Source organism: Zingiber officinale, chromosome 2A, assembly GCF_018446385.1.
Source record: "Zingiber officinale cultivar Zhangliang chromosome 2A, Zo_v1.1, whole genome shotgun sequence".
NCBI classification, from domain to species: Eukaryota; Viridiplantae; Streptophyta; class Magnoliopsida; order Zingiberales; family Zingiberaceae; genus Zingiber; species Zingiber officinale.
This window is the reverse complement of record NC_055988.1, coordinates 77,402,968-77,475,056: the sequence shown is the minus strand read 5'-3', so window position 1 is coordinate 77,475,056 and position 72,089 is coordinate 77,402,968. Positions and strand designations below refer to the sequence as shown.

General features: G+C 37.1%; 3 protein-coding genes across 4 annotated transcripts; 1 reads left to right on the top strand and 2 right to left on the bottom strand.

The window, feature by feature from the left end:
* Positions 1-17,423: 17,423 nt before the first annotated feature.
* LOC122041266 (oligouridylate-binding protein 1-like) lies at positions 17,424-24,449 on the bottom strand. 2 transcript variants are annotated; one of them, XM_042600900.1, is made up of 12 exons: positions 24,112-24,449; positions 23,030-23,091; positions 22,523-22,625; positions 20,612-20,688; positions 20,465-20,526; positions 20,270-20,357; positions 20,072-20,147; positions 19,968-19,998; positions 19,555-19,677; positions 18,566-18,648; positions 18,227-18,400; positions 17,424-17,948 (listed from the first exon to the last, which is right to left on the bottom strand). In XM_042600900.1, the coding sequence occupies exons 1-12, from the start codon at positions 24,247-24,249 to the stop codon at positions 17,670-17,672; spliced, it is 1,296 nt and encodes a 431-aa protein (XP_042456834.1). In that variant the 5' UTR covers positions 24,250-24,449; the 3' UTR covers positions 17,424-17,669. The 2 variants fall into 2 exon arrangements, with proteins under 2 accessions (XP_042456834.1, XP_042456833.1); XM_042600899.1 differs by having other exon boundaries at positions 18,566-18,651; positions 24,112-24,448.
* A 4,032-nt stretch (positions 24,450-28,481) lies between these two features.
* Positions 28,482-29,176, top strand: LOC122041265. The gene has a single exon (XM_042600898.1). The coding sequence runs from the start codon at positions 28,536-28,538 to the stop codon at positions 29,106-29,108; it is 573 nt and encodes a 190-aa protein (XP_042456832.1). The 5' UTR covers positions 28,482-28,535; the 3' UTR covers positions 29,109-29,176.
* A 160-nt stretch (positions 29,177-29,336) lies between these two features.
* LOC122041264 (kelch domain-containing protein 4-like) lies at positions 29,337-53,156 on the bottom strand. Its single transcript, XM_042600897.1, has 20 exons — positions 52,934-53,156; positions 52,713-52,799; positions 52,220-52,288; positions 51,950-52,082; positions 51,821-51,867; positions 48,561-48,647; positions 47,779-47,840; positions 41,569-41,611; positions 41,364-41,444; positions 40,439-40,555; positions 39,373-39,478; positions 38,823-38,886; positions 36,450-36,492; positions 34,985-35,236; positions 34,739-34,900; positions 34,271-34,396; positions 31,286-31,438; positions 30,224-30,310; positions 29,667-29,735; positions 29,337-29,571 (listed from the first exon to the last, which is right to left on the bottom strand). Exons 1-20 carry the CDS (start codon positions 53,066-53,068, stop codon positions 29,464-29,466), a joined length of 2,031 nt encoding a protein of 676 aa, XP_042456831.1. The 5' UTR covers positions 53,069-53,156; the 3' UTR covers positions 29,337-29,463.
* Between the last annotated feature and the right edge of the window lie 18,933 nt (positions 53,157-72,089).

The following is a 72,089-nucleotide window of genomic DNA, read 5'->3' as shown; positions in this document are numbered from 1 at the left end:
GAGGGCCATCGGTGGGTTTTGGTCAAAACCCACTGATGGACCTTGACACCTCTGATTGGACCTATTTCAGCTCTAGTGGTATTCTGGAGTTGCAAGGACTCAGAATCTGGTGGCAAATCATTATTTATATATATATATGTGCTAGGAAAAAATAATATAAAATCAGCCTTCGTTGGGCCTGATATGCTTGGATATCAGGCCCAACGTGGGCATGATATGAGGGCATATCAGGCCCAACGTGTGCCTAATATGAGTATCAATTAATAAAGCATTATTCTTTCTCCCCCTAATATAAACTCCAAGCATGCTAACAGGGGCCTGATCAAAATAATAAAATAACATCAATTTTAAAAGTCACTTTCCATACGGTAGAAAAGAAAAGTTGTGCAGTGTTCCGTGCCAACTGGCACGGAGCCATACCTTCTAATTCATGGTGTATAAATTATGTTTTACACCATATATATCATATCCCCACCAAGACCTTCACAGGGGAATTGATTTCATTTATATCCAAGTAGGGGAGGAGCATCAGTGGGTTTTGGTCAAAACCCACTGATGGACCTAGACACCTCGGATTAGACCGATTTTAGTTCTAGTGGTATTCTGGAGTTTCAAGGACTCCATATCTGGTGGCAAATCATTATTTAAATTTCTAAAGGTGCTGGGAGAAAATTAAAATACAATCAGCCTCCGTTGGGCCTGATATGCTTGGATATCAAGCCCAACGTGGGCCTGATATGAGTGCACATCAGGCCCAACTTGGGCCTGATATCCAAGCATATCAGGCCCAAAGTGGCCTTGGCACTGTTCCTTGCCAACTGGCACGGAGCCATACTTCGTAATCCATGGTGTATAAATTATGTTTGACACCATAAATATCATCTCCCCAGCAAGACCTTCACTGGGGACTTGATTTCATGAAAATCCAAGTAGGGGAGGCCCATCAGTGGGTTTTGGTCAAAACCCACTGATGGACCTAGACACCTCTGATCGGACCCATTTCAGCTCTAGTAGTATTCTGGAGTTGCAAGGACTCAGAATCTGGTGGCAAATAATTATTTAAATATTTATAGGTGCTGGGAAAAAATTAAAATACAATCAGCCTTCGTTGGGCCTGATATGCTTGGATATCAGGCCCAACGTGGGCCTGATATGAGTGCATATCAGGCCCAACGTGGCCTTGGTATGGTATCCTTTCTTATAAATTTATACTATCTCCCCTTTTCTATAAACTCAAAATGTGCTACCATGCTCCTTATGAAAAAATAAATGGCAAATGGCACGGAGCCATACTTCCTAATCCATGGTGTATAAATTATGTTTGACACCATAAATATCATCTCTCCACCAAGACCTTCACTGGGGACTTGATTTCATGAAAATCCAAGTAAGGGAGGCCCATCAGTGGGTTTTGGTCAAAACCCACTGATGGAGCTAGACACCTTTGATCGGACCCATTTCAGCTCTAGTGGTATTCTGGAGTTGCAAGGACTCAGAATCTGGTGGCAAATAATTATTTATATATTTATAGGTGCTGGGAAAAATTTAAAATACAATCAGCCTTCGTTGGGCCTTATATGCTTGGATATCAGGCCCAACGTGGGCCTGATATGAGTGCATATCAGGCCCAACGTGGGCCTGATATCCAAGCATATCAGGCCCAAGTGGCCTTCGTATGGTATCCTTTCTTATAAATTTATACTATCTGCCCTTTTCTATAAACTCAAAATGTGCTACCATGCTCCTTATGAAAAAATAAATGGCAACTGACACCGAGCCATACTTCCTAATCCATGGTGTATAAATTATGTTTGACACCATAAATACCATCTCCCCACCAAGACCTTCACAGGGGACTTGATTTCATGAAAATCCAAGTAGGGGAGGGCCATCAGTGGGTTTTGGTCAAAACCCACTGATGGACCTAGACACCTCTGATTGGACTCATTTCAGCTCTAGTGGTATTCTGGAGTTGCAAGGACTCAGAATCTGGTGGTAAATAATTATTTAAATATTTATAGGTGTTGGGAAATATTTAAAATACAATCAGCCTCCGTTGGGCCTGATATGCTTGGATATCTGGCCCAACGTGAGCCTGATATACAACATGGGCCTGATATCCAAGCATATCAGGCCCAAAGTGGCCTTGGCACTGTTCCATGCCAACTGGCACGGAGCCATATTTCCTAAGCCATGGTGTATAAATTATGTTTGACACCATATATACCATCTCTCCACCAAGAACTTTACTGGGGACTTGATTTCATGTATATCCAAGTAGGGGTGGGGTATCAGTGGGTTTTGATCAAAACCCACTGATGGACCTAGACACCTCCGATTGGACCCATTTCAGTTCTAGTCATAATCTGGAGTTGCAAGGACTCCAAATCTCGTGGCAAATAATTACTATCTCCCCCTTTCTATAAACTCCAAATGTGCTACCATGCTCCTTATGAAAAAAAAAATTAAAATAAGATCATTTTTTAAATTCACTTCCCATAGGGTGGAAAAGAATATCGGTGCACTGTTCCGTGCCAACTGCCACGGAGCAATACCTTATTAGAAAAGGGATTTAAAGAAGGTATTAAGTAACCATAAATTTAATTTACAATAATTTTATTCACCATAAATTTTAGTTACACAAACAGTAAATCATTACTAGAATAAATTATTACAATTGTTCACTATTTCTATAGTTTAAAGTTTTTGTCAGACATGATTTTGTGTCCAAGTCTAAATCTATAAGCTCTTATATCAGCTTGTACAAAGTCTGTAGATCTCCGGAACATCAAACTCTCTGCATAGCGCATTATAAAAAAAGCACAATCCAACCTACAAAACAAATGCACAATCCGTCATAAAAAAGGCAAATAGAATTATTATGGAACATACACTAATACTTACGATTTGCTTTGTGTGGAGCCAATAACTTGCATCGTTTTATACTCTCTCCCGGAGAATGGTTCTAAACCTTTATGCCATATGTGATAGTATGACCAGTTCATCTCCTTAAAAAATAACACCTACAAATATCAAACCATAGTAATTAAGTCATAAACAATGATTATTGGATATAAGAAATTTGTTACTTACAGTTTGATTAAAAACAGAAGTGTAATTTTCTGTGGTGCCAAGAGAGTTATAATGAATTATTTGACGTTCCTCCAGGTCCATGACCATTAGATGCCAATGATCATCTTGGTTATATAGAGGACAAAAAATATATCTAATGTCCTTGTCGTCATCAGTTTTTGCAGTTTGTTTCAATGCATCCACGTGCATCATTCCGAACAAGTCCTATGCAAATAATAGAGCTATTATGGTGACTACATCCAATATATAATGTAAACAATTTACAATGAGATAAGGGACATACTGGGAATCCAACCCCACAAAATATGGATGGGTGGTATGGTGAGTTAGAGTGTTTGGCTTCATTAGCAAGAATATTCCAATAAACATTTATACAATCCCCATTGGTATATTGTGTCCAATCAAATACTGTCATAAAAGATTGCATATCTAAGGAGAAATTATCATTTGCCCATATTGGTTGCACCGTCACCCTACACACAAGTATACAGTCAATGGTATTTAATAAATTAAAAATAAAAAAAATATCATTAAACTCCAATAATAATCCTTTGTTGACATGTGGGTTAAGAATTTAGGTTGGCAACTATGTTACCTTAACTGACTGAGCTTCAACAATGCATCGGCTATCACATCATCTTTGCTCTTTTTAAAAAATGTTTTCGCTTGCTGAGATAATTAAAATAATACTATGTCATTAAGGATTATAAAATAACAACTTACCTACTCTCGACCGTACCTTCAATATTTTGGTTTTGACCTTGTTAATTTCATGACATTGTGTTTCTATCTGTGATGAACTTGTATTTTCTGTCTTTGATGGTGCAGGAGCATCTGGTTCGACACTAAGAACAAACTGTTTGCCCTTTTTTTTTGGTGCATTGGGATATCAACCTTGTCTGGGTTCTCTTTCTTTTGGGGCCTACCCGAATATTAGTTGGAATTATAGGCAGATTAGGGGCTATGCCTTCTGATGTTGGGTCTATGCCTTCTGATGCTCTTGGCTCCCCTGATATGTTTTGTATGACTTGTTGGAGCTCTTTAATCTTATTTTCGGCATCGGCTATGATTTTGTCTTTTACAGTTAAAATTCTGTTATCCACGTCAGAATTTATAGTGTCAGCCTTGTTGCCACTCGTATCCCGTTCTTTACGCAGTTCACTTATTTGTTGATCCTTTTCTTTAAGCATAGCTTCCATATCAGCAATCACAATATCCTTTGCTGCTACTAGACTATCCTTTTCTTCTATCACCGTTGTCAGGTTTTTATTAGCTTCCTCCAAACTTTGAGAAGCTTTATGTAATTCTTGCTTTAAACTCTCAATTTGGTTATCCTTTTCCTTGCACAAACTACAATCTACGGTATCGTCACACTGGAGTTGGCCTTCTTCGGTTTGATGTAAAGATCCTTGCCCAACCAACTCAAGATACTCAGATGGCTGAGGCCGGTTTGGTAGTAAATTCAACTCTGATTCTGTCGGAATTAAATCTACTAAAATTTTATCTGCAGTTACACGGTCTATCATTTCTTTTACTGTGTCAACATGATAGTTAGGTCACCTCCATCGTAGTATTCTTGGCAATTTTTCTGGATGGTCTGGATCAATAATGTTGATGTGCTCACACACCCATACCTACAATATGATTATAAAAATAATTCATAATCTTTACACATATCTTGCTATATATGTAATCGGACTTACAGCTAAAATATTTGGAAATCCCTTTAGCAAGGGGGTCTTGGGCGTTGCATCAGCAACCTGTGGTTTTGGTCTTAATGTAAGCCCCAATCCAATGGAGTCTAATTGTTGAGCCATGAAACTGTATACTGCATTGCACCAGTTAAATCTAGCTAAGTTGTCAAAATCATCTACACAGTCAATTAGGGAGAGCACAGGTATTCTGAGAACACTGCTACTCCCACAAAACAGAACAGTTGTAAAAAAATACAGGATAAAAAGCTGACAGTACAGCTTGTCGTTTGATCTAGACTTCCTAATCAGTTTCTCTAAATGTTTGGCAGAACAATCTGATTCTCGGAAAAACTCCATGTACAGTGCGCTTGAAGCCTCATTTAAATCGAGACGAACTATATCTCCATTGTCGGGTAGGCCAAAAATCAGTCCCACATCTACCTTTGTAAAATTGAGCTTCTTCCCATGGAAGATAAAGTTTTTTTCCTCATGATCCCAGTTATCAAACATATTTTGTACCTGAGCTCTTACAAAAGAACTATCAGGGAGGTCGAGGATCCAGGAAAAAGGTGTGCCTCGAATCATCTGTTCTTGTTCTGCAGTCGGGTTAACAGAAGAGATAAACTTTCTGAAGTGGCAAATGATACTTTTCCAGTTCATTTTTTTAGTTCTTCCTCTGTTGACGTAACTTTGATAATTTGGTCGATCAACACACACACTTATCGAGACTTCTTTTGTTGCCATTGCGAACCTAGGTACTGTATAACCACACACAGAAAAACAATTCTTAGTTCCCGTAATAACGACTACGCTCTTATTCTAACACACCCACACAAACCCTAGGTTAACCGGTTATAGAAAGCTTAACTAAATGAGCAACCGACCTACGTACGGAAATGATTCTTGAACGCCGGTGAAGGAAGAGTGACGCCTGGACCGGAGCTGCGTAGAATGGCTTCGAGAAGAAGATGAAGACCGAAACAAGAGAGTGTGCGCTTTTGCAGATTGAAACTTGGGCATGATATCTCATTATTTTATTTTATTTTATCACCTCAATTTATGTGTAAGATTATTTATTATTATTTTGAAATAATACTTTTTATAATATCAGCCCCCACGTTGGGCCTGATATGCACTCATATCAGGCCCACGTTAAGCCTGATATCCAAGCATATTAGGCCCAACGGAGGCTGATTGTATTTTAAATATTTCCCAGCACCTATAAATATTTAAATAATTATTTGCCACCAGATTCTGAGTCCTTACAACTCCAGAATACCACTAGAGCTGAAATGGGTCTGATCAGAGGTGTCTAGGTTCATTAGTGGGTTTTGACCAAAATCCACTGATGGCCCTCCCCTACTTGGATTTTCATGAAATCAAGTCCCCTATGAAGGTCTTGGTGGGGAGTTGGTATTTATGGTGTTAAACATAATTTATACACCATGGATTAGGAAGTATGGCTCCGTACCAGTCGGCACGGAACAGTGCGCACCTTTTCTTTTCTACCCTATGGAAGGTGACTATTAAAATTGATGTTATTTTATTATTTTGATCAGGCCCCTGTAAGAATGCTTGGAGTTTATATTAGGGGGGGGATAGAATACTGCTTTATTAAATGATATTCATATCAGGCCCACGTTGGGCCTGATATGCACTCATATCAGGCCCACGTTGGGCCTGATATCCAAGCATATCAGGCCCAACGGAGGCTGATTGTATTTTAAATATTTCCCAGCACCTATAAATATTTAAATAATGATTTGCCACCAGATTCTGAGTCCTTGCAACTCCAGAATACCACTAGAGCTGAAATGAGTCCAATCAGAGGTGTCTAGGTCCATCAGTGGGTTTTGACCAAAACCCACTGATGGCCCTCCCCTACTTGGATTTTCATGAAATCAAGTCCCCTGTGAAGGTCTTGGTGGGGAGATGGTATTTATGGTGTCAAACATAATTTATACACCATGGATTAGGAAATATGGCTCCGTGCCAGTTGCCATTTATTTTTTCATAAGGAGCATGGTAGCACATTTTGAGTTTATAGAAAAGGGGAGATAGTATAAATTTATAAGAAAGGATATCATGCCAAGGCCACTTTGGGCCTGATATGCTTGGATATCAGGCCCACGTTGGGCCTGATATCCAAGCATATCAGGCCCAACGGAGGCTGATTGTATTTTAAATTTTTCCCAGCACCTATAAATATTTAAATAATTATTTGCCACCAGATTCTGAGTCCTTACAACTCCAGAATACCACTAGAGCTGAAATCGGTCTGATCAGAGGTGTCTAGGTCCATCAGTGGGTTTTGACCAAAACCCACTGATGGCCCTCCCCTAGTTGGATTTTCATGAAATCAAATCCCCTGTGAAGGTCTTGGTGGGGAGATAGTATTTATGGTGTCAAACATAATTTATACACCATGGCTTAGGAAGTATGGCTCCGTGCCAGTTGTCATTTATTTTTTCATAAGGAGCATGGTAGCACATTTTGAGTTTATAGAAAATGGGAGATAGTATAAATTTATAAGAAAGGATACCATGCCAAGGCCACTTTGGGCCTGATATGCTTGGATATCAGGCCCACATTGGGCCTGATATGCACTCATATCAGGCCCACGTTGGGCCTGATATCCAAGCATATCAGGCCCAACGGAGGCTGATTGTATTTTAAATATTTCCCAGCACCTATAAATATTTAAATAATTATTTGCCACCAGATTCTGAGTCCTTGCAACTCCAGAATACCACTAGAGCTGAAATGGGTCCAATCAGAGGTGTCTAGGTCCATCAGTGAGTTTTGACCAAAACTCACTAATGGCCCTCCCCTACTTGGATTTTCATGAAATCAAGTCCCCTGTGAAGGTCTTGGTGGGGAGATGGTATTTATGGTGTCAAACATAATTTATACACAATGGATTAGGAAGTATGGCTCCGTGCCAGTTGCCATTTATTTTTTTCATAAGGAGCATGGTAGCACATTTTGAGTTTATAGAAAAAGGGAGATAGTATAAATTTATAAGAAATGATAACATGCCAAGGCCACTTTGGGCCTGATATGCTTGGATATCAGGCCCACGTTGGGCCTGATATTCACTCATATCAGGCCCACGTTGGGCCTGATATCCAAGCATATCAGGCCCAACGGAGGCTGATTGTATTTTAAATCTTTCCCAGCACCTATAATTATTTAAATAATTATTTGCCACCAGATTCTGAGTCCTTGCAACTCCAGAATACCACTAGAGCTGAAATGGGTCCAATCAGAGGTGTCTAGGTCCATCAGTGGGTTTTGACCAAAATCCACTGATGGCCCTCCCTTATTTGGATTTTCATGAAATCAAGTCCCCTGTGAAGGTCTTGGTGGGGAGATGGTATTTATGATGTCAAACATAATTTAGACACCATGGATTAGGAAGTATGGCTCCGTGCCAGTAGGCACATAACAGTGCACAGCTTTTCTTTTCTACCCTATGGAATGTGACTATTAAAATTGATGCTATTTTATTATTTTGATTAGGCCCCTGTAAGAATGCTTGGAGTTTATATTAGGGGAGATAGAATAATGCTTTATTAAATGATAGTCATATCAGGTCCACGTTGGGCCTGATATTCAAGCATATCAGGCCTAACGAAGCCTGATTTTATATTATTTTTTCCCAGCACCTATAGATATATAAATAATGATTTGCCAGCATATTTGGAGTCCTTGCAGCTCCAGAATACCACTATAGCTGAAATGGGTCCAATCAGAGGTGTCAAGGTCCATCAGTGGGTTTTGACCTAAACCCACTGATGACCTTCCCCTATTTGGATTTACATGAAATCAAGTCCCCTGTGAAGGTCTACCTGGGAAGATGGTATATCTGGTGTCAAAACATATTTATACCCCATTTCAATGACCTAGAACTGCTGTCCTATCTTATTTTGCAAGGATTACTACACTCCCTTTGTGCATGTTTTAACACATCTATATTTCACTACATATTAATGTGACTTTGAAATTACGAACCACTTCCTGTTGAATTGAAATGTATCGCATTTTTATTTGACACAATGGAGATATGGTGTGAAGTATTATTTCTTCCTTGCAGGTGATGGTTTACACTTCTCATACCTACCATAAAACTGTAACACAAACTAAATACTCCATAAACGTATATAACACAAACATCACTTTTAACAACTGTTTGTCTTACAAACCTATTTATGTACTTCATACAAAACATATGCCTCAACTCCTCCAATTTACAATTCAGTCAAGATTCAGGGGCTGGCAGCATTCTACAGGTCCTCCGATTATGGCCTAGTTGTTTGCACCTGCTGCATTTGATATTTACCTTCCCATTATGTTTTGACTCGATCCTTGCCTTCTTTCGCCTACCAGGCTGCACAAGGCTACGGGGACATAGCACTATAATGTTGTTGACACCCCTAGGCCAAAATTCTTTGCTTCGACAGGGGTAAATACGATCCATGTATGTCGTTTTCCAATTATGTGAATGAAAGTAATGCTCACAATATGGGAGTGTATCCATATTTCGGTGAATTATGACGACATTTGCATGTGAGCAGGGCAATCCTGAAATTTGAAACTCCCCACAGTTACAATATTTCCTCTCCAAATCAACAATGTATGAAGCACCCCATGTCTCTACTTCCATTTCGGATTGAGAGTAGGGGTGGACTTTATATCGTCTAACTTTCTCCCTCCTTGATTGCATTTTTTTGGTAGCATGAGTGTCAACGCTACATACCATTTCGACACTTCCTCCTTACGGTTACAGAACCATTGAGCTACCTTTCTTCTAGTATTATCAATTAACCTGTTTATCGGAAGTTCACGCGTCTCCTTGAACAAAGCATTTAAACTCTCTACACAATTGGTCGTTAGCATTGTGTACCTTCTCCTACTAAAGTGTGCATTATATTATCTTTTAGGGTCAATGTTCTGAAGCCACTGATGAGCATCCGGATGTTTTCAAGCATGGACTGCATTGTAAGATTATATTGAGTGTTGTGTTTGCTCAAGTTGCTGCCCAAAACAGGCCTAAACCTGACCTACTGCCAGTATCTGTTACCATATTGCAAGACATGTGGTGGCAACAAAAAGCATGATGGGCAGTAGGGTAAACTTTCCTAACTGCTGCTATAATGCCACGATGTCGATCTGATACTATACTCATTGACTCTGGATCAACATTAAAGAATCTCTTCGTATGATCCAGAAACCACTCCCATGCGGACCCACATTCAACTTCAGCGATTCCAAGGCTACTGGGAGGACATTGTCATTAGCATCTATTGATGTAGCCATCAACAACACACCCGGATATTTGCCTCTTAGGTGTGTGACATCAATTCCAATTAATTTACGCATATAGGACCTGAATACTCTCCTACAAGCTCCAAAACCCCAAAAATATCATTGGAACTGATTATCCCCATTCCTGTGTAGTGCAACATAGGTTTCAGGATCCCTGACTCTTAACTCACGCAGATATAGTGGAAGATCTCTATATACTTGATCATAATCCCCAACAACTTTCTTCATCGCTTTCTCTCGAGCTATGTAAGCTTTTCTGTAGGATATAGTCACTTCGAACCTGGCTTTTATATCTGCTATAATCATACTTGGCTTATATTGTTCATTAGCAAGAAATTGCTCTTCAACAAAAGAAGCTACAAAGGATGAAGAGCATGCTTGATGATCAGCACTTTCTCTAATGGTGCCACATTGGTGTTCCTTTATATATTTCGTAACAATGAACTCGACATCCCCCCTGGCAACTACTCTCCACTTACACGGTTGATTGAAGCAGACAGCTTTTACTTTATTTTTCTTAGTGTCAACTGGGTTATATCGCATATGTTTAACCATGACATGCTTCACAAGTTGATTCTTGAACTCTTGTCGACACTGAAATATCTGTCCTACAAAAAATTCATGCTGATCTGTTGCCTCTTCAATTGGCCTTTGGAGCAATCGAGAATTTAGAATATATGGATCATCAGCTATTGGGAACTCCTCCTCTAAGTCACTATACTGCTCTTGAGATATTTCATATTGTTCAATCTGCATATCATCAGCAAAGAATTCTTGTACATCTGTATTGCATTGCAATTCCTCTCCATTTCGGTTATAATACCCTTCCTCCTCACTCCAACTAGGCTCATAGTAATCAACAAGTGTTGCACATGGGTTCAAAACCTCATCTTCTTGAATACTAGCTGTTGGAGCAATCTGGGTACCCTAGGTTTTGATGTTTGGGCAAAGGTTTAAGTTAGGTTTATTGTTGTATTTGATATGCATTGTGAGTGTGCAGGATACAGGTACAACAAGGAAAGTCCAAGGGTGAGTCTTGGCGGTGTAAGTCCAAGCATGTAGTCTTGGCAACGTAAGTCCAAGTGTGATCTTGGCAAAGGAGGAAAGTCCAAGGATGAGTCTTGGCGGTGTAAGTCCAAGCATGTAGTCTTGGCAACGTAAGTCCAAGTGTGACTTGGCAATGGATGAAGTCCCGGAGGCGCGACCTCTTGGCAAAGGAAGACCCGACAACAATGACAAGGCCGATGGAAGCTCCAAAAGGCAAGACGTGAAGGATGGGAGGCATCCGAGGGACGCAAGGCTGATGGAGGAGGCTAGAAGGCTAGGTCTAGGTTGGTCGGGCGAGAACGAGTGCTGAGTGGATGTACTCGGGGTAAAATCCCAAAATTAGGGTTACTGTAGCAATCTTGTAGTGTTACTGTAGCAGTACTGTAATGTTACTGCAGCAGTACTGTAGCGTGACTGTAGCAGTTCGTTGGGGTGTAACGGTCGAATTTCCACAGAGGACAGTCGACTGCATGTTTTAGCAGTCGACTGGTAGGCGGGGTTTTCAACCCGCGGGCTATAAAACCAAAGCTTGGGAGCTTGGTTTGAGTTGACGAAATTAGACTTGGTTAAGGTCTAATTAGTAGTCTACAAGTGCTCAAGAGTTTTCCTTGTGTCCAAGAGGTCTTGGTGAGTTTGTGGTGAGGTTTCTCCACCCACAAGGAGTTTGAGCTAGCCGGAGGTCTTCCGGGGAGTAATCCACCGACGGATAGGGATCGTCCATCTTACGGATACGCCGTGGAGTAGGAGTTTTATCTCCGAACCACGTAAATGATCGTGTAGCTTGGTTTGCATTCTTTCTTGTCTTGTATTTTGTTTAGCTTGTTTATTTTTGTATTATTCCGCTGCGCAAGCTAACAACGTAGGAAGCGAACGATTTGGGTGAGCCGCTATTCACCCCCCTCTAGCGGACGTCAAGGTCCCAACACTAGCTTCTTCATTTAGATCAAATGTGAAATTACTGCTTGTATTTCTATTTGTGTTATGCACACAACTATACTGTGAAGATGATGGAATATTTGTTCTGGATACTTCTCCTACATTATCTGCATGTCCAATGCTAGAAGTTGCATCAAGAGTATTCCATATCTCAGATAGAATTTCGTCAGTTATATGATCATCCCTGATAAATAAATTACAAACTATTTTAGTAAATTTGCAACTCCATAATCTTTTTCTGTAGTTAAATTGTAATTTTGCTCAAACTAGGAAGGGTCTGATGTAAAAGCAAAGTTTTAACCACATAACACATTATCGATATCAGGCCCAAGGTGGGCCTGATATCATATATATCAGGGCCACGTTGGGCCTGATATCATACATATCAGGCCCACGTTGGGCCTGATATCATACATATCAGGCCCATGTTGGGCATGATATCTGTGATATCAAGCAACTTTTGAAGCAGATACTTCTTGTAAACTAGGCCCACCACTGACTAAACCCTAAACCATAAATAAACAATTTTTAGCCAAACTTAACTATCTACGTCAAAAACTAACATGAATTAAATTGATTAAGTCTTCTATTACATCATAATTCAGGTGTTATTGAATATTATTCCCCACACAACCAAAATTAACCATAAAACCACTTTTTGCTGCCACCCTTCACACACAAATGGTGTACTTTTTATTTACCTTCACTATCCTATTTTACAGTAAAAAAATCCATACATACATGTCTAAATCTTTAAATGTGTGTTTCTACTAATTTCCCTCTTGCAAGAAGTTTGTTTTCTCGGCTGACCTTCTTAACTTAATTTGTCCTCTAACTGGTCTATTGCAATCGCCAACCACCACGAGCAGTAATGGCAAGCGCAGGGTTCATATATTTTTTTTTCTTTCAAGTTTATAACACCACACAGAGGGATGAAGGGAGAGAGACGGTGAGAAGACGTGTATCCGAACCACAAATTATTTTTCTATTCTACTTTCGGCTTGGATGCTTGGAAAAATGTGTTTGAAAAAGGCGGTTGCCAGGTTAGCCAGAGGGGTAATCTGGGAATTGACTTTGATAAACTCCGCCTTTTGATAAATACAAAATCGTGATACATTTTTTGGTAAATACATTAACCTTAATACGCCTTTTGATAAATTGTCATATTTTCTTATAAACTGAAATACTTTAATTTAACTAAAAGCTTTTAATTAAACCAATAAACCAAACAAAAAAATCCCTATCTTTCTCACTGCTTATGTAGACATTTTTTTTAAAAAAAAAATCATGTATATTTTCAGATTTTCACATAAACATTTTCTAAACAATTTATTTTAAAAAAATATATACAAATTATTTATTATATACCCTACATACTTTAAGCCGCCTATCCCGTGCACATAAAAAGAAATTGTTTTGAAAAATTTTTAGTGTTGAATCCTACAACTCAACCGCTAGACCCTAAATGTTATTTGATAAAATATTATATATAATGAATTATGGATAACATAGCAAAGTGTCAAACCTTTAACATCCTACTAAGATTATCTCTATCACGACTCCACGATTCATCTAAATTATCATCTCTAGATGGTGATCAACTCTTCACATCCTATGATATTTAATAAGAAATAAGCATATCACTCGATAGAGAAAGTTAACAAATACTTATTTCCTATATCAATAATTACATTGAATGTGTTTGGTTCAAATTATCATGTATAATCTTGACAGACCCGGTTCAAAGCATAGATCATTAAGGCCTATACCTAGGACTTCAATTTTATTAGGACCCATTGATTAATTAATTGAAGATATTAAAAAATAAATAAATTAGCATCATTAATTTTAATTAATTATAAATGTCTCGCTAATTTATTAATGACACATTATCAATTAATTCATTCCACTCCCTATTTATACCTTGCACTTATCTTTATTTCCTTATTAATTGTCTACCATAATTTTATATGAGATTCTATTCTATCTTAAATATAATTTATTTTTAAATTAACATATTTCTTTCTTTTTTTATTATTACTCTGGCAACACTATTCTTATAAAACCTAATGAATTCTTTTCTCCTCAATATTTTTTAAAAATCTTAATCGTTCTCTCATCAGTGCATTGTGTCCTTTTCTTTTCTCATTAGCGATTATGTATGTTTCTCCTTTCTCATGATACTCACAGAGAACGTCCTTCTCTTCCCATACCAATAATATTTTTTACTCGCTCTTTCTTTTTCTTCCTCTATAATAATATGAATTAGAAATTTTTTTTATTCATAAAATACAAAGTAAAATGCTTTAGCAAAGATAATTTTTTAAAATTAAAATTAATAAAGTCTTATTATATTCTAACTAAAAAAGATTAAATAATTTAATAGTTTTATTAATAAAAAATAAAATTATTATCAAAATATCTGTCAAACTAAAATTTATATCAAAAATTAATTTATTTTAGGGGTGTAATCGAGCCGAGCCGAGCCGAACTCTTGAATATTTGAGTTTGGCTCGTTTATAATCGAGTCGAGCTCGAACTTTATTTAACGAATATATTTATGGCTCGCGAGCTTATTCGAGCTTTTATCGAGCCTAAACGAGTTTAACAAATATAAATTATAAATTTAAATATTCATTAAAAATTAAGTTATATATCTTACTATTTTATTAAAATTCTTCCCCCTTTACTAACTAACTTTGGTGAAGCCTAAAATATATTTACGCTAATGTCCTTTTTTCTATTCACATTAAAAATAATTCCAAGGTTTATTAGTAATTCCACAAGCGAAACAATTAGTGATCTAGAGTTCGAGACTCAGCTACAGCGTATTATTATGAATTTTTTTCATCATTAATTTTCTCTGGTTATTTTATATAAAAAATATAGTTCTCTTTAGTCTCATATCTTAGAATTGACAACACTATGATCAAAGAAACTTCTATAAATATTTTAGGCCGACGATGTTAAAAAATATATTTTTCTTAGTTTTTTTTACTAAGATAAATATAATATTAAATTAAATTAATTTTTTGCATAGGGAAGTCCGTTATAGTAGTTTGTTGTTGGGATTCTCTAGCGTGACTATTACATGGGTCTGACGAATCTTACTCAAATAATTAATTCTTGGTTTATAAGGGTCACACTTAAAAATCCAAATAATTTGGATTTTTAAAAACCCAAATAATTTATATATTATTATATTACACACGCAACGCGTGTGCACGATCACACTAGTTTAGAGAAAATTATAATATTTTTATTAAAATTTATAATTGTATTCTAATAAAAAAATTTAATATATTTGTTTATATTTTTCACAAGTAGTATATAAAATCTATAAACTTAATATCAAAATTATTATTTTTTATTTAAAAGTTGATTCATGAGCTTAACGAACATGTTCACGAGCTAACAAGTCGAGTACTGTAAAGCTTGAGCTTGATTTGTTTATCTTAAAAAACCTCATTAAATGAACTCAAACGAGCTTTTATCGAATCGAGTTTCGAATAGCTCATGAGCGGCTTGGTTCATTTACATCCCTAATTTTTTTAAAAAATAATATTTAATTCTTTTTAAAAACTAATTTAAAAAATAATTTTTTAATTATTATTTTCGATCCCAAATCTAAATGAAAAATGTTAAGAAAAAATAAAAAATATATTTAAAAAAAAAATTTTTAAATTTTTTTTTGCCTAGGGCCTCAAGGAATCTTGAGACAGCCCTAAACCTTGGTTATATAATTACCAAGTAATCACATAACTAAGGTTATGGGGAATAAAATATAACCAAATGTTATTTGATTCAACTTAGGTAATGTAACAAAAATTTGTTTGTTTGAAGGTTTTAATAAATAATCTAATTTAATATTTTACTATATTACCCTTAATTACAAAACCAATCATATATATCTTTTAAACTCTATTTTTTTTCTTTTTCATGTTTTTCTTTATTTTTGTGTTTTTTTTCTTTTTAGTTTTTTATTTTTTTTCATTTTTTATTTTTTTAAAATCTTTCAAATTTTTTCAAATTTTTATTTTTTCGCTTTTTAATTTGTTAAAAATTTTATTTTTATACGTTTTTTTTCTATTTTTTATTTTTTTTATGTTTTTAAATTTTTTTATGTTTTTTATTTTTTTATATATTTTTTACGCTTTTTATTATTTTTAATTTTTTTTACATTTTTCTATTTTTTTTATGTTTTTTATTTTTTCCTCCAATTTTTTATTATTTTAAAATTTTTTTTACGTTTTTCCCTCTTTTTAAATTGTTTTTAATGTTTTTTACTTTTTTTATTTTTAAAAAAATATTTTATTTTTTATTATTTTTATTTTTTTCCTTACATTTTTCTTTTTTATCAAATTTTTCTCTTATTCGAAGGTATTTTGAATAAAAAAAATTTCGTTATCTCGAAATCAAGAAATTTTTTGAGGTTTTTTTATTCCGGGTTGCATGTCCCTTTTGCTGACGTGTTGAGCACGAAATATTAATCGGGAATCATCGATTACCTAAACTAAACAGAATTTTCGTTGATAACTTTGGATGAATAACTAAGATTATCAAAGATAACCTCCAACCCAATACACCTGAAGATATTTCTTACTCCTAGGATCCAGATAACTACTCCATGAAAAAGATACAGTCAAAAGACATAAAAGGAAGCATCAAACAACTCCAAATAGAAAAAAGGAAGAAGAGAACTTAATGAGATAGAAGACATCAAGAAGAGAAATTTTCTATTTGGAAGAAGAGAACTTAATGAGATAGAAGACATCAAGAAGAGAAATTTTCTATTTGGAAGAAGAGAACTTAATGAGATAGAAGACATCAAGAAGAGAAAACTTAATGACGATGTCTTCGGAAGGATCTCCATGCTCCGAAGGAAGACAGATCATCCAGGGTTTTCCCTTTCAAAGGAAAATCCTCTTCAAGGATGCCCTAACAAGGGTTCTTGATCATTTCATAACTTCTCCAAGCCTTTCAAATCTGTTAGTTTCCAAAATGAATTTTTTGCCATTTGTACCGAAGTGCAAATACTCTCCGCATCCTCCAATATGTAAAAACTCTCCTACCTCGCTAACTAATCGGCCTACAACTGAATAAAACATATTCCTGCGTCTCCTCCAAGTCATAAAATGTGCATATCCTGGTCTTTAAGATCCTTCAATCTCTATCCCTAGCTGGATCCATACAACAAAATTTGAACAAACCCACCTAAGATCTCAGAATATATGAGAAAATAAGAAGGAAAAAAAAAACACAACACTTGTAGACATATTTCAAAACCCTAATAAAAAACACAAAAAAAGGAGAAATAATAAAACATAAAAACAACACAATCAGACATCCCCTTGATATTTTTAACACATGAAAAACATAGGGAGGCATGACAGAGTATCAGCTCCCCCAACAAGTTCTCACCAAACCCTACAAATCCCTTCATGTCTACATAAACATCTCCAGATACAAATTCTACATGATAGTATTGGAACATATACTAGAAGTATGGAAGAAAATAAAGAACCATAAAATGCAAAGGAACAAGAAGCCCATTACTGAGCTGTGGAATTACTAGTAGTACATCAGCTGCTGGGCTGCGCCAGCATTTTGGTACCCGCCATCATAGAGAGCCTGGCTCGCGCCTGCACCCAGTCCCATGGCAGCCTGCTTCATTGGAAGCTGACCCGGAGCTTGCATCAGTGCCTGGTTCGCGCCCAGCTTGCTTAATGCAAGGACGCGATCATAACCAAAGAGGTCAGCTGTGGAAAGTCCAGGGAATGGAGCGGCTGCAGGTGGGGGGAGCGGGGTGGAGGCTATCCCAGGTGGAGTTGGTTTGCTACCCCATGAACACTGAAAGGCAAACAAATTGATGCAGTAAGTCTGCGACGACATGTATACTATGCGTACATGAACCATTCAGGAGAATCAAAACAATCAAATGATATTTATGGGAAAGATAATGACAATGACATGGATCAACGCTTCAAATTAATGTCTGTATGTGAGCATCACAGATGTTCCAATCTATATGGCAGATTGCCAACATGAGAAATTCAGGCTTTGGCATTTTACTCAAAAAAAAAAAAAAAAAATCATATTTCTTCAAAATACTGAGTAAAGAATCATACCTTAATTGGCTTTCCACAGAAAACTCGGCCATTTCCCAGTTGGATAGACAAAGCAGCTTCAGAATGGTTACTGTATCTCACGAAACCAAACCCTTTTTCACGTTGTATGCGGACATCCTCAATCGCTCCAGCACCTAAAGCATGGAAATAACGGTGGAGATCAACCTGAGTAACCTGCCATTTTCACATACATTGAGATCAGAAAGTAAGAAAGAACATGAATAAGTAAAATAAGATATATTTTTAAACTGGGTATTCATCAAACAAATATTTTGTAAGAATTTTGGTAAACATGAAGAGAAAGAAAAGCGAGCAATGAGGAAGGAGACAGATGCCTACCTCATGAGCAAGATTACCAACATATACAGTGGTATATTGTGGGTTATTCTCTGGACCATCATCATTTGCATTTTCTTGTACATCTTCTGCACAGGAAATTTATCAAGGCGCAACAATCAGTCAGAACGAAAAACAAAGAACTTCAATGACGATGAAATGCTAGGACTTGGGCAACAGTTATCGAACTTACAAAATGCAGACTGTTGGATACTGCAGCCCAAGTTCACAACAATAATGTCACAACATATCAAGTAAAGTATTTTACGCAAGTAAAGTATTTTACGCAAGTAGTAATAACTAATAAGTTGTGTGAATTGTGTAGTAGTTTCAGTTGATTGTTAGGGTGGTTTTGTGGGTTGTAATGGGACCTTGATGTTGTGTAAAAACGTAACAAGATATCAGTAAGGAATGGTTTGTCTGTCAATATTGGTGTTATCATGTTCCGTTTCCTAATCTCCATGTAACGAACAGAATTGGAGGGTTCTCTTGACTCAACACTGCTCTTCTCTATGTGGAATTCCTTTGTTAAAACAAATTCATAGATTGTTCCTGGCAGAATTTTGAAGCACTTATCCTGGCAATAAGATAGGGATCATCAAGAATGTTCCTCCATGTTGACACAGTGGCTCAAGAGCTTGAAGTCGGCAACATTCACAGTTCAACCAGAGAGGTGGCAAGTAGCAATCATAGACCTATTCCATTTCTCTTTCACCCATCTATAAATTGCACTACTTGCAAGTCATTTCCAGATGACAAAGTACTCGCTGTTAGGAATGCTGAGAATATTGTGTAGGAACCTATGATTTAGGAAACTAAAGTCTGCTAGAATGTTACAATGTATAGGCACTTGTGATTTAAGACACTATAACGTCAGTAGTTAGATCTTTACCGGATTCTGCAAAAGCCAAGATTTTTTTTTTAACTGAATTTTGTAATTCGAAAATAACAAAACCTGCACTGTGATTGCAACAGTCCATGATGCCACGCACCTGCAGTAGATCCATTTGTTAGTTCCAGGACACTTTTTGAATCTGAACTTTGTTTCTCCTCATTAGCATTAGCTCCCTTTGTAGCCCAGTTACAACGAATTTGCCGACTGCCAAGCCACTTGCCTACATCAACACACAAGACAGCAGAGTGAAACTTTAGCAACTAATCATAATTTAGTAAAGACAGACAAATTAAACTATCGTACTATACATATTTCAACAGTACAAGTCAAGAACATTATTAAGGCAAATTCCATAAATTTAAGCATTGTAATTTGTGCGATGAGCATGACTACAATCTTCAAGTCCACAATGAACACAACAATCACTGAAAGTATGTCCAACACCCAAACAATCAGGTATAAGAAATACATGAGAAAAAGGCAACAGCAACAAGAAATTGAATAACTCACCAGTCAAGTCATTTATGGCACCTTGAGCATCCTGCACAGCATAGTCAAAATATTCAGTGAAAAACAATAAAACATGGTGATCATAGGCCTAATTGTCAACCAACCTGTTGGTTCCGGAAAGAAACAAAACCAAACCCTCTTGAACGACCAGTTTTTTGGTCCCACATGACCCTTGCATCCCTGTGATGAAAGGAGAGGAATCAAATAACTTCTAGTGAAAGGTAGCAAGAACAAAGTCAGAAATCTATTGACTTTTGAAACAATGACATTATATATCAAGTAGAAAAATTGTGAATACTTACGAGCAGCTTGGATATACAGAGAAGCATGCAAACAATGTAGCATCTGTAATCTCAGGGCTAAGATCACCAACAAATATGTTATACTGCCCTATATGTACCAAAATTAGAATTGTCAGTGATTCAGTAAATTTCCAACACAGTTCAAATCCATCTAAACAGCATGAGCTTCGCAAAGGATATGGACTACTAACTAACCTGATGTGTCCTCTCTTTGCCCACTGGCATACGCCCAGTTAACCTTAATAGGTTGACCAAACCTACAAGAAGGTGCAATGTAACCATGATAATACTATAATAATAAGAAGACAAAGAACACAAACAAAATCAAATTAACCAACTTACAGCTGCCTCCCATTAAGTGTCATAATTGCAAGAGCAGCAGAACGGCGATCAAAATAATCAACAAAGCCAAAGGATGACTGCAAGAGGGAAGAACAACAATAAGCACATAACATTAATATGTAGCGCATAATGCACTTAACGCTAGCCCAAAAGTGTGCTATGCATGTTCTTCCACATCACAAGACGCATCAACAATGTCGCATGCAATGCCATGCATCAACTGAAGGAGTGCTCCACAGGTTCAAATGATGCTGCTTCTTGCCAACATGTGCAATGGGTCAAACCCACTATCAAAAGAGACTTGGCCATGATAAGTCATATCAACGAACTGAAGGCAATATTAGGCAATAAGGATGACTGTAATGGTTGACAAAGTATTTTCGCAATAAATAAGATCTACAGCTGTTTTCAACTTGCCATGAATCTCAGGATCTATTTCACAGAAAGAATTAGGTTGGGCAGAATTGCAAGGTATGATAATCTAAATCCAACTGTTCCAAACAAAGTTTATTTGCCGACATACAAATAAAAGTGTAGAATGGGGAAACATGACCAGATCACCAGGCTTAGGGGAGATGGAATCGCTATATATTTACAACAAGGATGGATACTCCACAATGGGCAAGAGATCACTTACTACTGATGCTTTTATGCCCATATGAACCTATTCAAAAGAGTTGACACCAGCTACAGAACTTACAGTGTGAGAGATTGAATGTCTTCTCAATTTTATTCAGTGACTCAAAATCATCATCAATCATGGAATATCGGAGGAAGAGTAGAAATCAACCCTTTTGCATCAATAAACAAGACTTCGCATAAGTACCATAATATTCTTTCTTGATTGACTCCTGTCCCCCATATCACCATATCTCCTTTCATTGCATCTCACCTCCTCCTCTACCACTGTTGCCCATCTCCATCTCCCTCGATAAATCAACTCCACTCTAACCCCTTCATCATTCAACTCTTTTGCTCCCTTCTCCACTTGAGTCAAGGCACTGACACTGTCAGTCATAGCAGTGACGATTGTCTATTTTGCTCACTCTAGGCAGTGATCTAATAGGGAAGACCTGTATGGGCAGGCACACAGCAGCCTCAAGTGGTGCAGTGATCTCCTCCTAGCCGATCGGAGGTTTGGCGTGGAAGTTGCTCCATATCATCATTGGAGTGGAGGATGCACCATGCCTGAATTAGGAGCCAAAGCATGTGGTTGAGGGTGACAGTGGCATTAGCCAACAGTGGATCCTCAAGAGCCACAAGTCGATTCTCTACTTACACTGGGTTCTCCCAAGTTAGGGAAAATTTATATTTTCATTCCATTCCACAATACAACTAAACATAAGAATGGAAGTTAGCAGACTAGTTATGATTCTCTCCCATTCATTCCATTTCAATTCCTATTCCCATTATGGTACCATTCCATTAATAAATACCAAATGCAACCTAAATGGGGGGTGGGTGGAATAACCCTTTGCCAAATGTTAATTTCCAAGACAACAATATGTCATCTTTTTCTAACTTACTATTAGATACAAATTTGAAACACACACACACACACATTCAAAACTCAAGGATATTTAAAGAACAAATGATGCCAAAAAGTGAACTAGCTGTCTTTATAACTAAAATTATTCTGTCAGACATGTCTCGTGATGTCACAAAGAAGTGTTTGTCCTTTAGTTTCGTAATTGACACAACAATTTCCATGAATAGGCATGTATAAATTTCCAAATGGCATATCCAAATGGGCAGCTTTAATAACAAGCTTAAGTTTGGCTACAATTAAAACAAACAAAAAAGTTGGCATAAAAAATTGAAAAATCAATGGCCAATGGCCTAGCAAGATCTAAAAAATCCATCAAAGTAGTTAGATGATTACCCTCTTTTGACATTGACAATTCAACTAACCTTCTCTTTCCTAATAAGCTTACATCCCTCGACCAAACCAGTACTTTGAAAAACTTCTTGAAGAAGGGGTTCAGTAACTTGAAGATGAACATTGCCTACATAGCTGCAATGTAGTTACATTATAGAGGGGGCAAATCAATTAGATTCAATCACATCATTGAACAAAAAAATTCAAAATTGCAAACACAATGAGCGATGCCCTAAATATGTGTATTGATTGCAAAGATTCAAGGACAGTAGCAGTATCAACATAGTTAAACATGATAAGAGCTTCCCATAAAAGAAGAGAGCTAATACTTGATTACTTGTTTTGAAAGGTCATTAAGAAACATCATTAATCATATGGCTATGGAAACAAGTATAAGAGCTATCAAAATATATAAAAAAATGGAAGTGTGAAATAGCAACTAAACAAGGAACAAGGGAACCCACAGACTAATGCACAATCTAGAGAGGGTATAGCACAATGTATAGGTACAAATAAGAAAATGAACTAATGAAACTTACACACTCCGGCATGTGCTTGGGTCAAATCTAGGAGGTAGATTTCCACTTAGGATAGGCTCTATCTGTAAAACAGCAGTAGAAATTAGCAACGAAAACATCAGCCACGAAACCAAAACAAGTTGCTGCTGCAAAAGTCATTGTTAGCAAGCTTCAAAAATAAAAACTAGCAGAAAGTTCAACCATGCCACATGAAACCACAAAAAAGAAAAAAAAAAAAAAAAGATTTCAGATAGTCTTACATTTAACTTGCATTAACAAGCAAGTAGTTGTAATGAATAAGTAGACAGGAATTTTCATAGTTAGGAATGGAAGGAAAAGTACCCATTGATCATAAAATCATTAAGAAAATGTATAGAAGCGAACCAGTCACTGATAGGTTAAATTAACAACCGAGATGAGCAATCCCCAAAGCCAGAAACAAAAGTTTCTCAGAAAGGTCAGAGAATAAGGTTAATAAATTCTGATAAAATAACAAGAACCCACATATGAAGGAAACTCCAAGAACTGAGCTTATCCATTCCAAACACGTCAATCCCACCTCCCTAAAACTGCTCAAGAAGCTCTAATTTTAAAAATTCAACTGAACATCACTCGTTTCCAGCATAAAATCACTACCATCGCAAGCCACACAACAACTGAAAAGAACAGCAATTGGGTAAACAGAAAAATTACACTAAAACAGGCTTTTTACTAAAATATGTTCAAACGCATCAATTCCTTTTCCCAAAACTGCTCATCAAGCTCTAATTTTAAAAAACCAACTAACCATCCCTCGTTTCCAGCAGAAAGTAACTACCATCCGCAAGCCACACAGCAATTGAAAAGAAATCCGATCGGTCAAAATAGAAGAATGACACTAAAAGAAGACTTTTTACTAAAAATCTGTTCAAATCGACGGAGAGAAAGAAATAAAGCAGAAGAGGTATTTTTAGTAATAAAGCAATTGAAAAAGAAGGGGAAAAAAGTAAAGTTACACTAAAACGGGATTCTTTTAGTAAAAGTTGTTTACAATCGCAAGAGATGGACTATAAAAAAAAAGGAATTTGGGGAAAACAAACAGGTAAGGCGAGGTAGGAAGAGACCTGAGGGCCGGCCAAGAGGCCCGGGTGAGGATAGAGCGACTGCTGCTGTGGCTGCTGCTGCTGCTGGAGGAGGAGTGCATGCTGCATCAAGGCCTGCTGCTGCTGCTTGAACCTGAGCTGCTGCTGCTGCTGCTGCATCGTACCTCGCGCTAGGGTTCTTCAGTACCACTCCAATTCGAGCTCGATCCAACCGAGCGAGATAGAATTAAGATTTAACAAGTAAAAAAGAAAATAATAAAAAAAGAAAGAAAAAAAAAACCCTCGAGATCGAGGGGGAAAAGAGGAGGAAGAAGAGAGGGGGAAGAAAGGGAGAGCGCGATAGGGCTAGAAATGAGGGGGGAAGGCGAGGGCTGCGGAGGTGAGCATTTAAAGAGGCACGAGATAATTTGGGAAGCGGCTCAGTGTTCATTGGACCATCACTCGTAACATTTGTCGTGACTTAAATCGGGGCAAGGATCTTGTCCAATATCTCTGGACTCATCCTGTACTCCTTCGTTGATGGAATGGAGTGTACCCACCTATTAAATAAGTCGGGTCTAGTTCACCCCACTAATAAGTTTAGTGGGCCTCCTTTAGTCTATCTAGGCTCGAGGATCTGTTCTCCTTAAATTAGAAACTATAATGCGAAACGAAGTGCCCTTAGTATGTTTTTTAAATCCATAAGAGACACCTTAGTTTTTTAAAATATTTTTTTAAAAAAATACTCTTGTCTCATTTTTTATTTTCAAAAATGATGTTTTTTTTCTTTTTTAGTAATTTTAACTAAAATTGCTATAATATAATCTAATAGGGAGTTAAATTACTTCTACGTGATAAAAAAATATATTATTCATGGTGCATGATTATCTATTTTTTAAAAGTAATAATTAAAATTATTATAACTTAATTAAAAATATTATAATTTAATCAAATTTACTTCGTAGTTTTGACAAAAATATTATTCTGGTAACAATTTTAATCAAAGTAATAGCAACCTACACGTAGCTAGGATAATAAACTCTTGTTTAATAAAATAATCTAATCAAGTCAAACTAAGATTAAAAATTAAATAAATTAAATTATTGAAACGATTATTCAATCTTAGATTAATTTTTTTTTTTATGAGCTTGAGCTCAGATTAAAATTTATCTTGAACTTAGTTCATTTACATATTATCGAGCTCGGAATTCAAAGTTATTTAATTATTTGAAATTTTTAATTTTTAAATTTATTTAGTTGATTATTAAATTTGATAAAAATAAATTTATTTAGTCCTTTTGAAAGTGTCTTTATTTATTTAGTATATTGATAAAATTTTATTAATAAATATAATTTACGAATATTATTCTTTAACCAGGTTCATAAATATGGTTCACCAATATTTAAGTGTTCAATACATATGTATTACGTGTGTTCATATAATTTAATAAGTTATTGAAATTTATTTATTAAATTGATCTCAACATTAAATTTACTCGTTAATATTCACGATTTTAATCAAAGTTACTATAGCATACATATATATCACAACAACACCATGGGTGATTGAGTAAAGTCAAGGAATCCAAAAGTGAGGCAAACACCCCAATTAATTTCTGATTGTCTCAACTTCACTTAGTCGCCCATGTCGTGCATGAGCGAATGTGTGTGTGCATATATATATATATATATATATATATAAAGAGAATTGTTATGCTACGGATTCTATCCTGTGGATTGTTACAGACCGACTACCATATCATATTATTTTATTTTTTTAATACAACATTTTGTCTTTCTTTTTTTTTTCTTCTGCTTCTTCGTTCTCGCTGGATGCTCACTGCACCTTGTCACCTCGTCGTGCCTCGTCACCGCACCTCGTCACCGCCGACCACCCACCCGGGCGCCGCCCATCTGACCACTACCGAACTATGGGAAAGCGATCGTGTCCATGTTGGGTCAGCGACCTGATTTCAGCTGCTTGCCCAACACAGACGCGGTCGCGTCCGGATTCCGACGCGGTCGCATCGGAATCCGGACACGACCGCGTCGGAATCCGGACACGACCGTGCCAGAATCTGGACGCGACCGCATCGGAATCCGGACACGACCGCGTCAGAATCCGGACACGACCGCGTCGGAATCCGGACGCGACCGCATCGGAATCCGGATGCAACCGCGCTGGAATCCAAACGTGAAGCGTCAGAATTTGGACGCGACTGCACCGGAATCTGGACGCGATGTCGGAATCCGACACGATCGCATCAAGATTCTAGTCGCCTGCCCAACACGGGTGTGATCGCGTTGGATTCCGGCGCGGTTGCGTAAGGATTCTGGCGCGGTCGCGTCCGGAATCTGTCGTGATCGTCGCATGCCCAACACGACCGCGATCGTGCAGGATCGCGGCTGGAATCGAGCCTCGGCCTGGCGGGCGGCCGGTGGCCGAGAGGGTGGGCGGTGGCGGGGAGGGTGGTTGGCAACGGGGCGGGTGGCCACTGGCGACGAGGTGCGACGATGAGGCACGATGAGCATGCAGCGAGAATGAAGAAGCAAAAGAAAAAAAGAGAGAATATATTGTATTAAAAAAATAAAATAATATGACATGGCAATCAATCAGTAACAATCCGTAAGATAGAGTCCTTAGCATAATAATTCTCTCTCTCTTGCGTTTAACATTTAGTGGTTGTGTTATAGTATTAAATAAAAAAAAATTAGGTGTTCACAGAATATGCGATGTAAGGGGGCGATATATATATATATATATATATATATATATATATATATATATATATATATATATATATATAAAATTTAGATACCTTGTAGTATAACAAAAAAAAAAATGATACCTTTGTTTTTTTTTAAAAAAAACACTGGGTTCTAGATGATTTGAGTTGGGACTTAGGAAAAGATTGAAACATGTATTAACATTTTTGTTTTATCTTTTATATTTTAGAATCAGTTTATAAAATAAAATTAAAATATCTCATAATTGTTTTTGGATCGTATTTGATGACTGAAAAGAGATGGTAAATGGTGTCGGATTATTATGCTAGACTTAAGTAAGCTCACGATCTATGTCAAACTTCCACTCTGAAAAAAGAATTTGTTGCAAGTGCTTGAACCACTTTGTTTGAGTACTTCCTTCGATAAGGCATGTTTCTTAACCAATCGAAAGGTGTTCGATAATCCACTAGGCATGAAGTTAACGGTGGTTAGACTCAACGAGTTCAAATATTTTCTTCAAAAAGAATAAATAAAGAAAATATCTAAACTTTTATCCTTTTCATTATGTTTAGAGGCATTAAGCAATGCCTCCTGATTCGAATTCGAACCGATGATCATCTCGAACCAAAGGGAGCTCCAAGTTGATAGCTTCGTAAAGTATTATCCTGCATTCATCGCAAAAATCTTAACCCAAGCATTATTATGTCATTGAATTGAGTCTGTTGGAGTAATTCATTATGTCCTCGTTAGGCTCACTGCCACCGTCTCCTTCCTCTTCATAATAGACTTAATATTATTATTATTATTTAAAATATTTTAAAAATATTTTATTCTATATTTTTTAAAAATATATATAGTTGTTATAATGGTTTTATTTAAAATGGGTCAAAGTTATTTTGAAACTGATTATGTGAATTTAGTCAATCTTATTATAACTTTTTTATTCTATGATAAATATGTGGCCCAGCTAGGAGAAGTATTTAAAACCATCCGACTGAATTAAATAAATCGAAATTAAATTTTTATAAATAAATTGAATCAATTAAATTTTGCGATCAAAATTAAACAACCCGAACCACCAATATAAAATCAATTAATTCGATTAGTTACCCTCATCAATCAGTTAATTGATGATGTCATGAATCATCAATCGACGACTAATGATATCATAGATATTAAATAGTAGAATCTTCAATCAAATTAAATAATTATTTTCAAATTAAAGTATAAGTCAATATTTTGGTTTAATTGATTTGTGAAGTTTAAAATTGAAATTGAATCAAATAAATTAATTTACGTTTAAAAAAAATCTGAATAAACCGAACCAAACTTCCGAATTCAGTTGGTTCCATCGATTAATTCAATCTTTTGTTCACCCCTTACCCAGCCTGCCAACCAACTAACTTTGATAATTGGGTCATATCAAGCCTGACCTAGCTTTGTTTGCGGATTGGGTTAGGCAGAGGTGGCTCAACTTGTCAGTTGGGCCAGACAGTTTAAGGACGGATCGAGCCGAGCACATTAAAAACTACAAAAAATGATTAAAAAAATAAAATAAAACGAAGATTCCCTAAGTCAACTGTGCCTTGCTTACCAAGATACGAAGATTCTCTTCATGTTCTCCAACTTGTTCACCAAGAAAGCAAAGGCATTTCAATGTAAACCGATCGCTATAAATATGTAGACAACGCGAGTATTGAATTTGTGGGCACAATTTGACAATCAGAAGAAGAAGCAGCATGATGAGGCAAAAAGGAAGGCACCATGGGATGGTCATCTTCTATGAGAAGATGCCATCAGACTTATCGAAGCGAATTGTGAACAAGGTCGACAAGATGCCATCAGACTTATCGAAGCGAATTGTGAACAAGGTCGATGGTGTCCCAACGAGAGCTCTGGTGACCAAGGTGCCCCCCAAGCCCACCAACCACTCTCGCTACACCAGCCGATGTCGAAGGCCAAGGTGCACTGGTTGCCATAGCCATCCCGTCCAGAAGGCCCGACTCAAGACTAAAGGAAAGAACAAAGACCGTGATCAAAAGCTTGTGTCGTCCGCATTGACAGGGCCGGTAAGTGGACTCTTGGATCTCTTGACTGATCGTGATTGGGATAGTTATGACGACGATGGCAATGATGACAATGAGAGTTGCCGCGATGAATGTGAAGAAATGGTAGGCTTGGAAACGGGCACAGCGAGTGGCGAAATAGCGTTGTATGGAAATGATGATGACGCAATGGGATTCTCCTTGGTGAGGTTTGTGTGGGAGTTGGAAGATGGGGGAAATTGGTGTGTTGTGGGAGAAGATCTGTAATGCCATTAGTTGCTATAACTCCACAATGAAAGTGAATTTAACAAACTAAATAAAACAATTTATAAGTATGCGTGCGCGCGCGCTTGTGCGTTATCATATCTAGAGTCGTGCGCGCTTGTGCGTTATCATATCTAGAGTGGCATATCTTGTGTGTGTGTGCGTGCAGACGCCTATAGATCATGAATCCCTACAAAATTGCATACATGGTAAGGCCCGAGCACGATCGCGGAAGAAAACTGCACTTAGTTAATGACATAAATGCAAAAAATAAATACAAAAGTATTTATTTTTTAAAACAAAATTACCACTGATACGAAGTTGAATTCATTTTCGGCATTTCATGTTGACCGAATACCTACTTTCGCGAGTCTTTCGTCTTACTTTTACTTCCCTTCTTTCTCGAGCTAGTCTCTGCCTCTGCCTCTGCCTCTTCAGCCTTCTGTTCGGCCTCTAGGATGGCTAACTGAGCAGGTTTTAGAGAAACAAAGTTACAAGCAGAAATAAACGAATGAAAGGATTCTCGAAAGAAGAAGAAATGCATCGGTCGAACATGATCACCTCATCGAGTATGGGTTTGAGCTCCTTGTAACGAGCCTCGGCAAGATCAAAACCATCTTTCCTGAGTTCCTGATTAACGTGAAGTTGCAAAGCATGAATCACTATGCGAGATAAGAATCAACAATCAAATGATGTTATCTTCATCCTTTTCCGATAATAACTGTTAAGAACAGTGGAGAGTTATGCTAAATGATATTTGTTCATCTTGCTATCAACACACACCATCGACAATTCCCGATAAAATGAATATAAAAACTAAATTCAATTTGACAAACAAAAGGTATCACAAAATTATCCTAAAATTGCAAAAATTTAATTGATAAGAAACATGCTGACAAAACAAAATAGATAGATTAGGAACGCAGAGCCGATACAATTCATCAATTCCCTCTCACAAGGTATCACAAACATGTGGAATGATGTGGTCACCCAAACCAAGGATGAAATACAAAGATAACTTGGATACTTATTTGGAATACTCGGGGGAAAAATGAAGAACATCAGATTTGCTTTTACTCAAGTCGATATATTATAAAACTTCAAAAGGTAGTATTTACCTTTCCAGTATGTTGAGTGTGCTCGTGGGCAGCCATTTGCCAATACGTACATGTTCTTCTGTAGAAGTCTCTTAAAGTTTCTCCGGGCTTTGCAAGAAATGAAACAGAAGATATTAGAGAGTCCACACGATAAGGTAAAATATTAAGCCGTATCAAAGTATCAATGCCGTCCATTTCAAGAACAAAATGACAAACACGTGTTGAGATATTTTATTTAAGTCTTCTACATCTCACTAACACGAGCAATCAAAATAACAGACTCCACAAACAAACATGGTTTGGCTAAAATGAATAGAGAACAAACACTATAGATCATATTACAACAACTAAATTTTATCCCACTAAATGGGTCAGCTATATAGATCCTTCTTCATTAGGCTCCATCCCCTACTATATCATCATTTATATTTTTTAAAAAAATTATCTTGTTGTATTATTACTAACCAAGTCTATTTTGATCTTTCTCTTTGTGTGTATTTGCCATAGTTTTATATCGTCTAATTATAATATTTATTGGTCATCTAAGTACATTGACACTAAAGCTTCTTGATTATTTATTAGTTATCCACTTAAGCTTGCCAACTAGAGATTACAGAAGCATACAAAGGTGTCAACCCTATATTGGCTTGTCATAGTTGTTGATACATGGACTCAACTTAAATGTGTAATACTAAGAGCAGCTCGGTGCATGAAGCTCTCGCCAATGCGGAGTCCCGAGGATGAGTCTATTGTACGCAGTATTACCCTGCTTTGCAAGAGGCTATTTCCGAGACTCAAACCCATGACCTCGTCACTTGGAAGCAACTTTATCATTGCGCCAAGGCTCCCCTTCATGAAAGTAGTTCTATGATTAAAATTAAAAAAAAAAAAAGTCAAGCAACAGAAAATGAAGCCGGATCACTCGACATGAGCATATGTAGTGTAGAAAATCCAAACTATATTCAAGTCCCAAACTTAGGCCTAGAGAATGAAACTGCTTCTACTTCTGTTATATTTGGATGAAAATTGTTAACCAAATAAAAAAAATTAACAAAAGAAAATGATGTTTCAAAAAAAAATTACCACTGGCGTTCTCTGAGAATCTGAAAGACCAAGGCTCATTCTTATCTGTTCTATCCTGGCTTTTTTCTCTTTTCTCCGCAACTTCTTTCCTTCACCTCTTATAACAGAAACGGCACTTCCCATATCCAATATAATTTTGCCACCATCTGGATTCTTCATCACCCAAAAAAAAGGGGAAAAATATCAAACTACTTGTGCGAGCATTAAAATTCAAAACATATAATCAGGAGCATAATGATCAACCATAGCATGAGTTAGTTGCTTAGAGAGTGAGAAACCGATTCCAGCAGAAGTTACCAGAACAATCCTAAAATATGTGATTATTAAGCTATGAAATTAAGTCACGTAGTAATTACAGTGTCAACAAAAAGTTCAAGGACAAGAGGAACATGTGAATTTCACACAATTTATAAACAAAGATGTGCATGTTCATCGATCTGCATTTCTGCAGCTAGGCACTGAAAAAGTCCAACACGGCATGGATACAATCACCTGTCCTTAAGGCCTTAAAATCATATATCTTAAAGTGCACATAACTTGACCCAAGTAGGTCAGATAATGGCTTCTGAGTTTACATAAGTAGAGCACAGCATATTCAAACAAGTAGTTAATCTACGCCATTAAGTGTCGCATAAAAGTTCATGATATTCTCTAAGATTCCTATTTCTATCAGAAATTTGGAGACATGCACATGATCAGCATTTAGCTGAGGGCATCATGGTACTGGAATTATACAGTGAGACAACCAACATGCCAATCTGTAATAGTGTTGCATAGTGCAAGAAAGGTATCAACCATCAACAAAACTACCCCCACATTGACCTGAATGAACATATCTTGCATACCCAAAAGGATCAATCTCTTCTTCATGTTAAATCATCAGACTTCCTTGTTACATTTGTGCAATTAATTTTATTTGCTAGATTGTATATAAACCCACGAACTATTCTAAAGTGGCAATACCAACAATAATAATATTGGTTGAGCATGGATGCACTCAACAAAAATATATCAAACTTATTCAAATATATTACATGTTGTACATGATTTAAACCTTATCACGTGCAACTAAACCTACATATTCTAACACTCCCCTTAAGATTAGAGCATAAATATTAAGGGATGCTCATTGTTATACAAAAAATCTGCAATGAGACAAATAAAACAAATGAAATGCTTAAGGAAGATAATAAAAATGCAACAGTAATGTGCCAATTGAGACTTTGACAGCACAGATCTGGGTTGAAGTTGATGAGTTGATATGATCAATCAAATCTTCTTGGCTATACTCCTCTTCCTTAGTTCTCTGTCAAAGTGATGTTGCATAGAAGTTTACAAAAAAGAAGAAAAAACTTATAGTGTTGCTCAGAAAAAAAAAGAGATAATTCAGGAATCCAGTATCTACTATTTGAGAGAAAAGAGGATAATATTGGGAGAAGATCAGGGGAAGGCCTGATATTTACTCCAAGGGAAGTAAAATTTTCAAAGAAGAGATCAAGTAAAATCTTATATTTGTTCAAATAAGAAAAAGAGTACACTAGGAAAAAAAAAGACGAAACAACAACAGAAAGATCAAATGAAGGTTCGATATTACTAGGAGAACAAGGAAAAGATAACAGAGAAGAAACCTAATAAAGTTTGATATCAAGTCATAGTGAAAAGATAGAGAATGCCAAAAGAGAGAAAATCATTGATTTCTATTTCAAAGTTGCTATCAAAGGAGAAATCCTAGGAGAGGTGAGTAAAATTTACATAAATATACACTTCTAGAAGATGTCAGGATAGAGCAGGTCAGCAGTCTATCATAACTTTGAGAGAAGAGCTATGTTGGAAAAGAAAGATAGTAATTAGACTTTTTAAAAACATTGCAAATAAGAAATTAAAAAAAAACATAAATGTGAAAAAAAAATTGATGAAAATATTAAGAACCTAGTGGTACATCAACTTAAGACAAAGAGGAAAGAAGACAAAGATATGTCGATCCAAATTCTGAACTGCTCTGGACACATCAGAATTAGATGTAAATGTGGTTTAGCTAGATCATCTAAACTCCAAAATGATCAAACTTCCATGAAAGAGACCAAATCTAACTGAGTTTCTCAGCAAGAGGAAATGGAGCAAATCAATGTTGTTGGCTCTTGAAGGACAGGATCTAAGGGAGGTTCAGGGAACACAAAATGAAGAAGAGCAAGTCAAGGTTGTCAGGTTCGTGGTCATGGATCCAAGTGTGTGGTGGCTGAAGGTTCGTGTAAGATGAAGACACAGATGCGGAATAGATCATAATGGACTTCAGAGACATTGGATATCAGGAGCATCGGACAAGGAGTTGTCCAGAGAAGGATGACTCAAACAAGTACTCAAGTATTGGATGCACTTTATGATTACCCTATGTCAAAAAAAACATGAACACATTCTCAACTTCCACTAGAAGGTGCTCTGGTTACCTTCAGGATCAGTTAAGGTCACTTTTCATATTTCCTCAATTTCTATGTTTTCCATTATTTTTCATTATTTTTCAAAATATTTTTAAAATTTAGAAATAGTTTTATAAAAATTTTAATCCAATTTGAGTTTGACAATTCAAACCTAGATTGATTAGATGATATTAGATAGGATTGCATTTTCTTAATTTTTAAAATTTATCATAGCTTTAAATATCTTGTAGTTATAACCATATTAATTATTATAATCTGGTTCAAATTAGGTTAATCTAAGAACGGATTTCTAAAACTCAAACTGATGCACAAAATCCTTTTTTTTCTTCCAGTTTTCAGGCCCATCACAATGTTTGACATGTCAACACCACTGTGACCTAGAGCAACTAGCTATTAATTCCAATAGCAAAACAAGTTATCAACTTGCAATTATGCATAAGTTACATTGGACTTTTCCATCCAATTTTGTTGTGTGAAAAAGACAAGAAAAATAAGTAATTTTTTGTGATTCTAAAACAATAAACAAAAAAATTATATACAAACCACCAACCTCATCATCATCGTCATCTTCTGTCTCATCACTATCACTGCTGCTACCTTCTTCAGTATCGTCATCGTCATTGTCGTCTTCATCATCGTCGTCCTCAGACATTTCTAACCACTCAGATTCAGATGCCTAAATATAGTACAACAGGAAAAGAGTACAAATAAGTATCTAACTAACTTTACTAGGACATTAAGATTTTCAAAAAAAGTAATAACAAGTTCCCATGAAATTCAAAATGAGATAAAGCATATTTCTCCTTGATAACATGCATATCCATAAAAAATTTCAAATTCCAAATAAAAGGAAAAATCAGATAGCTAGAAACAGAAGAGAAGGCTATACATTTAGGCTTAGGCAACAGTGAAGGAGAAAATAACACAACTATAGCAGCAAATTGCATCTTCTATGCAGAGTACCAATATAGTAAATAATAAAATGGTACTAAACTACAAAGATGTTTGAGATACAAACCTGTTTGATGCACTTCCACTCATCTAATTTGCTAAGGTTAAGGGAGTATAAATCATCCAGTGTGATCTCACGATCTTTAACTTCCATCATTCCACCATACAAGTAGAGTGTATCTTTCCCAACAACCATGCAAGAATTAATTCGTCCACAAGGCTTTGCTGCCTACAGTTCAAGAATGGTTGGTGAATATGAAAGAGAAGTTAAAAACTAAGACAGATAAATGTGTAGAAGTGGTAAGCAGTGAACCTCAGACGAAATGGATGTTTCTAACCCAGAATCAACACATAGTCCTTGCACTCTCACATCAGGAACCCTTTTTGGCATTGCAGAATCAAAGGAGAGACTCTTGGCCAACTGATGAGAAACCTCATCATCACCATCTCCAGTAACAACTGCTACATCGTGATTTACCATATTCTCATTCCCATCATCGTCTTCAGACACCGCTGCATCTTCTTGAATTTCCTTCCTCGGAGCATTGACCTTGACTCCTTTTAACTAAAAAATAGAAAAGAATAAATTAGAAAAGTTTGGGTGAACAAAACTTTAAACTTAATCAGCAAGGGAAAGATACTATTGAGAGGCATTGTAATAGTGGAGATAAGGTTTACTTATTCCCAATTAATCTCATGTATATGTAACCCTCAAGCCTAGTAATATTTCAGTAACTAACAATTACAGGTGATCACGGTTCAATTTATGAGTTTGGTGAGGGAAATTGGAGCCACTGCTAGATATTTTAGTGTAGAAAAACTAAACCAAAATTGAACCAAAACCATTTCAAAAATAGTTGATTAAAAATAAATAACAATTAACAAGAAAATCAAAATTTAGTTTCCAAACAACAAGCCCACTGAGCTTATTACTAAAAATTATTATAATTTAAGATTTAAGTTAATTAGCGAATTTAAGTAAATAAACAATAATCCATTACAATTATCTACATATAAATATATATACATAGCATAAAAAACTTAATGGTTTGGATCAGTTTTAATGGCTTGTACAAGTTCGAACTGGAACCAAATCAAAACTAATAATTTAACATATTATGAAATCCAAAAACAAACTAATAAAACCAATAAACTAAAATTTTATATTTGGATCAGTTTGATTTGAGTTGGTTCTGGTTTCCAGTTATACATGCTCACCCCTAACAATTTGAGACAATTCATTATTTCTACAATACTCGAAGTTGGAGTATATTTATTTATCATGCTCAATTTGTCATTCAAATATAAATAACACTATAATAATTTATTCTTCAAAAGAGATATACAGTGAGCTGATCTAACACAGCATCAAGGATGAAGTGATTGAAGTCGTATCAATTTCAATATTTAGTGTGTCAACATATCATTAAGAGTCTAAAACGTTAACATTAAAAATGATCACCTTATTGTTACAATGGATCTTTCTTGGCCTAATTTTAGAAAGTCAAAATCTTAGATAACTTGACCCATTTTCATCTCAAAAAGTTGTCTATTTCACAAATAGGCATGTACTATATAGAAGTAATCAAAAGTAAAAGGTTTTGACATCCAGAAGCATTTAGTACTTTCCTCTTAGCATACAACAAATGTATAAAAAATATAATGTAAAGATACTCAAGTACTACAAAAATGCATCCACTTTCAATCAAGAAAAATATATGTTGCAGGGGATGAAATCAACAGCTGGAAGTTAGTAAAAGAAAACATATATACACAACCTTATTCTTAGAAGATTTGTCCTTCCGTAGCTCCAATGGATACCTTAAGACAATGCAAGAAAATTAATTGAGCATACAAAAATGTGTTTGTAAATAAAGTCATCTAATCTAGTATAACTTAGGGAATACCATCTTAATACCAAGCACAAGTTGACATATTTGATAAAAGTTATGAAGTTAAAAGGCTTTTGAGAAAACACCTATAGTCAAAATCAAATAGGAATTGATCAATTGAGAACATAATCTGTGGTAGGTTGACAATTAGCACTCAAATTTATTGCCATCGTAACAGGGATGCTGATCAATGTGTTCAAAAATCCAAGGAACCTAAACAAGAAACACATCTGTCATCTTTCCCAATAATTTTACCATGATGAAGTGCACTTATATTAAATGACAAGCCTAAATACTTCATGAGTTCACCGCTAGAATTAATCCACAGTAAGCAAATACCATGAAGAAATAATCAATTCAAGTAATACTGTGAAAGATAGCAATGTACTTTTTTTTCAATAATCTTACCAACCCAAGCTTACAGAAGTGGATCCAGGAGTTTGAATTATTCTATTAACTGCTTTATAATGAGTTTTATCAATGGAGATTAACCTAAGTGGAACTTCGCCACTTGGGGGTTCTGAAGTCTCTATCTGTTACCAGCTGAAGAGCTCTCAGGTTTTTCTCATGCGCCCTCCCTCCTCACATTCTATTTACAGAGTACTGTCATGATGCTCACGTGGCAAATAAAGAAATATTACCGGTCCAGATTTAGTTATGATATGGTATCATGTTTTGTCTCAAAGGTGGACAGGCAGCCAAAACCTATTGGAGGATACAGATACAGATTGGCTATCTTAAAGATCTAGGTATTAACATATTGGCATGTTGGTGGTGGTGAATTGTAGGTAAAGAACAAATCATCTTTTACTAACTTTGACTTAGATAAATGAAGCATGGCATTATTCCTCCACCATCATATAATCAAATTTGAGTTTACAACGACATTAGAAAGCCTTTCCAAAACTTTCGGAAGTGAGAATTTCTTAACATTGATCTTAGTCAGTTAATTCAACCGCATAATTTCTATTTGATGCACTTAATTTGGAAAGAAGGACTTTGCTGAATGCTAACTGCCTTTCCTGATTCAGGATTCAAAACACCTTCAATTTGATTTTTTTTAACTTCAAAAAATTAACATGCTTTTACTAAAAGCCCATCTACATCTTTGTTACATAATCATCTACCATTGCTTTTACTAAATACTAATGTAATTAGACATGATTATTTATCATGCTCAACTACAAGTATACAATAATAACCCTATTCTGTTCTTCAACATTCCAACGAACACCATTGGCAACTACAAAGTGGCCTGTATACAATGATAACCCTTTTTTGCTTCTCTACAGTGGAAAGATGGGAGAGAAAGCAGGGTGAGGGAAAGGGTAGGTTGGACCTGCTTTGCCTCTATTTCCTTGGAGAGAGAGAGAGAGAGAGAGAGAGAGAGAGAGAAACAATTTTCGCCAAATCTCTCAAATATGTTTACTCTCAAATTGAGATGAAACGACCAGCAGCTGGCAAATGCACTGTATATACAAAAGAATCAGAAATTAATGTCTTTTTAAGTATTTTTTAAGTTTTGAAAATTGATTTAACAAAATAAAAAAGATTCCTATATTTATTACCCTTTTCCCTTAGAGGAAACAATGAGAAACAAATGTTTCAGTGTTTCTTTCTCCTCAAGAAACAACGAGGGAAATTAGTTATCATTTCTCTTTTACCCACTTTTTTGACATTTCAACATGTCTTTCTTCCACACTTTCTACCCTTGTACATGATTTTAGTCATTTGATTCAAGCATTGAACTGTATGAATGACCAGAAAGTACCAAATATTAAAAGAACTTTTGCATAAAAAATTTGGTAAACCAGGACTTGAGAGCAAATATTAAGCTTAACCAAAAATTGCATCCACAATTATGAACATGAAAGAATGTGCAAATCAAATGACATGATTGGTTTACACAAAATAAGAATATAAATCTTCCCAAGGACCCTAACCACATAGGCTAAGTTAAAAGTCAAAATTCAAATTTGTGGCTCCAACTTGGAGCTTCAAACTATCGCAATAAAGCTTGAAGTGTTATTTATTACATGCATATCCTTAAATGCTCAACATTTCATCATCATTTGATGCAGGCTTTATCCTTAAACATGCAAAGATAAATGACTGCTCCAATATCTTTCCCAACTTAAGAAAACCCACATATATAGCACGTAATACAGATTGAAAGAACCAACAATACATTTAGTGAATCTAAAGCAATTACCAAAAAAATGAAACAACAATAAGCATAGTAATCTGGAAAGGGCATACCATCTATGGCTATCCATCTGGAAGCCATACAGTTCATTCATAAACAAGCTCATGAGTACGTCACCTGCAGCAACAAAGCAAGATAGTCAAATGTCATGAGGCATACATCCAACAACCGCATTCTGAGAGTTCACAAGCTGTAGATATGGTGGCCTCCAGTATTGTTCAGGCATATATTTTGAGATATGCAGAATGTAGATAAGACATTGATATCAGTGCAAATTAGAAGCCCATCCAAACGGTTGGAAGAAACAAGTGCTTCTGAATTTCTGATACCATATGCTACAAGTGCTTGCAACTTCAGCTCAATAAGTGTGTTCTAATACATGATAACAAACACAGGAAGAAAAGGAAAAACGAAGGAAAAAATGTTATAAGAAAGCACAGGAAACATTGATTCCTAGTAGAATTAATTTTATAGGTAAATTATACTAATGTTAACACTAAAAAATGGACAAAGTATCGTACAACTAGTAAAAAAATGGACAAAACAGAAATGTGACAATGAACAGATTTAAGATTTGAAAGCAGGAAAGAAACAAAATATGACCTTGAGTTTCCATGTCCACAACACCTCCAAAAAGGACAGCTCTCTTCTTGTGGACACAAACTGAAAATCCAGCACGAGGCCCAGGAGGTATCCCACTCTTTTTTACCTATATACAAAATAATACCAAGGTTTATTATGCAATAAAAAATGGAAAATAATAGAAATCAGAATTCAACAATGAAAGTTGCTAAGGCTATATCTAAAAATCTAGAAGAGAAGGCTGCAGTGTAAGTAGATGACAAAACTTCAGTTTATCCCTCACAAAACAATATCAACCAGTAGAAAGCTAGTAGATTTTGGTGGGATAAAACATATTGCATAACTAGTCTAAACTCTAAACCATAGCATCAGAAAAAAGTAAATGTTTGAAAATAAATGATAAAGGAAAAAAGTCTAAACCATAAAAGCAAGCATGAAGGATATAAAGTTTGTGAAAATGTCACATATAGTTCTTTTGCACTTTGCACGAACAGACCAATGCAGCAATAAGGCAGAGTTGTGAGTTCCCATAAATTTGAAGCCCCATCACGTGGACTTCAGGCCTGTTTACCGAAGTGACACTGCTATATATTACTAATATACTATTGAACAAAATAAATTCTAATTCTAATGTTCTTAAGTTTGATTAAAAGGAATCATGAGTATGGTGTACTGATTTTTCATAACCAAGTATCTCTAATTATTTTCTGCACATCCCTGTAGTAACAGATTCTAAACACAGGAAATATATTTACTGATGCACATAGAGAGTGCACAATTGTTCAATAATTCACAAGTAGACATATAGTATAGTATGCGAGATAGAGCACATAAGCAAGCCTTTGTATTTTGGAAAGCACATAAGCTGGCAATTGAGAGTTTTTGCAAGGAACAGTGTCCCGTACTGAGCATGTGGTAGACAAATTCCAGATGTTATTGACAAACAAGATTTTTATGCACAAAATCTTCAGATCAATTCAATTGTTTTTTAATTGCAAATAAGACAATGTTACAATGCTAAAGCATATAGACCTTTCTAGAAAAAAACAATGGTGATAGGGCACTTAAGCAAGGATTAGCATCAAACCTTATTCCATTCCCATGTCCTAGGATCAAGTGACCATGTATCAGAGTGGACAATTCCTTTCTCTGATCCATGTTTATCAGACACAACTTCCTTTGAATAGCCTCCATGTAAGAAAATCTATACATGAAACGCAAAACAAGTTACATAAACACAAGTTCATCAAATAGAAGCAAACTAACTTTGCTCATTAAAAGGAGACATGTTACTCAGTGCAAGATATAACCAAAAACCAATTGGAAAAAGAGAAACCATACGGAATTTAAAATAAGACAAATACCATAATAGTATTTTAGATGTGAATAAAATCAACATGCCTTCTTTCACATAACCAAATGACACATATGAACCTTTAAATGATAACAAAAGAAAACAAAATGAAAATATCACGTTAAATCAAAATAATGGATGTACTTAGGATAGACCCTAACATTGACGTGAATTATGGAGGAAACATAAAGGGAGTATAACACATCTGCACATATAGAGAGATGGTGAAATATACCAATTTGTGATTGTTAACAGATTAATTAAGGAAAACAAAAGTAGGCGGTGACAAACACTAGTAGCCATGTGAATTTATAGGGCTTCGGCCCTCACACTTTCGGTGGGAGCTTTGGCCCATTACTACATTGTTGGATCTCAGCCCATTTTTATATTCTTATCAGGGCTTTGATCCTTGTGCTTGAGGCAAAGCTTGATCCATCTGCATATTAGCTGGGAGCTTTGTCCCATTTATATATTTGTTTTGGTTGTGGAGAGAGTAATCCCATGCTTTTGTGGATACTATATTGATCTAAGGATGTTTCATGCTTGAGGCAAAGTTTGATCTATGTAGAGTGATCCCAGGACTTAAAGAAAGATAGCATAATATTTGGTGACCAAAATCTAGCAGAACATATAAAAGGAAGCATAATATTTCACTTACTTCATCTTGGTAAACAAAAAGTTGAAATCCACTTCGTGCACTTGGCCACAAGCACCCAGGTCGAGGTTTTATTTCTTGCCACTATCAAAACACAAAGGAAAGAATGAGCATTACAGTGCCTAATTAGTTCAGCAATGTTACAAGAATAATTATACATACAAAAGATATTAAATACCTCCAGAGCATGATAGAACTAGCAACTTACCTTAAATTGATCGAGATCGAAAACATACAAATCATTGTAGTATCTGTAAAAAAAATTATATATAGAATGAGATCATAGAGGTCATAACAAAAAGAACACAAATTGAAAACAATACTAAGGCATTTGTTTCAATGCGATGTGGAAAATAAGACCATAAAGAGAAGTTAGAAAGGAACAAATTTTTCTTAATATAAGAAGTTGTCTATTAGGGGCTGTTCATAAACTACTATCCAACAAGAAATTATGTACTCTAGACTAACACTATATGGAACACAAATTTGCCATTGCCATGGAGGTGAGGGGTGATGTGGGGCCGGCGGGGAGGGGCGCTTGGGATGAACGAGTCACCTTTTACCACACAAATTTGGCATTGCCATGGAAATAAAATATTCGTTATAACCAAAGAAACCAAAGTTTAAAATCTCGACCCGTGCCGAGGTTTCGGTCCCAGACCGGAACGATACGGTTTCGGTATCGTATCGTGCCGTGCCGATACTGTTTCGGTATTTTTTTATTTATATATAGTAATTATTAGATAAATATGTTTATTGTGTATAATTTAAAAATAAGTTGTATATTAATTTTATATAAATTCTTAATTATTGAACAACTTAATATGGTTAGAAAAAATAATTAAATATAGTTTTCTTTAAAAAAAGTTGATCTAGGAATAACTTGAATTAAAATTGATACATCATAATATGTTACCTTATTAATACCAAAAGGAGTGGCGTGAATCAGATGGAAGCATTGGTTCTTGCGACATTCTGCTTAGGTCAGCTCCATAATTCTCCAATGACCAGATTAAATAAGCATCCCATGACATGCAATATTGATATTGATTTCTCCACATGTTCATCAGCGTGTCTCGATTCATCACTGGATGTTGGATTTGAACTGGCACCACTGAAATCGGAACGGGTACAGGCACAGGATAAGGATAAGGATAAGCATACGCCCCCGAGCTCTGGTATGACGGATCACCATATGATGCATCAGAGTTATAATAAGAAGGTTGCGAGTTTGATGAACTTCGACTAGAATCAATCTCAGCTAAACTCTCCCGCATATCTTGATAATTATGAGCTTTCTTTTGTTTGTCACCCTTATATCGACGTTGATATTGAATAGTACTACCTCTAGCTCCATGATCATCATCTTGAGTTGCATGTGTATAATCTATCTCACATGTCCATGGCTCTGGTGCTAGAGTAGGGGGGACATAATTTTTACCACTAGATGCATCACCACTGTCATCACTTCTATGAGAACTTGCACTGCTATCAACATCACTATCCTCATTTCGAACTTCTCGTCGGACTATAGTGTCAGAAGGTGATGATGTTTCATCACTGTCATCATGTTCTTGCTCATCAATTGCATCGAGTGGATTTTCTCTAATTCTAAATGGACCACTTCCCATAAAAGTAGGAGGTTTGCCTTTTTCTTTCTTTTTAGTAAAAATTGTAGGAGCTTTGCCTTTGCCTTTATCTATGGACTTTGGTTAGGTTTGTGATGTTTGAGAACGCCTAGACCGAGATCCAGAAAATCGAAATTCTTGATCAAAAGCTTCATCATCTTCTTCCTCGCAGATATCTCCTCTAGCTTGTATTTTTTCAATCTGTTGAGTAAGAAATTGAGATGGTCGTGGTGGGTCTCCTGCTTCATCAAGTAATGGATTCTCAGCCTCAACAGCGCTCCACCAATCCATCATTGGATCATTCTCAGTCTAGACAAAACCAATATCAAATGGGTCTACATCACCAGTCTCGAGACTGTTCTTCATTCTCTTCTGTTATTGCTCTTAGTTGAAGACGCATATTATAATGAACGTAGACCATCTTCTCCAAGCGACGATAAGAAAGACGATTTCGTACTTTTGTATGAATGAGGGAGAAAGTTGACCAATTTCTTTCACAACCGCTTGAAGACGTTGTCTGTGAGAGAATTCGTACTGCAATCTTTTTCAAATTTGGAGTTGATCCTCCATATTGTAACCACCACTCAGCTATAAGATAAATAAGAACAAAATTAAAATAATTATTTATATTTGTTGACAATAATTAGAAATAATTTTTACTATATTTACCTGCATCCATTTTATATCTGCATGAAACTGCAATAGGATCGCTAAAAGAACCATATGCCTCTCGAAATAATCGACTTTCATTAATAGTCTCAGCAATTAATTCTGTGTTTGTATGCAGTCTGATATTACATGTCTGAGGGCCACTAATAAATCATCATTTGTGCCAAGATTATAACGATATTGATATGCCGGATTGAGATAATAGCCTATAATAATTAAACATATATAATTATTAATAACAATATTAAAAATTCGTTATCATTAAAAAATACGTACCGGCCAAATGAATAGGTTTTCCCATTTGATCATCCCATCTTGTAGTGATTATATCAATGTAATGTTGATACTTGGTCGGTGATTGTAGACGCCTCTTAATTTCCTCTTTTGCTTCATGAATTAGGCGGTAAACGTTGCCCATTTGTGGCTTCTTGTTCATATCAACTTTACATAGAACAACGTACAATGGTTCTACTGCTATAAGAATATCTGCGATATAGTCTCAAAATCTGACAGACATAATAATTTTTTGCACCTCCTTACCTTCAGTCGTGTTAGAATATCGAGAGGCTTCCCAATCCTCAGAAGAGAACATGGCCTTTAATCCGACTTTTTTCTGATTCAACGATTTTAACAGTAGAAAGTGAGTGGCAAATCTAGTCGCTCCTGGTCGCAGAATCTCCCCATCAATAAATTTCCTCATTAATCCATGAACCCAATGATAATTATAGATGAATTTTGTTAAAGATCGACCTTTTTTCACTACCTTCTTCACTATATCGAGATTACCGATATCTGCCATCATCAAATCGATACAGTGTGCTGCGCAGGTTGTCCAAAATAATGTTTGATACCTTTGCTCCAACATCTCTCCAGCCCTTTTAAAGTTGGCACCATTATCTGTAATCACCTGTACTATATGTTCTGCACCTATCTCGTGAACTACACTATCCATCAAACGAAATATGTAGGGTGCATCATGATAGTCTGTAGTTGCATCAATAGATTTATGAAATATCACCTTTCTATTGCAGTATAGTAGAAAGTTGATGATGCTCATCCGTGTAGGTCCTGTCCAGCCATCACACATCAACGTAACCCCATATAAGCTCCATTGTTTCTTGCATGATAGGATCCAAGTCTTGATCTCCTCCACTTGTTCATCTAAATATGGACCGGCAATTTCATATGCAGTCGGAGGTTGAATACCAGGACCAGATTTTTGGATGTTGGACACCATGCTACGGTAGTATGTGTTGTTTGCTGCATTAGGGGGAATATGATTAAAATGAAAAAATTTAGCAATACTTTTCCGATTGATTTCTTCTTCTCTTTTGAATATGCATCATCAATCCTAGTCTGTTTGCTAGCTTGGTCTGGAAATGCTAGTGGATCAATATCAGCAATATCAACTGCACGTCTTCGTCCCATAGAAGAAAAAAAACGACCAATACCACCTTGTGTTGAAGTAATACGAACACTTGCACTCCTTCCTAATGTTGATGCAGTAGTTGAGCCACTTCCACTAGCACCAAAGCCACTTCTATGTTGCATATTTTGCTCATAGTCATATTGAGTTCGAGAGGCACTGAGAGCTGCTAAAAAGTCTTCGTCATTTGGAACTTCACCACGACCTTCCATTTCATCATAGATTGGTTCTTTAGAACTTCGACTATCAACAAGTTCACGTTCTCGTTGTTGTTTATACTTTAATGATTTTCTGCCATCAAGTTCCTCTTTCATTGCACGACGAACTTCTTGAGAAACTTTTGGACAATTAGAAATATCCGGATATCCACCAGCAAGATGTTGTTTTAAGCGTGTGACCCCGCCGCCGCGTCCAATCATATCGCAATGCAAACATTGCCAATGGAATCGATTTTCTAATCGACGTGCGTGTCTCCAAGCTAGATCATGAGATTGTTGTTTTGGTGTCATTACCTATGCATTATACAAAAAGTAAGGATAATATACATTTCTAGGTCATGATCATCATTTTATAATGTCAAAAATATATTTATCATTGTAAATTTACAAATTAAGTATATAAACTATAAACATCAACTTCTGAAATTTGAAACAATCTCCTAAAAATATTAATTCATCTTTCTCAATTTAGATTGATCAGAATTGCACAAGATTAATAGTGTTTTATTAGGAATCATAAACATAACAACATACCTTTATCAAAATTTTTAAAATAAAAGACTTATAATATTTCTAAACATATTACAAAAGTACAAAAGTTAATATTCATGGATCCAAATTTTAAATTAATTCTAAGATAAAAAATATTATCTATAATAAATATATAAATTAGCATAAAGATGTTATTTTATATATAATAATTGTAAAAATTAATTAATTAATTAATTATTATTTTAAAAATATAAAATAATAAAAATATCAAAATATAAATTTAATTTATTAGTTTTTTAGAATTTTTATTTTTTTAGAATATTAGAATATAAATCTGAATTTTTATTATTTTTTTTAAAAAATAAATTAAATTTTAAATAAAAAAATATTATAACATATATCTGAATTTTTATAATTTTTTAAAATTTTAAACAGATTTATTATAATTTTTTAAAAAATTTTAAATACAATTTAAAACATTAAAAATTAATTTTTCAGAATATTAATTAAATTTTAATTTTTAAATATATTTTTTATATATTTTAATTTTTATTAAGAAAATTTAATTAGGATTTATAAAAACCTGTTTGGAATATCACGCCAACCTTAGGAATTGTTATAAATTTAAATTACAATTTATTTTCCAAATCGAAATAAAATCATTTCTCGGGCACGCACGAGGCGCACCCGAACTCGCCGCTCGGCAGCGGCGGATCGCAGGGTCTGGCGGCGCCGAAGGCGTCGCCGGACGCCTCCGGCCGCCTCCGGCGATGCATACGAGATGGATGAAACGAATAGGGAATACCTCTGCTGCTGCTCGCCTTACTGGTGCTCGCCTCGCCTCGCCGCTGCTCGCCTCGCTGCGCCACGCCTCGCCTCGCCTCGCTGCTGCTAATCGGTACGTTTTATAGGGTTTTTTCGCGCGACAAAAGGAATCGAATCGATTCCTTCTGTCGCGAGTGTAGCTTGTGCTGGCGCGCATCAACGCGCGTATCACGCGCCGAAAGCACAGCCCACGCCTGCGCAATACACACGCCGAAATCGCGGCGTGTCGTGTGCCGGTTTCGGCCGGGCGACGAAACGGTAAAAACCGTTCGTGCCGCCCGGCACGAAACGGCACCGCAATCCTTGAAAGAAACTATGTTCCCCAACCAAACATGCACACATCATGGAAAGAAAGTGTTGCACGCATCATTTAGAGCATGGGTAGGCTAAAATGTAGACAAGATCTAAAAGTTCCATTTCTCCTAGATAAGGATGGAAGAATATATGAAACTATAATAATTTATATGCTTTCCATGCTGTCCTAAGGGTTTAGCACCTACTTATCAATAGTAAAACAAACAAGCAAAGCGAATGATCAAATTTATCATTCCTTTCCAATGAGGCATTTCCTCCAGAGCTCAGACTAACCAAATATAATCCAAAGTCTCAACACAAGACTAATACAAGAAATAAATGTTCAATAGGCTACGTTTATTTCAATGTCTCAGCAATAAAGAGGACCTTCCTGATGCTTGTAACAAGTCTCAATAACCTTGGATGTGTCAGATTATTAAACAAGATAAAATAGTATAATTTATTTTGGGGAAGCAGTTACTTATATGTCCAATGCATGATAAAATGAGAAAAGGGATTGATTGCGTGTTAATTACATTAAAATGGTGAATATAAGAAGTACAAACAAATTTCTACGTAACATATTTGAAAAGAATCCATAATACAGATACTAGCAATAACATTTTAAGACAGGATAACATTTATATATCCAAGCTTAAATAATTGGGACTTAATTCACAGATTTTTGTCTTAAATCCATAAAGATATACAACATAAACAGCCTCATATTTGTTCCTATATTTAGAACAATGGAGCATCACAACCGGAATGCATATAACTACTAAAGCATTGGGCAGATGGAGGAATAAGAAATGAATCACAAACAAATAGCAAGGAAAAATGCTACAAGGTGCATAACGTTGTACCTTACTTCCCTAAGAGTATCATAAAAGCCACCAAAAACAATGATTTTGTGCTTGTACAACACCTAACAAAAAAACAAGGTCAAAAAGGAAAGTTTGTTAATAATAAAACAACCAATGCAGCCTAAGAAGCATTCAGTTGTCATACAAATTCAGTAAAAATAAGAACATCAAAACTCGCAGGATGCATCGCTGTAAAATACAAGAATCAAAAAAGGAACTCCACACACCAGCTTTCCCATGGTTAAAAATGTTAATAAGTTGCTAATACACCTGCCTAGATCACAAGGAGAGAAGAAAATCCTCTAGAAAATGTTCCACCTGACTATTTGACAAGAACAGAGTTTTATCTCAAGTCAAGTAATCTTTTCATGTCCATACGGTCTACAGATATGGATATGTTCAAAATGTGTTCTGATCGAATGTTTAGCTCTTCAAGAGATGAATGCTTCATAAATGTAGAAAGTTGAGATAGAAATAGCTAGAGGACCCCAGTGCAGGGGAAAAAGTCATATTATTACAAATCAATGAAGTCCCTTCTGTTATGCTTGCAATCTAGGCAAATCTCTCAATAAAAGAACTGGCATTGTTTCTAGTAAAATGGCAAAAGAAAAACCATCAGCTAGTGATATCTGGAAAATACTTTTACTGATTTATCAAGTCATTCAAAAGTGGCTAAGCGAAATATATTAAAAACTTCCCCGTTGACCGATGACAAACTTGGGAATTAGACACTAAATAACTTGAGATAGATGTCACTTAAATATAAACAAAATTGTACTTACCATTCGATGACCTGAGCGTGCACTAGGGCATCCTTTTTGAAGCAACTGCTCCCATTGATTCGTTTTCATATCTAACATCCAAAAATCCTACAACAAAAGGTTCAGTCAACAGGTTAATATGGTAAATGACTTGAAAAACTTGTCCAGATAATAAGCTTGAAATATTCTTTTAAAATATTAGATCAAGAGTGACCATTGTACATAAGCAAAGTGGTTATTCCAAATGTATTTGAATTACTAGCAAACAAAATAAGTTGTATAACACCACATTGCTGAAAGGTCTAAAATACTACAGTTTAAATAAAACATACATTTGTAGATCAAACAAAATAATTGACAAGAAAATAGACCGATAGTAACTCTGTAAACAACCAAAAGGAAAGGAAGGATAATGGCTAAGACACTTTTAGACTGGGGAAAAATCTTTTCATATTACTGCAGTTGAAAGCCAGATTAACATGGTCAACAACAACAAAGCAAGCTGATAGTAGTTAATAAGATACATGTAAAACTTGCATCCTTGAAAAAAATAGTAAAAAAACAATTGAAAGATGTAACTGATCAATATCATGAGAATTTCTATATAAACTTGCTAGAAAACTACACTTGTGTACATGAGCATGTCCATAGATATTAATGTTAAATAGAAATTTGACATCATTTGCAGGAAAAAAATAGCATCCTACCAATGTCAACATGGTACTAATTTGGTAGGTAATCATCTAAACAATAGTTATTGATTGTTTGTGGTCTTATCTCAGTGTGTTCAACTGGGGATTGAGCAGGCAACAATATGTTGATCAATGAGTTATCTGATCAATGTAGATTCAAACCCCTTTTCTTTGTAGCAAGAAGTCTTTGCAAGAAATGATAGTCTATGAGTGATAGTGTTAGACTCTGGCAGGTGGGATTACCAGTTAAATGTGGTGTTCTTATTGTTCTGGGTTGTTTGTCTGAGCAGTATATTAAGTTAGCCCAAAATTATGGGTTAGTAGTTATGTATGGTGTGTTGATTGTTGTGGGTTGTATGCCAAAGTGGCATATTGTGTTGGCTGAAACAGAAGTCAGTAGGTTGACTGTTATGCATCTGTTGCTACATAGTTCTAGCAGAACACTCTCCCTCTGCTGAACTCTTCCTCAAAGAAGCTATCCTCCATTAAAGAGCCACCCTACTAATTGCTAAATGGTTCTTGCAGAACAACCACAATGTGGAAAGCAATTGTAGCCAATAGGTACTCAATCTTCCTCTGTATCACACTAGCAACATGATTGTTGATTTTCTATTGTGTTTATGATAAATTTGTGTTTAGTGTTAGTAATTTATAACAAATATTACACCAGTTGAGTTGACAGTTCCTACATGGAGATATGGATATCTCCCTAATAAGAATGATCACAATACTGTTAAGTAGACATTGCAAAACACAACCAAGGAAGGAGTATCCTAATTTAAGCACTTAGACATATTAAGGGTGATGTTTTTGGATGTCAAAAGATACCACTGGAGCTAAGAAGGTTTGTTTTCATACAATGAGTAAAGAAAATAAAAAGAATGATAACAGAGCATTATAAAGAATATAATTGCAAACAACACAAAAATTGTATCTCATATAGCAACCTTGTAGTCATTTCACAACATAATAAATGCAATTAGCATAGTTTGAAATCTATTGTCATGTCACACAACACAGTTGAAATGCACCATTCTAGTAAATTACTAAAACCGAGGCCACACAAGATGATTGTACTAACACTAGACACGCTGACATGCATCTAACACTGGACTCTGATAGATGCAATTAGCATGGTTTGAAATATATTGTCATGTTGGGCAACACAGTTGAAATGCACCATTCTAGTAAATTTCCAAAACTGAGGCCACCAAAGATGATCATGCTAACACTAGACATGCTAACATGCATCTAACACTGGACACACTCTAACATGCATCAAGATCAATTCAAGAATGTTTATTATTTTTCAACTTTTTACCCCTCAAAGAATTGATTTGGGTGATTTACTCAAATAATTTGATATTCACCAAGTCTCATTATTTTTAAGTGCACTGAAATTGCAATAATAGTAAAACTTCATCAACTTTCAAAAGACATTTGATTAAATATTTAAAATGATATAAAAATGATAATGACAAAAAATAATATAATAAAATATAATATTTTATCAAAGAATAGAGAATAAGTTCTTAAAAATGATAAGTAATTCATGAGAGAAGAAAATCTAAATATATCACTTAACAATAAAGGATATATACAAATAATAAGATTTGACTTTCTTATCAATTCCAAAAATAATTAGAATGAAAGTATACAACTATTTCCAAATGATGATTAGATTGTATTTTTCAATAAATTTTATGAATTGAATATTAATGCAAAAAATAAATACCAAATAATAAAAGTTGAATAGCGCAATGCATAGAACAATAGAATATACTCTAACAAGTAATCTCTTCTTGTTTTTTAGCAATAACAATTCATCTTCTATTGATCAAACATTAAATAACACTTTCCTCTTTTCCTTATTTTTCTTAATTATTATTTTGCCAAGATTTCAATCCCAACCAATTTGATATGACCAATATTTATTTTCTAACCAATAGATCTGTTCTACAAAGTATGATACAGATTGCATATACTCACACATGTCATATATAAACTACATAGTGGATCAACCAAGTATCAAATGCATACATTTTTTTCAAAAAGTTATTAGGCGGTGAAACTTTAGATAGTATTGAATATGCCGTAAAAAGTACATCACCCCTCTATCAGTCAAACACTCACATGAGTGATGGGTGTGGATCTTGTTGTCTCAAATCTCATTTTTTTAAAAAAGGAAAAAAAGATAATTATTTGTGGCTAATAACTTAATGGGGCCTCGATCTCAACTCAATGTGTGTGTGTGTGTGTGTGTGTGTGTGTGTGTGTGTGTGTGTGTCAAATTACATTGTTAGCTGTCTAACACAAGTATGAGAGGGCTAGATGAAGAAATAAGAGCCTAAGAGTCAACACATGACACCATCTCTATCCGAGGAAAGCTTTCAAATGATCATAGAGTGACCTCAATACCATCAATATTGGGGTGGGTGGGGTGGGGGTGGAGGGCACAAGACAATGAGGAAGTAACTAATGTTCTTCCACTATGCTGTCAGAATATATCTGAGCAGTGAAATATCAAGATCCTACTACCAACTAATTTAACAAGACCAAATTGCAAAGGTACATTCTCAAATTAGGTACCTTATAATGATGGAAACGTTCTTGATTTGGAGATGTAAATTCACCACCTATAAAACAAAAACAAGAAAATAATGCATCAACCTTGAAGATGTTGATCAATTTTAAATAAGATGACCAAAGACTAATTACCAAATATGTAAAGATGGTTTTTCCATGCAACAGCTTGATGGGCACTACGGGGAGGAGGGCTGTTAGGACTTGATATCAACTTCCATTCATTTTTTTCTACATCATAACGATAAAGGTCACCATAAACAAAAGTCTGCAGGAACAATTCCATTAGTTATTTTACTATGTTTCCCACAGAAATTAATAGAAAAAACACTGAATGTGATATTATGCACTTTAAGGGGTTAGGCTCAAAAAATAACAAATGAATCAATTTCACCAAACATTTACCTTGTTTCCATTGTAAAACTCTCCCCCATAAAAAATCAACTCAGTTTCTTTCAATGGATTAATTGTCATCTGCAATAATTGTGAAAGACCAAATTGATCATTCATGAGCCTTCAGTTCCAAACAGAAATAATTATTTAAGCATGATCTACATTTTGTTTTTTTTCTCTTAAACAAAGATTTATTCTCAGTTCATATTTGAAGTCAACAGGGAAGAGGAAATAAACAGACATGCAAAATCAATGTCAAGAGCAACAAGTTATGGTATTCAATTCCTCAGAGACAAGTAAAATTTTAACCGAGTTACTTTTTTGAAAATGCACGTTATCAAAGAATCCTACCACACTGACATGGCAAGGTATTGTAAAATGGGTTAGCCTCAAAGGAAGACTTCAAAACAAAATGCTCATAAAAAGATGAACATTATAACTTAAGACATCCCAACTACAGAGCATTATGCCAACAGGTACACAATAAAGAACTTGTGAAAATTACCGAACAACCAGAACGGGGAGAAGGGGCTGAGACGTTATCCTCAACGTGAACTTCCTTCTTCTTGGCCTCCTCCTTCTGTATGCTTTTCTGCAATCCGTCGTAACAAACCACATAAACGTCACGACTTGAAAGGAATTGATCAGAACTCGAGAAGAAATTAAAAAAAAAAAAAAGATTTTTTTTTAGACAACAAGAAATCCAAACAACTGGATTTCGCATACGAGTATGGCATCGATGTCGTCCTCCTGAGAGGTGTTCTTCTTACTCTCCCTGCGGGATTTCTTCTCCTCAGCCTTCGCCGTCTTCCGCTCCGTCTTCTCCTTTCCCTTGCCGGGCTTCTTCGTCTTCTTCCCCATCCCCCGAACGATTAATCGCCGCCGGCCTCGGTGGAGCGTGCTGGGTGAAGCGCCGAAGGCCTCGAAGCTAATTCTTCTGAGGGAGAGGAAATACCCTACTAAGCTCTTAGGGTGCGTTTGGTTCAAGTCATCATGTATAATCTTGATTATGTGATTACCTGGTAATCACATAACCAAGATTATATGGAATAAAACATAACCAAATGTTGTTTGGTTCAACTTAAGTAATGCAACAAAAACTTGTTTGTTTGTAGGTTTTAATGAATACCCTAGTTTAATATTTTACCGTATTACCCTCAGTTACAAAACCAACTATACATAATAATATTATTATTATTATTTATTATTATTATTATTATTATTATTATTATTATTATTTATTTTTAAATATTTTTTTACTTTTCTTTTTTCTGTATATTTTTTTTTACTTTTTTAATGTGTTTTTTTATTTTTTTAATGTTTTTATATTTTTATATTATTTATATTAATATTTTTTTATTTTTTTACATTTTTTAAATTTTAATTTTATTTTTATTTTTATTTTTAAAATTTTTATAATTTTTTTTAAATTTTTAAAATGTTTTAAATTTTTTAAAATTTTTAAATTTTTATAATTTTTTTTTTATTTTTTTAAAATTTTTAAATTTTTATAAATTTTTTAAAAATTTTTTAAAATTTTTTAAATTTTTAAATTTTTTAACATTTTTAAAATTTTTATTTTTTATTTTTTTATTTTTAAAAAATTTATTTTTTATTTTTAAAATTATTTATTTTTTTTAAAAAAAAATAAATTTTTAAATTTTTTAAAATATTTTTTTATTTTTTTACATTTTTTAATATTTTTTTACATTTTTTTCATGTTTTTTCTTATCGGAGGGTATTTTTTGGTAAAAAAAATTCGTTAACCCTGGAATCAATAAAAACCTTAGTTTTCTGAGGTTTTCCGATTCCGGGCTGCATGACCCTTTTGCTGACGTGTCGGGCATAAAACATTACTTGGAAATCATCGAATACCTAAACCAAACAAGGTTTTTGTTGATAACCTTGGATGGATAACCAAGGTTATCAAGAATAACCCCGAACCAAACGCACCCTTATTATTGTTTAAAAATATTCTATTAAATTAAAAGTATAATATAATTCAAATATTTTTTTAAAAAATAAAAAATAGAAGTTGAGGAAGATGTAATAAATTTATTATGGATGTAATAAATAGATTGGATCAATTGGCATATTTATTAAATAATTTAAGTAAATTAAATTAAAATTTTATTAACTTATTGAAAATTAGATTTAAATTGGCTAACTAGTGCATATTGCAAGTTCAGGCGGATTGAACTATGATAGACTCCCGTTCAGATACTCTGTCTTTATTTTTCTTTATCCTCGTATTTCATTGTCGATCAGACAGATCAGATTAAATCTCAAAGATGTCTTGCACATCACGAGAATACTGTCCATATTTTAAAGATGTATGGTGTCTTAAAATTTAATCTGATCTGTCTGATCGACAATGATACACAAGAATAGAGAAAAACGGGGACAACCGGACAGAGGATTTGAACTGGATAGACTCATATTATTCCGTAGGTTGAGAAGAAAAAAAATTAAAATTAAAAAACTCAATAGATTCGTGAATGATCTTGATCCGTCTGATATACAACTCAAATTTAAAATTTTTTATTTTTTTATATTTGTATTTTTGATGGGCACATATGTAATCTACAATCTACAATCCACTTTGGATTGAATTGAAAATTTCTCACCATCAAACTAGGAAGCTGGCCCACCATACGCGGCCGAATGATGAATTTTTTTTGTAGCTTAAAGACAAACAGGATGTTGAGTTTCTTATAATTAAAGGTTGTTTTAGTGCTTATTTAGTCATAATATTTTAATTTTAAACTTCAATTTACCAGTTGCAGTATGAACAATAAGATTTATCTCAAAATTGAGAACCATTTTACATTTTATTTTAAATTTATCAACAAAAATTACATGTTTAAATTATAGAATAGCATCAATCATCTATCCATGCCGTCCAGACTCAACTACCAGAGAACTGTAAACAAAAATAAGTTGAGATTAAGACTACAAACCAATCAACTCGAATATTTAATAATTTTTTAAACCACATCCAAAAATATTTAACATAATATTAAAAATAAAAAATATATATCTAATTAATAGAGGATAAGTACTCTTATTCTTTTTGATCATGTCCAAAAGTCGAGTCGACGGATATTGAGGATGTGACGTTTCTGTTGACTGTGTGAAGACTCCAAGCGAAGTGGACCTGCAACCACAACCATGTCAGTGCCAAGCCAGGGAAGGATCCCTCGTCATTGGTCTTCCGACGCTCAAGTCAGCCGTCGGCGATGTGGAAGCAGCAAAACGAAGAAGTAGAGGAACAGTAGCAACAGTAATGTGTGAGTACCTCCGACGAAGCTTAGACCCCTTTATATAGGGCTCCTGTAGCGCGCGTGCACGCTTCCCAAGACATGTACACTTCTCGAGACTTCCCCTAAGAAGATATATCAAGAAAGTGTCTCTGACACAATATCTCAACGAGTTGAGCACATTTCTGACGTAATAATGGAAGCTTCGGTCGTATGATCCTCTGCCTGACAATGTCGTCAACCATGTCATCTATCGGAGGTACGTGCTCCTAGAAGGATATTGCCAGATCCTCCTTTTGTCCGTTACTAGGCCGAGCGGGTAAGTTGTTCGGCCAACCATCCGCCGTACGAACGCTATCGTTCTCGGGTCGAGCGGGATGGTCGCTCGGCCAATCTTCCATTGTCCGAGCTCCGCTGTTGTGCCAAGTAGAGTTGTCTGAATGTGGTCTACTCGGTAGCGATTCTGCTTTGCTAGTTCCGAGGTTTGATGTAAGTTCGAGTGGGTTGGCCGCTCGGTGTGTGCCTAACCGACACATGCTTTTCTGAGCGTCAGAAGCGCGGTTCGTGGCTGAGCTATGTTAATGTTAGACCGGACATTCTTTATCCCGGTCGGGCAAGGGGGTTGTCCGACCGGCTGGTGATGTGGGGGAGTTGACCACACCTTGACTTTGACTTCCACCGTGGCCTTGCCCCTCCTTGGGGTGGGTCCCTTATCCCCGCATCACACATGCCTCCCCCTCAAGTCTAGTCGAAGGAGGCTGCAAGTCCGACTAACTGGACAAAAAGTCTGGGGACCAGTTGGTCGATCGATTGGGATACTGGTGGACTCCAGTCGGTCTGCCGAAGAGTGTCAATCGGCTATAGGACTGATCCTTGAGGTTGATCGGCGCTTCGAGTACTTGTTCTTGGGACTTTCTCCTTCGATGTCTTTGAGTGCGGTCAATGCTGGCGTCACCCAAATCTCTTCGGAATTCGTGCAGATCACCCCCATTAAGGTTGAGCACGCGCCCACGCCTGTTGATGGCATCCATTAAATGCGGACCAATGGGGAAATGCCACGCGTCGCGACCGCAGTCACCACATGTCCGAAGCGACAGGCGCTGATGTGATGTTTGGCAGTTTGAATTCCACGACTGGATCTGTGCTCCGGTTCCCGTGACCTAGATCGGACGGCTCCGATCGGCCCAGCCCGAAGTTTATAAAGTCGCGGCGCTACTTCCTTTCCTTACTCTGCTTCTTCTGCAAAAGCTGTCGGCGACCTCCTGCATCATCTTGTGCTCCGGTGATCTTCTGCATCTCATCGACGGCGACTCTCTCCTCCTGTAAGCTTGCCTCCTGAATCTTCCCTCTTTCAATCTTTTTCGCTCCCTGGTACTTCCAGTGCTTGCTTTATGTTTTTTGCTCGCCTTTTTTCCCCTCGGACTTTTTTCCCTTCTTATTTTGGCCATGGCGAGCTCCTCACAGCCGTCAGACCCCGTTACTGGGCTCTGGTACACTACCATGGAGACCAGGTTCAATACGGGCGATGCTGAGAGCCTCAAAAACGCCTTTGAACTTCCCTCTGATCATGAAATCATTCTGGTTTCTTTGCCCTAATCGGCCCAATGATCCGCCGACTGACACCATATGTCTGTTCCGAGACCATTTTGTGGCAGGCATGCGATTCCCTATCCATCTAGACCCGACCCCGGGCCGGGTCTGGCCCGGACCCGGCCCGGGCCCGTTGACCCGGTTCGCCGGGTCGAACCGGAACCGGCCCGGCAAGTTGCCGGGTCGGTTCCGGTTCATGGGCTATAAACCCGGCGAACCGCCGGTTAACCAGCGGGTTGAACCGGCGATTCAGCCGCAAACAAATTTTTTATTTTTTTTAAACGGCTTGAACCGCCGGTTAACTAGCGGTTCATTACCGTTGGAACCGCCGGTTAACCGGCGGTTCGTAGCCGTTGGGAGGGTTTTTGGGGTATTTTTTTTCAACGGTTAGGATCATTTGACCGTTTTTTGATCAATGGCTATGATTTAGTGTCCGTTACTATCAAAACTCTATAAATAGAGAGCTCATTTCATCATTTTTCACACACATCTTCTCTACTCTTAATCTCATTTTCGTATTCTCTAATCTCTACACGCTTTCGTTTTCAATTTTCAATTACAATGGAAGGAGGCCGCGGAGGTGCACCATCTCGAGCTCGGAAGGGAAAGCAAATAATGAATCCGCGGGAGGAGGACCCCAACATTCAATCCACCGATGATGAGATCGAGCATCTTCCGAATCCGACACCCGAAACACAAGGAAGTACCGATGCAATTACTTCTAAGGTTCGGGAACTTCCTCCTCTAAAGTCTTCTATTTTTACTAAACATTTTGAGAAGGTCACTCTTCCGTCGGGAGAAATGCGTGCAAAATGTAAGCACTGCAATGCTTTCTACAAATTCTAAGCTGGCGGCGGCTATGGGTCGTTGAAATGACATGTAGAAACGAAGCACCCGACGGAATATGGACTCGACCGTTCTCAAACACAATTATCAAAATTTTCTTCAACTAGCGGTAGTACCGATTCCGGTTTATTTTTATATTCGGATAATAAATTAAGAGAATCATTAGTTAAATTTGTTTCCGTAGAACATCTTTCTTTTAGTTTTGGATTTAAATGCACATTTGAAGATTTTTGTAAAGAATCTCTTAATCCATGTGCTAAACGTGTTTCTAGGACTACACTTACTCGTACAATTTAAAAATTAGTAAAACAAGGAAAAAAAATTTAATTGATGAATTTAGTAAATTAGATAATAAAGTTTCTTTATGTTCCGATATTTGGAGTGATCATTGGCAAACACATTCGTATATGGGTGTGACTTGCCATTGGATCGATAACTCTTGGAACCTCCAAAAAAGATTATTAGCTTATAGAGTTTTTGATGAATCACATAATGCTCATAATATCGCACAATTATTATGTTTAATTTTAGAAGAATATGGTTTAACTCATAAAATATTTTCAATATCATTAGATAATGCTAGTTCTAATACCGCTTGTATAGATGATCTAAAATTTGTTTGTCAACCTATTATTGGAGGTTTATTTTTTCATATTCGTTGTGTATGCCATGTTTTAAATTTATGTGTTCAAGATGGTTTAAAAATTTTAGAAAGTTATATTAAACCAATTAGAATTGCAATTTCTTATTTATGGTCTCATCCATCTATAATGAAACAATGGGGTAGGTTTTGTAAAATTAATGGAATGAGACCTAAAAAAATTCCACGTGATGTACCAACACGTTGGAATTCAACATATCAATTATTACAAGATTCATTTCAATATAAAGAATTATTATGCTCATTTTTTGCACAAAACACTAATACTAATATATATTTATTTTCACAACAATGGAATCTTTGTAGTAGTATTTGTGAAATTTTAAAAGTATTTAATGATGCAACCGAACAATTTTCCGGTGTTTATTATCCCACTGCTCAATTAGTTTTAGAAAAATTTTCTAATATAGTATTAGTTTTAAATCAACATATTAATAATGAATCTTTATCTCCTTGCATCTTAGCTATAAAAACTAAATGGGAAAAATATTTTTATTTAATTCCTGAAATTTATTTAATTGCATTTGCTTTAGATCCTAGATTTAAATTAGAAGTTTTACAAGAAATGTTAACTTTATATTATGACGCTTTAATTCCAATTAAAGATTCTTCTTTCCCTGATCCAGTTAATATTATATATAATGTTAGAATTTATTTATATGATATTTATAATCAATATTATGCAAAATATGGAACACAAATTAATATTTCTGAAATTCAACAAATTACTAGTAGTAATTTAAAACTTACAAAAGCACAACTCTTATTAAAAGAATGGACAAAACGTCCACGAGGATCCTCAAGTTCCACACAGGAACTTGAGAATTATTTTACGACTTCTTTTGATTTTAATGAAGTAGATAGCGAAAACTTCGATATCTTAAAGTGGTGGTCGCAGAAGGCTCAAAGCTTTCCCGTTCTCTCCGTGATCGCAAAAGAAATTTTAGCTTGTCCAGTGTCAACTGTTGCTGTGGAGCAGACGTTTAGTGCCGGCGGCAACATATTAGATGAACGACGATCAACTTTGTCTCCCGACTCATTGGAAGCCCAAGCATTACTGGACGATTGGACCAGAGCGGAGAAAAGAATCCAAGGAATGCAACTTTCAGATGACGAAGTTGAAGATTTTGATACTGAAGGAATAAATACGACAGGAACAGGAAATGGAAGTGAATGAAAATGTAAAAGAATAAAAATGTAAAAGAACTACGTGGGCTTTGATTCCCCTAAAGGGATATGTAGGCAACTTAAATAAGTGCAAGCCCTTTTTTCAATAAATTTTAATTTCTAATTTTTAATGTTTAATGTTTAATTTTTAATTTTTTTTAACATATTAATCTTGAACCGTGGCGAACCGTGACGAACCGTGAACCGAACCGTGAATCGGCGGTTCTGAACCGTGAACCGTAATCGTCTTGGGCGGTTAAGGTTAAGGGTCGACCTGCCTGGAACCGTCGAACCGACGATTCTGAACCGTCGAACCGTCGGTTCTGAACCGTGGTCAGGTCTATATCCATCCCTTCATCATCGAAGTCTGTAATTACTTTCGTGTCCCCCTTCTGCTGTTAGAGTGTATACTAAAAGCCTAGCTTTTGGTATAAACATTTATCTAGAAATAAGAATCACATTGGTCAAATGTCTACATTTGTGATAAATGTAGTTGTTCAATTAATTTATATTGTAGATAACATGGTGTGTGGTGTCACACACAGAGGATCATGTTATCAGTACCTTATAAATTATAAACAGTAGCTCATGACCAAGATGGAAAGGAACAAACCATTTGAAGGTCGTAGTGTAATTAGGTATTAGTTTATCTTAACTATATAATTACACTAGTACACTTAGAGTGTATTGAGTAGGACCATTAGAGGTCGTTTCTTTTATACTGACTTTATAAAGAAACAAAGACCTCAGTTATTATGGAAGTGTATGCTCTTAATCCTAATATAATAACAAGCACATATATTTGATATTTATTTCTTTAATTTGTCAATGGGTGAGATTTAGTTCGATGAATCAATAAGCCCGATAAGTTGGGAAATGATATCACTTATAGTGTGTGTTGTTGATTATAGAAGGAAACTATGTCCTAGAGATACTAGGTTGAGAATGTCCCCAAGAGGAGCTCAAAAGGATTGTCATGTTAAACCCTGCAGGTGGACTTAGTCCGACATGACGATGAAGTTGAGTGGTACTACTCTTGGAGCTAGATATTAATTAAGTGAGTTGTCAGTAACTTACTTAATTAGTGGACATTTGTTATCTTAAACACAGGGAGACTAACACACTCATAATAAGAAGGAGCCCAAAAATGTAATTTGGGATTGGTGCGGTAGTTCAATAATAATTCTCTAGTGGAATGAATTATTATTGATAAAATTAAGTTGTGTGTTCGGGGCGAACACGGGATGGTTAATTTTATCGGGAGACCAAAACCAATTCCTCCTCTCGGTCCCTATCGTAGCCTCTTAATTATGGAGTACTATACCCACCTATACCCACCTTCTTACCCATCCTATAGGGGGCCGACCAAGCTAGCTTGGAGACCAAGCTAGGGCCGGCCATGTTTTGGTTCATGGGTGAATTCATGTGGCCGACCCTAGCTTGAACTCAAGCTTAGGTGGTCGGCCCTATTAAAATAAAAAGGAATTTTATTTTTAAAATTTTTCTCATGTGGATAACATGATTTAAAAGAGAGTTTAAAAATTTAAATCTTTCCTTTTATAAGATTCTACAAAAGATTAAGAGAAGAGTTAAATCTCTTTCCTTATTTGTAGATTAAAAGGTTGACTTTAATTTTGGTAAAAACTTTCCTTTTAATCATGTTCATGATTTAAAAGAGAGTTTAAAAATTAAATATCTCTTTTATAAAGCTTCTACAAGGATTAAGAACAGATTAGATATCTTTCCTTATTTGTAGATTGGAAGAGATTTTAATTTTTAAAGATAACTCTCTTTTTATCCACATGTTTAAAAGAAATATTTTAATTTATAAAATTTCCTTTTTATTGACCATCATGAAGGGAAAATTATTAGAGAAATTTTTATAAAATTTCTGGAAACAAATTAGGAAAGTTTTAATTCTTGATTGAATTAAATTTCCTTTGCTTGGTTTAAAGTGGCCGGACACATTGTTGATGAGAAAAAAAATATTTTTAATTAAATAAATTTTCCTTATCAATGGCAAAAGAATTAAGGAACTTTTTATTTAAATTTCCTTATTTGCCAAGGCCAAGGATTATAAAAGAGACGGTAGAGGTGCCTTCATGGTGAACAACTCTATTATTTTTCCTCTCTCTTTTTCTTCCTTGGTGTGGCCGGCCATCCTCTCCTCCTTTCTTCTCTTTGATGGTCGAACCTCATCCTTCTTGTGGAGACTCATATGGTGGCCGGATCAAGTTTAGAGAAGAAGAAGAAGAAGGAGAGAAAGAAAGCTTTGTTTCTAGCATCCCTTGGAGCATGGTGGTAGTGGCCGAACCTCTTCATCCTAGAAGAAGTTTTGATGGCCGAAACTTGCAAGGAAGAAGAAGGTGCTGTTGGGATCTTTCGTACTCGGCTAGAGAGGGGGGGTGTGAATAGCCGACCCCAAATTCTCTTTCTTTCTACAAATCGAGTTAGCACAGCGGAAAATGCAAAGAAACGAAAGAGAAGAAAATCAAACCTTAACACAAGGATGTAACGAGGTTCGGAGATTAGGGCTCCTACTCCTCGGCGTGTCCGTAAGGTGGACGAGTCCAGTCAATCCGTCGGTGGATGAGCCCCCGGAAAACCGGCTAATAGATACTCCTTGTGGGTGGAGAAACCTCGCCACAATAACTCGCAACAGCAAGATAGAATACAAGGAATACAAGAAGTAAATACAATGAATGTAACAATACAAGCTTGCCTTCTTGTCGTCGACCGAAGTCCTGGAAGCAACAACTTCACGGACGAATGCCAACAAGCAGCTCAGCCGAAAGAAGCTCACGCGGGGCTTCGGAAGTGAGCTCAACAAAGCTCAGTCGAAGCTCAAACTTCAGCAGCAGAACAGAAGTTCTAAGAAGGAAAAAGAAAGAGACAGTTCTCACAGAAGATGCCCTCGTCTCCTTATACCTGTGAAGAAGAAACAGCGAAGAAACTAGCCGTTGCGTCACAACGGCTAGAACCCTGATCGGTCTGTGGACCGATCAGGCAACATCTGAATAGTCCGTTGGTAAATTGGTAAATACCGATGGGCATATTGACCGATCGAAGAAACTTCAGGGCGTGGATCGAAATTTTCCGATCATTCATTGATTAACCAGAATCTTTTTGTATCTCCCACGATCGGAGCACCGTTGCTTTCCTCCTAGTCCCATCGGGAATTTGGAATTCGGTACGGACGCCTCTTCCTTCGCTCGTCGCCAGCGCCGCCCTCGCTCGCCGACTATGTTCTCCAAGATTTATCATCCATGCCGAGGCGGCTCGCAGATCTCCTCCTCCTCTATTCGTATCCGGATCGATCACCGATCGATCTAGTTCATGGTTTTCGCCAAACCAAGTCCAAACCAACATCCGTCAATCTTGACTTGTTGGTACTTCATTCCTAGTATCTGGTCACTCCCTTGACCTACTTCTGCCATGTGTCCGGTCAATCCTTTGACCTACTTGGACTTTCCTCAACACCGATGTCCGATCATCCCCGATCCATCGTGATTTTCCTTGCACGCTTCACTCACCCGACTTTCACCGCTTCACTCACCGTGATTTCCACACCGCCTAATATCCCGATTAGGACTTTTTCACCGCTCGCTTCACTCACGGACTTTCCAACTGCCTAACGTCCAGTTAGGACTTTCCCCGGCTTCACTCACGGGACTTTCCATCTGCCTGGATTCACTCCTAGGACTTTCACCAGGCTTCCACGTCACTGACTTCTCCGCCTAGCATCCAGTTAGGACTTTCCCTGCCTGGCTTCACTCACCGGACTTTCCACACCGCCTAACATCCCGATTAGGACTTTCCCTCGTGCCAAGCTCCTGCTTGGACTTTTCCGTGCCAAGCTTCCTGCTTGGACTTTTCCTGAATCACGGTCAACCAGGTCAATCTTTGACCTAAGGTTGCACCTACAATCTCCCAAACACCTATTCTTGTCAAACATCAAGAATACAACTCTCTCACAAGTGTCAAACATCAACATGCAACTCAACTCGGTCAACTCGACCTAGGTCGCATCAACTCTTCCTAAGATTGCACCAACAATCTCCCCCTTTTTGATGTTTGACAAAATCCAAAATCAAGTTAGGTTAACCCGATAGCCTAACTTAGGTTTTCCAATGTTTTTCCTTGAACATTCTTCCAAAACCTACACTCTCCCCCTTGGGACATCTCTCCCCCTTTTTGACACACATCAAAAAGAGGGAATCAAGGTCAAGAGTTTCTTCCTAATGAAAGTCCCATACCTTTCATTGAAACCCTTAATTTCCCCCTTGAAACTAAACTCAACACTCAATTTAGTGATAATCCCATATCACTAATCCTCGAAAGTCTTAAGGAGTAAAAACTCCCCCTAAAAGTCAACTCCCCCTTGACAATTAGGTAAAACTCCCCCTAAAGGTCAACTCCCCCTTGACTATTGCACCAACAATGTCTTGGAGAGTTTCAAACCTTTAGAAACTCGAAACTCACTCCCAAAAACTGAAATTTCAGACACCTGCTGAAAATCAGAAACTGGCACGCGCTGATCGGTCCTCAGACCGATCAGAAGCCCCATGGATCGGTCCCCAGACCGATCCACGCTTCACTGATCGCACTGGATCGTCACTGATCGGTCACCAGACCGATCAGGCCTTCCCTGGATCGGTCCGGTGACCGATCCAGCCTTTGAAATCAGAGATTTCTGATTTTCTCCCCGGGAGAAGTTCAGAAACTCACAGAAAATTACAGAAAATTCCAAAAATTACGAAACTTTGAGGATACATTCCTCATATCATACACTATCAAGGAAAAATAGTTTTCTATGAAAATAGTTTCCATTTTTCAATCTTGATACAAAGTTCAAAAACTTTGAAATAGTTCAAGTTTAACTCAACTTTGTATCACAATGTTCAATGATGAATGCTATCACTAGGAAAGCTTCATCAAGGTTTTTCAAATCAATTTTAAAATGTTTTTAAACCCTTTAATTTGGGACCATAATCTTAGGGCTAAATGTACATGACTTGTACACAAGCTTTCCCTATGATCCCCCATTTAGAATTAGGCTCATCTAGGTACAAGAACCATGCACCTTGATCCTAACTCATCATCCTAATATCTCACACACATCTAAGGTGTATCAAACACATTCAAGTCAATTTTGATGTGAGATATGGGTTTAGGTTAGCTTAATCTAAGTTCTCATGCATTTTTCTAAAACAACAACTTGATCTCCATATCAAATTGTGTTGTTTATCCTTAGATCAATTTCATTGATTATAAATGCAAGAAATGATGACATGGCATAAAATGATATCATACATAATAACATGTGCCAATGTCATGATGTCATGGCATAAAGTATGAAACTTTAACTAAGGCATGACATATAACTAACCTAAGCATTATCATGACATTTTAAATGATCATAAAATAAATATGATGTCATGACATGGCATATGGCAAACAATACATGGCAAATAGCATATAAAGGTATAGAAAATACCTAATTCTAGTCTTAGTTACAATTTTTGATAATTTTGATCATTTTGCCATAAATTCTATATTCCTAAGTGTAATGGACCTAAAATCAAATACAAAAGATTTTTAGATCACTATGTGCTAATTAGATTGACTCTAGAAAACTCCTTAATTGAGATTGGCAAATCCTAATCACCTTAGGAATAATTTTCCATTTCATTTTCAAGGCTTGATTACACCTTGAAAATTCCTCAAATGCCACCTTTTGCTATGAATAGATTAACTATCTATCCAAATAAGGTTGGCACACTCTAATCCATCTAGCGTGATGAAATCACGCTCCTAGGAACCCAATACCTATTTGAGCTCATTGGGTTCACTAAATATTCACTAGGGATGACTTCCCTAGCAACCCTCCTAATGACCCTCCTAGGCTTTAAAGCCTTGGTCATTTGGGACTCATCAAGATCAACTCTAGGGGTGACTCCCCTTGTGACCTTGGTGATGGTCTTCCTAGCCCTAGATTTTGTTCCATAATCGAATGGAACATTATGATAAGTGGGCTTGACCACTTGGGACTTAGGTTTGTGACCCAAACCTTTCTTGTCCTTGGATATTGGTTTTTGATCCTTAAACCCTAGAGATGACTTCTCCAAGTTCTTAAGAGCCTTTTCCAAAGTATCAAGTCTTGACCTCAAGACTTGATTCTCCTTCTCTAATACCTCAAACTTTAATTTATCATTTTTCTTTGAGGTATTCCTAGGCATATGTCTAGATGATTTGGGATTTCTACCTAGGTTATCCTTAACCTTAGATGAGTTGATCCTAGGGTTGGCTTTCCTAGTGTTATCCTTATCTAGGCTCACATGTTTAGCACCTAAGCATGTGTATCGATTTTTATAATTATCATGCTTATCATTATTGTCAATTGCAATCAAACTACTAGCATGCATCTTACTAGTATTGCAATAATGAGCCTTAAAGGTTACCTTAGGGTTTGCCTTAGCTCCCCCTATCGATGTGCTCGTCTTCTTGTCCTTGTGAGGTTGCCTCCCCCTCGGACATTGACTCCGATAATGTCCCCTTCGCTTGCATTGGAAGCACACCACGTGCTCCTTGCCCTTGCGTATTGGGACTCCGACTTCCTTGACCTTTGGCGCCGGTGGAGTCTTCCTAACCCTCCTTGGATACTTACTCTTGAAATGTCCATACTCCCTACACTCAAAGCACATTATACGTAATTTACAAGAAATTAAATTGCTTGAGTTACCTAGGGTTGAGGATGGTTGAACGCTCTCTCCTTCATCCCTTCCGGAGGTAGAAGCTTCTTCTTCTTGCTCCAAACTTGAAGAAGAACTCTCCTCCTCTTCATCCTTAGATGTTGAGTGACCCTCAACCTCTAAATCCATGCCTCCATGATGTGAGCGACTTGACTCACTTGACTTCTCTTCATGGCTTGAAGTGGAGTTCTCCTCATGGAACTTAGCCAAGTTGTTCCACAACTCCTTGGCATTGTTGTATCCACCTATCCTACACAAAACATCATTAGGTAAAGAAAATTCAAAAATTTTCAATACCTCATCGTTGATGGTTGATTGGTGGACTTGCTCCTTGTCCACTTCTTTTCTCCAAAAGTTCTCCTTCTTTATCCAATGGAGGAGTAAAACCTAATTGAACACAACTCCAATTCTCAAGGTTAGTCATAAGAAAATATCTCATTCTTACCTTCCAAAACGCGAAGTCGTCGCGATCGTAGAAGGGTGGAATCGTGATGTCTTCTCCGAGTTGATCCATCTCTAGCTTGTGCTCCCTCGGATGTTAATCCGGCGAAGAGCGACCTCGCTCTGATACCACTTGTTGGGATCTTTCGTACTCGGCTAGAGAGGGGGGGTGTGAATAGCCGACCCCAAATTCTCTTTCTTTCTACAAATCGAGTTAGCACAGCGGAAAATGCAAAGAAACGAAAGAGAAGAAAATCAAACCTTAACACAAGGATGTAACGAGGTTCGGAGATTAGGGCTCCTACTCCTCGGCGTGTCCGTAAGGTGGACGAGTCCAGTCAATCCGTCGGTGGATGAGCCCCCAGAAAACCGGCTAATAGATACTCCTTGTGGGTGGAGAAACCTCGCCACAATAACTCGCAATAGCAAGATAGAATACAAGGAATACAAGAAGTAAATACAATGAATGTAACAATACAAGCTTGCCTTCTTGTCGTCGACTGAAGTCCTGGAAGCAACAACTTCACGGACGAATGCCAACAAGCAGCTCAGTCGAAGAAGCGGGGCTTGAAGTGAGCTCAACAAAGCTCATCAAGCTCAAACTTCAAGCAGTAATGTAAGTTCTAAGAAGGAAAAGAAAGAGAGTTTTCAAGATGCCCTCGTCTCCTTATACTGCGAAGAAGAAACAATGAAGAAACTAGTCGTAACGGCTAGAACCCTGATCGGCCTGTGGACCGATCAGTAACCATATCTGATCGGAGATCGTGGACCGATCAGGAGGTTCCCCGATCGGTCCATGGACCGATCAGAATCTCCGATCGGTCCACGCATCGATCAGATCTTCCCGATCGGCCGCAGATCGACGAAGAAGCTTCGCTTGTTTCGCCCCCGATCGGTCGTGGACCGATCAGGAACTCGATCGGTGCGGGACCGATCGGCGAGCTGATCGGTCCCGGACCGATCAGCCTCTGCGCCCGCCTCGCTCGGCTTCGACGACTCGACGGTCACCGATCGACCGTTATCACTCATGAGGCTATCGATATGCACGATCGGTCACCGACCGATCGGAATATTCGAGATCACCGATCGATCACCGATCGATCTAGTTCATGGTTTCGCCCAACCAAGTCCAAACCAACATCCGGTCAATCTTGACTTGTTGGTACTTCATTCCTAATATCTGGTCACCCTTGACTGCTAGAATTCTCCGCCAAGTGTCCAACAACCTTTGACCTACTTGGACTTTCTCAACACCAGATGTCCGATCATCCCCGATCCATCGGATTTTCCTTGCCCGGCTTCACTCACTGGACTTTCACCGGCTTCACTCACCAGATTTCCACACCGCCTAACATCCCGGTTAGGACTTTTTCACCGCTCGGCTTCACTCACGACTTTCCAACCGCCTAACGTCAGTTAGGACTTTCCCACCGCTCGCTTCACTCACTGGACTTTCCTTCTGCCTAGCATCCCTCACTTTCCTTCTGCTAGCTTCACTCACGGGACTTTCCACCTGCCTAGCATCCCAGGACTTTCCCACCGCTGGCTTCACTCACCAGGACTTTCCACACTGCCTAACATCCCAGTTAGGACTTTCCCTCGTGCCAAGCTCCCTGCTTGGACTTTCCGCGTGCCAAGCTTCCTGCTTGGACTTTTCCCGAATCACGGTCAACCAGGTCAATCTTTGACCTAAGGTTGCACCTACAATCTCCCAAACACCTATTCTTGTCAAACATCAAGAATACAACTCTCTTCTCGTCAAACATCGTCAAACATCAAAACACAACTCGAGTCAGGTCAACTCGAGTCAGGTCAACCAGGTCAACCTTGACCTAAGATTGCACCAACAGGTGCTTGGTGGTTCTCATCTCGGAAGATCGTTACCCACACAACGTCCGAGGTTAGAAGAGGAATACGGTAGAAGATCAAGAGGTTTTTCTAAAAGGTATAACTAGTAATTTTTCTTTCCGCATCATACTAGTTATTTTTGGAAATAATACTAAATACAAGAGGCATACGATTCTAGAGTTTCGAATTTGTTTTCGATATAGTGTTCTTTTGTTTTTCTTTTCCTTGTGATTTGATTGTTCTTTTCGGTTAACCTAAAGTTATTTTAGGAAATTAAATATTAGCTTTCTATAAAAGGTTTTGTCTAGTCGGTGGTGGTTGCTCCCATATCCAAGAAGGCCATGTGTCTCGCCACGTCAGTACTGGGAATCGATTATGGAAATTAATATTTAATGGAATTAATAACTTAAGGTGACTTGGGTCGAACGTGTTAAGTTCCGCAGGAGATCCAAGTCAAAACCTAAAAGAACAAATAGATTAAGTTTTGGATCAAACGTGTTAAGTTCCGCAGGCGATCCAAAATTTAATTTAAAATAACACATGGTAGCTAGGAAAAGGTTCAGACCTTTGTACAAAATTTTTGTACAGTGGAACCTCTAGGCTTTCCGAGTAGCAACCAACATCTGCAACTCATGTCGAACTCTTTTCGCTTGCTGTGCGATGTCATCGTGTTGTTTCGGCTGCACGACATTCTTTTGACCCCTCGAGTTTTCCATTACTTTTATTACCATAAGCAGTCCGAATTAGGAACTCTTTTGCTTGCTGTGCGACGTCATCGTGTTGTTTCGGCTGCACGACATTCTTTTGACCCTTCGAGTTTTCCATTACTTTTATTACCATAAGCAGTTCGAATTAGGAACCTTTCTATTTCAATCTCGGATCAGGCTAGTATTCTTTGACAAAATACCCACTTCCAATAAGCATTGGAAGGAATATTTTTTCTTTATGCGTCTCCTCGAATGGCCTAGCTTCCGGACCCACTGGCAAGTCGGCTTACCACCCCAATCGGATTTGAAGAAGTACAAGAGTCGCTCGGACTACCTTCATGCTGCCTCCATGTCGGCCGCCCAAAAGTACGACATCCACAAGCTATAGCTTGAGAGTGTGATGTGCATCTTTGGCCTGAGTCTGATCCGTACCGAGCTTCTAACTGGCTTAGGTAAGAGATTTTGTGTACATATCTCCTTTGATCCTAACTGATTCTTCTGCTTCTTTCGCAGTCGAAGTCATGCTGCGTGCTCGAATGTCCGACCTCGCGAAACTTCAGAATGTCCAGATTGAGGCGGTTGCTATCACGGAGTTGGTGAACCACGCCCTATAGCCGGTCGGCTCTCAAGATGAGAGCGCATCGACTCCTGCCCGGCGAGTGGGGGGGGGGGGGGGGGGGAACAAGCCAAGCCTCCAGTGTCGAGATTGTCGACGACATGCAACCACCACCCGAGCAAGTGCCCATCGTTCGCTCAGAGAGCTCGGGTTCCTCTGGTGAGCCGCTGTTAAGGCGTAAAAAGCGCCGCACAGAGTCTTCGCGCTCTGCTGCCTTGGCGGTGGGATATGCCGCAAGGGTCGAGGTCGGCACCTCGAATCCCTTCGCGGTTCTTGTGACTACGCTCGAGGTATCCTCCAATCGAACTCCGTCAGTGACCGAGTGGTTGCAAGAGCCTATCGTCGCGGAGCCCCTAGCTTCTATGCCGCTATCACAGCCATCAAGGGTTCGACGATCGACCATCCTCCCTGCATCTGCATCCCGACCAGCTAGCCTAGCCTCCTCTGCCCACTCGGCTCCGGCGCGACCGACGATCCGTCACGGCGATCCTTCACCTACCCACGGAGGAGTACAGCGAATAAAGCGCCCGGTCGAGCACTCCTGAACATCAAATCATCATACGGGGTCCGCTCGCCCAAGTCTGGGAAGAAGCCCGAGCCCGAGCGACGGTGATGCCTCCGGGTGCGCTCGCCAACAGCCATACCCAAATGTCAACTGGGGTAAACTCTTTGTTGTCATTATCTTTCATCCGATCGGTTATAACCTTCTTACCTGCTTGTAGTATTGGATGGAGAGCCTGACCATGTACCATAGGCTAGCTCATCTGGAGGATGAGTTCAGGAAACTCCAGGTCTCCAGCAGCCAACCTACTGCCGATCTGAGGGAGATAGCCAGACTGAAGGTCGACTTGGAGAAGACGACCAAGCTTCCCAAGGCCAAACAGGCTAAATCTTCCGGGCGCGAGGAGATGTTGGGCTGACTCAAGATGCAAGTCAGCACCTTTGACAAGAAAATCAAGTCGGCCACTGCTAGGAAGAACCGAGCCATCGAGGATCTAGAACTAAAGAACAAGGAGGCCCGATATCTCGCCGGCAAGCTCAAAGACACTGAAGATTTTTTGGTGACTGAGCGAGCGAGCCGGACGGCAGGGAAACTGATCTCCAGGGCCAGCTCTCCGCTAAGGACGTAACACTAAAGCTGGCTCGGGATGAGTTGGAGAAGGCGAAGACTGAGTTGGAGGGCTCCCGAGCGACGATGAAGATTTATCACGACGCTGAGCCAAGCCGATTTGCAACAATGCGCCAGAACTACATTCGCTCAGACGCGTTTAATAACAAAGTCGTCGCTCGGTATCTTAGACTCTGCAACCTGGTGATAAATGAGATGATCAACCAGCTCAAGGCCAGCGGTCATCTCCCCGAGACTTTCAAGGATAACGTCATCAGTTGGGGTAAGATGACCGACTCACTACCCGACAACACTCTTGATTATCTTGAGTGAGGTTGAACACTGTAAATTTTTTTGAAATCTTAGTGTGAGCTCGCTTGTTCAGAGCTCTTATCTCTATCTTGCAAATGTAGTCTTGACAAGTTTTGGTTTTAATATATGTATGTTTGTTCGGCGAGGCATTTCTTGTCACTGTTTCTCGTCTTTGACTGTGAATGCCCCTAATCTTGTATTTGCGACTAACCGCTCACCCGTAAGCGCAAGCTCGAATTTAAGGTCGCCACTCGACCATTATTAGAGACTCAAGTTTAAGGTCGCCGCTCGACCGCGTGATGAAGACATGGGTTTAATATCGCTGCTCGACGATTTGACGAAGTCATGGGTTTAAGGTCGTCGCTCGACTGTCGATGGAGACATGAGTTTAACGTCACCGCTCAACGATTTGACGAAGTCATGGGTTTAAGGTCGTCGCTCGACCGACAATGGAGACATGAGTTTAACGTCACCGCTTGACGATTTGGCGAAGTCACATGTTTAAGGTCGCCGCTCGACCATCGATGGAGACATGAGTTTAACGTCGCCGCTTGACGATTTGGCGAAGTTATGA

Excerpts from the sequence above, each read along its gene's own strand:
- LOC122041266 (XM_042600899.1), bottom strand. The coding sequence starts at position 24,249 with ATGCAGCAGCAGCAGCAGCAGCTCAGGTTCAAGCAGCAGCAGCAGGCC. Across the intron at positions 20,689-22,522 it reads AGCTTATTAGGAAAGAGAAG|TCATCCTTTGGCTTTGTTGA; the intron begins GTTAGTTGAATT and ends TCCCTCTTGCAG. Across the intron at positions 18,652-19,554 it reads AACAAATGGATCTACTGCAG|AAGATGTACAAGAAAATGCA; the intron begins GTGCGTGGCATC and ends TTTCCTGTGCAG.
- LOC122041265 (XM_042600898.1), top strand. The coding sequence starts at position 28,536 with ATGATGAGGCAAAAAGGAAGGCACCATGGGATGGTCATCTTCTATGAG.
- LOC122041264 (XM_042600897.1), bottom strand. The coding sequence starts at position 53,068 with ATGGGGAAGAAGACGAAGAAGCCCGGCAAGGGAAAGGAGAAGACGGAG. Across the intron at positions 52,083-52,219 it reads AGTTTTACAATGGAAACAAG|ACTTTTGTTTATGGTGACCT; the intron begins GTAAATGTTTGG and ends TTGTTCCTGCAG. Across the intron at positions 38,887-39,372 it reads TGTGGACATGGAAACTCAAG|GTGACGTACTCATGAGCTTG; the intron begins GTCATATTTTGT and ends TTGTTGCTGCAG.